Raw genomic sequence first — 60,948 nt, 5'->3', positions numbered from 1 at the left:
GCTTAGCAGACAAAAAGCTGATCAATGAGTGTTATTGATAGCTGTGTTTTGTGATAATACTACTTCAGTACAGTCGTCCTACAGTGCTTTTCATATCATATCTGAAGTGTTTACACCTTTGTTCAGAAGTGTTACACAAATATAAAACATTATCATACACTGAAGGCCTCAGCTCTGCAGTAAAACCCTTGATCTTGCATCTTCGTATTAAAGAATGCTGAGCTAATCAGCAGCGGATGAACTCGAGCCACTTGAACTCAAAGACTTCTCCTGAGGAAATAATCAATAATCTTCTCCCTCAGGGCTTCCTCTTTGAAGCGCAGTGTTAAAGCAAGGCTGCGGCTGACAGTCAGATCAAAAAGGGCTGGCTGAGAACATGTTTTCTACCTGAAAAGGGAAACAACTGCTAGAGAATCTATGAGATTATCGCGGGGTTGTGCCAATCGAAACTGAATCTCCAAGTCTTCCTCGATTTGTAATGCTTTCTCAGGACATTGTTTTGGGATTTTTTAGGCTTAGGTAGCAAACTGGGAGGCACTCTGAGTGACTAGTTAACTGCAAAAAAGGCTGAAATTAATTTTAACACACCTGAATGCACTGAATGCAAAGTGCATCACTATGGGTGCACTTTTTTTTCCTTTTTGCCCTCAGTGCACTTTTCAGCCACTGTTTTAACATCATCATCATTTTTAACCATCAGTATCTCAAATACTGTATGTTTTCATTTTCACATCTTTCACATTTTGGCATATAACTCATGAACCATGAGGTGCAGAATAACAGAATTTATTCTGTGGATTTCTTGAATCAAGATGAAGATATTAACATAAGCCAGGTCCATTTGCACCTATGAAATTTTCCTGCCATTTTGAGTTTATGGTAAATACATTTTTCACTTCCTATTGTTTCACATAACATATTTAGATGACTTATGACAATCTATGCGTTTGTTTTGAGATGACTCATACTGCTTCTCTGTAATTTGTATTTGTGATTGATTGTAATTGTAATTAACAAAGTTTTGTAGATGCGACCTAAAACTCTTGAATGCATCATGTGCATCATGTGTAAGACTATTGTGCAGTAAACCGTCATGTCTGTCTTTGACTACGGAGATATTCTGTATTGTCATGCTGCCCCATCAACACTTCAGCAGTCAAACCCTGTGTATCATTGTGCATTACACTTACGTTATCACAAATGACAAATTTCATACTCATCACTGTTCTCTGTATCACAAGGTTGGTTGGACTTCATTTCATGTTATTCATCTATGAAGCTCTGCTGTTGAAGCTTCCAGACTACCTCAGATCTCTTCTCTCACTTAAATATAGTAACTACAGCACACCATCCAGTAACTACTGAACCTTTTATATCCCTCATGTTCACACTAATGTTGGCATAAACTGGTTTCAGGTGATACGTACCTTTTAAATGGAATAAACTGCAAACTGCCCTCTATGATTCTTTTAACTGTTTTTATTAATTCCTTGTTTATTGTGTAGTTGTGTTGTTTCTGTCTACTGATTGTGTTCTTGTCTTATGAATGTTTCTTGTTCTCAGGTGTCTCTAAGAAAAGAGATCTTAATCCCAATGAGATTGCCTGATTGAATAAAGATTAAAAATGTGGGGATGCTGTGCAGACAGTTTCACCCACAGGGGGCACTACACTAAAAATAACATTTCTGCAGCAGCTGGCAGCAATCACACACATTTTCCTCAGGAAATGCACATTCTTGTTCAAATGATAGTTCGGCTTTATCAGCTTTTTTCCAAGCCTGATATGTATTTTTCCATTACAACAGGTTTGAGAAAAGAGAGGACAACATGAAGAGCAGAGTTTATTTTGAGATATTTATGTGCAAAGGAGGGATGATGTTTAATAATGCATCATCCAGAGCCGCAGAGCCACTCAAACACTGTTTTTTACTTAGCAATTTTGTTTGATTCTCACATGATTTGTAGACAAATTACAATGTGTTGTCTTATTAGTAAATTATTGTTTCTTCCTTTTTTCACTTAATGTGCGGCTCAGTTTCAGCAGCGCCCACCTGTGAAACTGTAATGGGCTTCAGTGCCCTTCATTAAACAACATTGATCAAACGCCATCCAGACAAATTGAATTCTTACACAGGACGTGCTCTCTTAAAAGCATCAGCGTTTCAAGCTGTCTCCCTGTCATAACCACTCAGTCGATCAACGCCCCCTCCCCACCTGAGACTAGCTAATGGTAGGCACACAATTAGGCAATCCATCTCTCACACACTCTCTCACTCTTTCATACAAGACAAAACAGAGGATGTCTGAGTAAGATAACATTATAATCATCCCCTTGTGCATTTTTCTCATCCCACACCCTGTCACTCTCCTTATTTCTGCTTCAGCAATAGCCCCATTAAGCGGCGGCTCAATAAGCATGACTCTCTGAACAGGATGTGGGATGAGAACAAAACTGCACTCCTGCTCAAGACAGAAGTTGTAGCTGCTGAACCCTTTCAGCTCAGACAACGGCACCCGTACTCCTAATGCACCACAGTAGTATGCACTTACCACCACACACGTGCTCACTGTGCTCACTGTGCTCACGTCCACAGTTTATATTTGTGAGTCAGCAAAAAAAAAAAAGTTTTCTGTCCAGTACTGCAAGCACCACCTGGCCCACTTGGCAAGGCCACATGAGTGCTGTAATCCATTCTCCCTACAATCTGATTGTACAAAATCAACATGGGTGCAATTTCAGTTAAACATTCACTGATCAAGTCTGATCAAATAGACTAGAGTATCAACTCACCACCGTCCCTGTGAGAGCCAAAACTTGTTGCAGACGATATTATGTAAGAATGTTTGCAAGTTAACATGTGAGAGTTTTACCACCTGAAAATTCCTCAGAAATGCAACGTTAAGATCTTGTTTAACTCCATCTGATGAAATCCCACCAACCAGATTTGATTTTATGATTCATGCAGACATTGGAGAGAGTTCATGTCACAAATGTCCACAAATTTGGATGGAGTCTGGTACATAATTCTACTCCAAGACTGAGACATTTCCCACACAATGTCAACATCAATCTAATCTGACACCTAGCTCACTGTGTGGGGGATGTAAGTGGTGTAAGTGCTGACTGGAAACACTTTACTGAGTTGCATTACTAATTTAGAAAGCAGAACCTAGAGGATTGTGCAACATATTTACGTGCTTAAAATCATCAAACACCATCAGAAACAATACAAACAACCCACAGCGTGAAGCGGGAGGATTTTATCATGATGGCATCTGCAGTTAACAGTCAGTTGGAGTCACTAACAACACTTCACATGACGAGACAGCGATGACTTCACTGGAAGCTTCTCAGGTTCACAGCAGCAGCGCTCACACAATTAAAAGAACAGTTGGTGGTAAGCACGTAGCACAGAAATACAACACAGAAAAGTCAAATAAATGACAAACTCGAATCATGGATGCAGAGCTGCAGAGACCTTCCAAAGTCAATATCTCATGATCAAATTAGGAGGTGAAAAATTAACTGACACTTGGCATACATCCACGAATCCCCTCACCCACTGCACACACACACACACTTACGGTTGAACTCCCTGCGGCAGACATGAGGCCTCCAGGGTCGATTTCTTATCCAGTTCAGGCGTCGAGGCAGCTCCATGGTGCCAAGCAGGTGCCAGTGTGTATTGGCCAGTCACCCATCAAAGAGCAGCACCCCAGCTCTCCTGCCCATCCCCAGGACAGACACTCTCTCCAGGGCATCAGCGGTGCCACGTACACCCCCTTAGCAGCTTACACCTGTTAAAACTAATAATTCACTTTGCCTGCAGCCTGTCCTCTACACTCTGGGAGAGAGCTGTTGTGGTGCTCGACTCAATTTCCCCTCCACTGCTTAATCTTTTATGCATGAGTCAGTGGAACACAACTCCCTCGGTTCTGGGGAGGGACAGAGGCAGGCCTCTCCCCGGGAAAGAGCACCTATCGACAGGCAGCGTCTGAGGCGAAGAGTGCACACCCTGGTGAAATGTGATCGGGGCCCCTGGGGAGGCGACGTAGGTGGATAGATGGACAGGAGCTGTGGCTTGGACAGCCACCTGAGGAGGCTGGAACGTAGACGCTCAGTCAGAGAAGCTAAAACATGGACTGTTTCTGTGTGTATAATGTTTAGATAAAACTACATCTGTATAGAAAGATTAGGGACATACTGGAGAAACAAATTATGTTCATCTTGAACAGCAGACTTCAGCCTCAATTAAATTTATTGTTGATTAATCTGTGGATCTTTTTTTAAATTAGTCTACAGAGCGTCAGAAAAAAAAAAGCAAAATGAGTCACAATTTTCCAGCGCTGTGACATCTTCAAATTGCTTGTTTTTGTCTAACCAAACTTAAAACTCAGTTTTATTGTTTAATGATATAACAGACAAAAGCAACAAATAATCTTATTTGAGCAGCAGGAAAGACTGTCATTTCTGTTTAATACATGATTTAAACCTTAATCAGTTATCAAAATTGTTGATTAATTTTCTAGTTAATAGTTTCAGCTCTAATTTGATTTGAACATAGAATCTATGTTAAGAAAATCATATAAGAAAATTTGGAGATATAGGAAGAAATTTAACATAAATTACAGGAACAGCAGACTGAAGTTTGGTTTACAGCTTCACTGCAGTTTCTTACAAACAATTTACAAAAAAAAAAAAAAAAAAAAGGTACCTGCAGCTAAATTAATATCTCAGATAAAGTTGCAGCTTGACGAGATTTCATCAAATGTTATGAGACCATGACCTCTACTGACTGGATGCTGCAACCAGTTTCAACAAGACATTTGTGTTTCCAGTTGAGGTGAATAGGAACAGTCAAAGTCACTGGGATGTTTACAATGCAATCTGAGCTCGCCTTTATTCAAATAAAACACAGACGGAGGACACACCTGCCTCAGTTTGGCCAAACAACACCTTCCTGCACTGAAAAAAATCTTGCTATTTAGTTTGTCCATGTTCAAAATAAAATAAATAAAAACAGTGAACAAAGCAAGCACTTATGACACAATTCTACAAATACACACAACTTTGTCAAACACAAGCCAGTCAGAAAACACACATTTGGTACCCGACGAGACACAAAAATATACATTCTACTGCAACATTCAGGTCCCGTGTTGTTTAATTAGAATAGTTCATAACATGACAACATATGGAGCTACACTGAAAATATTTCCTGCTACTGCAGATTAACGGAGGTTTTATTTGTAAGAACACACACACTAGTTGGATTTAAATGATGACTTTGAGCACAGAGAAAGAAACATGGTACAAAAAAAAAAAAAAAGCACAAATATTTGTGTGCTTGTGTTGGCTGGTGTGGACGTTAAATATGGATTTCAATCTAAGGCCTGATTATATCCAGCTGAGAGCTAACTACGATATCTTGCTGGTGAAACTACTTCAAAATGAAAAAAAAAAATTGAATAACTTTTGGCAAACTACAGTAATGTGTCAATACGATTGTGCTAAGACAACGTACATAAAAGAAACATTACAATATCAAAAATAGACAGGGCCTTTGGACAGACCACACTCACAGAAGGCACATATAGTTCATAAGGACTACAGTACACTCAAACACCAAAGTTGAATCTAAGAGTGACCTGTGACATTTAGGTAGCAAATGTTTTAATTAATCTACTTGTAGCTCAACACATTATAGCTGTCATTTCCACTTCTCAGTGTACACTGTCAGCAGAAAGACGGTCCAACTTTCAGCCTGATTAAGACTTATAGTTTTGCAATGTGACAAAACGGTCCGAGTTGGTGGTATGTCCAAAAAGGCGGCGTTACATTACACATCGTTCCTGTGATTCTTAAGACAAGAGATAATAAATATCAGCAAAATGTGAACATCAGCATGGTTGATCTTGAGGTTTACATCTACTTGGACCCCATTCTGAAGAAAAACAATCGATCAGTTACATTTGCTGAATCTAGGAACGATCACAACATCACATACGAGTTTAAACTTTTAAAACCTATTTTTTTTTTTTTTTTTACTATCTATAAAGACTTGAGTAACATCCCTCTCAGCAGTGTGTGTTTGTAAATTGCTGAAATGAGAAACAAGGTGAGAAGATGACACTAACAACATAAACAAAAACACACAAGTTGAAGTTAGAGTCTTGAATTTCACTTGGGGAAATGTTATAAGTGGTAGTAAATATTAGCTACCACCAGGAGGCACCAGAAATACAACAAAAAAGCCCTGAAAATGCAACCAAAAAGGATTTGCCTCTAAGACTAATAAAGTTGTAGCATTACTTGGATGGAACACAAGCAGGATACAGATGGTGAGGAATATTCATAACAGGTTTAACCTTCAACTGACACATCACAACAAGCTCGGATAAAAGTTTCTTACTGCAAGAAGTAATGGCACTTTTGTAAATCTTTCTCCTGAACTAGATTGTCATTACAAAAACTTCTCCGCCTGTCCATGTAGTCCTTCAGAGTTTAAAAAGTTCAGCAACAATAACACTTTCTACAACCAAAGTGGTTGTTGTACAACAAAACGGAAAATGCCAGGTGTGCAAATTGTCGCAGAGGTCTGTCAACAAGTCCAACAACAATCTTTTTCTGAACATTGTCAGACTTCCAGGCAGCTGATGCTTAAACTCTTAAGTTAAAAAACTCTTGACTGTAATACATTAATGAGTACCATATACTGACTGACCCCTCAAAACCTTTACACAAAGGTAGTGGGATCTTTGAGGTCTGCGCCTTTCAGTGTTTATTTAAACCAGTGGTTCCCAATCTGGGGGTCGGGAGGAAACCATTAGGACGCGAGATGAATCTGAGGTTTCACGAGAAATCAATTGAAAAGGAGAAAAAATACTTGCATTAACCAATTGGCTACCTGGGGGTAGTGGACACAAGTTGTGAACACCCCACCTTTTAAGATGATAGGGCAAACTTGTCAACAAACAGTTGCTTATTTCCACATCCAGCAGTTATGAAGCAACATTATCATTCATTTGGAGCCGTGTTTCTGTCCACCTGAATGTAAGTCCGATATTCACTCTCCTTTAGCTATTTTTGGAGGGAAATATCTGGCTCTTTAGCTGCTAAATGCTCCACTATGTTCACAAGCTAGTCGCTAACTGTGTCCGTTTGCGGTTTGGTGCTGAGCAGGAAGCGTACCGTTGGGTTTTAGAGACTTTTCTCTGAAAACAGCTATAAGCTGGAAAGCTGACAATGAGCTGAAACTTGCTGTTGTAAAGCAGAGGGGAGCTGCAGTGTTGCTGATAATTCTCTGTAGGTTCATCACTACAAGCAATACCTCTCACATTACCCACTGGCAGTAAAAATATTGATTATAGCCGCTTAAATGCTCCTAAGAATTATTAAATAAGAAGGACAAATTACTGTTTGACTTTGCTTCACTTTAAAGGGCCGCAAGCTAAAAAGTGTTGGGAACCACTGGTTCAAACCATCCAGGCTCAATTTTTTCACACATTCACAGGAGCTACAGTAACTCAACATAAGAAACATGATGCAACATATCTAAGGCATGTAAAGAACATATGTTTTAACGGTTAACCACCTCAATCATATCAGAGATCTTTGCTGAATCAGCTCCTCCTGGACCGGGTTGTTAGTTTCCATATGTTGTAGTGTCACCTCTAAGGCTTTCAATTAGCTTATGTGTGTGCGTGTGAGATGCAGTGTGTGGGTACGTGTGGAGGGAATTTTATTACCAACACTGCGTTGTGTTCAAGCCTGTAAATGTGCAGGAGGTCCACCAAGATAATCTGTAGAGTGCTGTCTGTTGGGTGGGTTATAGTGTACAAAATCTAAGTAAAATCCTGCTCCTTTATTCATATGGCTCATGTATGAGGGAGGAGGAGGAGGAGAAGGAGGGAGAGGAGGAGGAGGAGGTGGTGTGTTGAGCTCATCTCTCCAGTTTCTCCTTCCTTTAAATAAATCAAGCCTCACTCATCCAAATCCTGATTGTCTGCAGCTCACAGCTTCCTTCATTTGTTCATTCTTCCTCTTACATCCCTCCATACAGTACTTCAACCCGAGTCCTTTGTTGCTCCGTCACTCCATCTTATCAGGGTCTATGTTGTCCAGATCGATATCAGGCGAGGCCACACAGCACATGCACAGTTTCTGGGTGTATAGAGAGATCCAATCTGTAGTGACGGGGAAAAAAAAGAAGAAAAATCAAGGTTTGTTGTCAAAAGAGCATCTTTGATACAGGAGAAAATATAGTAATGGTGGGTTTTATATTTACAAAGGTCTGACTTTGCACTACAGAACTCTTTATAGTACGTGCCGTGTATAGTACTGTACACTGAACTTTGAAACACTAATCTCAATCCCCCTCCAGCTTTTGACAAAACTAAGAGGAATTTTTACATTAGCCTATGGCAGCTGGTCAAGCTAAGACGTGTAAGCTACTTTAAAAAGTTATCCATAATGACCGCAATAATCAACAATGTTACTGTGTCCTGAGAAATGCTGGTGTTGTTTTTTTGCTCTGTAACTCTTACAAACTATGTTTCAAATAAAAACACGTAGTGAAGTCCTCCTCTTGTATTCACTTGGGGATACTTTTCATCATTTAATCCGGGCAAAGCTGTTACACTTTTCACACTAATCTAAACCCTCAGTAACAGCCCAGAAAGTATTCCCACCGCCTGTGGTGGGCTGTTCTTCCCATGTTTTTCCTAGCCGTCTCCTATATAGTGCTACAAGGACTAGTTGATTAATCGATTAGCTGGTCAACATCGACTGAATGATGGTTTTATTCATTTTTTTAAGCAGAAATGCTAAAAGTTCAGTGGTTGCAGCTTCTCAAATGCGAGAATTTGAAGCTTTTTTGTGTCATACATGATAATAAACTGAATATCTCTGGGTTTTAGACTGCAGATCAGACAAAAAAAAGACATTTGAAGACATGACCATGAGCTTTAAGAAATTGTAACAGGCTTTTTTCTGTATTTACTGACATTTTCTTGAGAAAATAATCTGCACATTCATCCATAATGAAAACAATAGCTAACTGCAGCCGTACACCTTTTACACACTAGAGTACAATATCTCAAAATAAGATAATTTACCCTGGTTATGCTATGCTTATTGTGCATGAATGAGAGAATTACAATGCTTAGAAAATCCAGCATGTTGGCACCCAGAGGTCTGTGTATGATGGTTTAAGGTTCATGATTTCTAGAATATGCATTTTGAAAAGTGAAATGTTTTTGAGCTTAATAAAATATTATTTTAGTAGCTCAAGATTATCAGAAGGAGTATGAGTATGACCACTATTCTGACACAACCGCTGTCTTACTGAGTATTTTGCCGAGGAAGGCTGGTCTGGAGCTGGGCGGCAGGTGGAGGCAAATGTAGTAGACTGGTGCACCAGACAGCGCCACGGCTATTCCCACCAGAGAGTTGACAGTGTCGCTATAGAGGGGCACCACCACCAGGAATACGCTGCACAAGCAGAAGGTGATTGGGAAGAACAAAGACAGCTGCAGGAGACAGACAGAGGAAAGGCAGAAGTAAAAGACAAAGAAAAAGTAGTTAGAAAAAGAAGCAACAAGGGTAATGAAAGGTTGGGGAGAAAGACAGTATGAAACAGTTACATTAACAAATATTAGTTTAAACCATATCCTCTTGACAACTTTAACTCTTCACCCTAAATTACTTAGCCAGTAAGCAGTGCAGTCACTTTTAAATTTACTAAGGCAAGCAAATAAGCCAGTTTAACAGATTCAAACACCACAGGCCCAAACACTGTCGCAACTCATAACAAAAACCACTGAACCATGAAAACCATGAGGTATGTCAGGCGTACAGTGGAAATACTGTTGATGGGTAAACAAATGGTAATACAGGTCCAAAATGGAAAAGGCCATAGAGAGGATCGGTCAGGCAGTTAAGGTGCAGTCTGTTTGTAGGACAGATAACAGCTTATATATATATATATATATATATATATATATATATATATATATATATATATATATATATATATATATATATTTCATCTGTTTATCTGAACTCGCATTTGTTCTGTTCATTTCTATGTTCATTGCTTATATAGTTTAGTATTCAGCCACCGCAATTTATGAGGGTTGTGGGCTGTCAATGACATGCTGAGAGATTAGCTTGAGATTAAAAAAAAAAGGTATGAAGAGCTTTGATTATACAACTCCTTTTGTCAGTGGGTGGCTTTGTTCACCCAGCATGCATCTCTCTGTCAGGAAGACATAGGGAATTATATTTATCCAGGTGTCTGGAGCCACGACTAGTTTCACATTACAATCTCTGGTCAGCAACATGTGCGTCTACTGCTGTATGCTCATTTACTAAATATTTCACAGGTTAGAGTTAGCCTCAAGTTACTAACAATTCACTGTTTGTATTCTTTGATTGAGATTAATTTTCCTACCTTCCAGGCACTGGGTTCACTTCATTAACATATGTAATCAATCACAGTAAAATGTAGTCAGAGCTGTGACTACATTTACAGCAGTCACAGTCGTGTTCAGTTGCAAGTAGGGAACATTTTTAAAACTACTGTATTCATTGTAGGTGTAACTAAGTTCTTGTAGGGAATTCTGATATCTGACACTTGACAATCACCTGCAAGAAGCAGTTCAATGCCACACTGATAAAGAGTTTTTGATAACAAAAATAAATTTTCTGTGTTCGTGTTCGATTTAGTTCTTGGAGTGTGATTTTCTTTATCTGGACATCAGTCTGAAGCCTCACAATGTAGTCATTCAGGCTGAAGTTTTCCTGAACTTTGTGACAGCTACAAGAAAACAAAAAGTGGCAGTAGAGAGAAAAAAGTGACAACTGAAATGTACAGGGAAATCTCATAAGTCTACAAAGTTGAAGAGAATTGTTAATAAAAAGTGTGAAACTATGTCAAATAATCCTGTCAAAGATACTGTCCATGATGCACTCCAAGCTTATCAGCAAACGATGCCTGTTACATTATATCAAAAGTCTGCTGAATGAGTTGTCAGCCTCTGCTCTCAACTGCATGACCACAAAACTGTGACTTTGAAAAAACGTAAATGTTGTAAATCTTCACAGTGACTGCTGTCACCTTCTCCATAAATTTCATGTCTCTGCACATTGACTTCATACCACAGTGAGAACCCATGTCTGCCTGGAAGGCAGTGTCACTATTAACCCCTATCCATACATGCTAGCACTCATGCTGCATCAATACCTTAACAGGTCGGTGCAGATCGGGAGCTTTGAAGCGAAGGTATATCTGGCTGGCGATTGACAGGCCTATGAACAACCAGTAGTTAAAACTGAAGTAGTTGATCAACTGGAAGACATCGGGCACGATCAGGTAGAGCAGTGACATGGCACCCTGGGAAGGTAAAACCAAACACAAACTCAGGACACAACATCAGGGGGTGACCAAAATGACCAAATCCGCTGGGTAAATTTCAAAACACACTAAAATGATTTGATACTAACATTAAACAGCAGGGCAGGAATTGGAGTGAAACGCTTAATGTGGATCATGCACAGAACATTAGGCAGGTGGCCTTCTCTGGAACCGACGAAAAACAACCTGCAAGAGGAAAAAAATGTGCGACGGTTAAACACTGTCATCAAAATAGGATTCTGTAGAATATTTCTGTAAATCTGCAATAAAGGAAGGCTGAAATGCATCAGAGTAGCTTCAGGTGTGCTTTTATCTACCGACCTGGAGGCAGCGATGATGGAGGAGTTGAGGCCTCCGTAGCAGGAAATGGCCACGGCCAGAGGGATCAGCCACCGAGCCCAGCCCAGCACCTCGTCAGCAAAGGTCTGAGGGGATATTCAAGAGAACAAAGCGCTCACCTTTTATATACATTTTTTTGGTGAGATCAGTGCTTCTCAACATCTTCCCTGGCCACTGACAGTATGACTGTATTGAAAATCCTGAAATCCAGCCGGACATTAAAAAACAGGTTCAGAAGGTTAGCGCGCAACAGTAAAAATAATACACTATATCTTGGTTGATAGATATTCAAATCTGCGAAACACAAGTCAAGTTTCAGATCTAGTAATAATGTGACTAAGTGCAAACTGATGAGTGAGTAATAAAAAAAAAAAAGAAGTTATTTTTCTTACTTCTCAGTATGTTAACATCAGGATGTTACCAATCATTGTCTTGTGAGGTCATGTTTCTGACTATAAATGTCAGTGTAGTTGCTACTAAACCCATCAACACTGTAGTTCCCTTTTTAAAAACATTTTCTTCCGTTGGCCACCTGTTGCTTAACTTCCTACAGTCATGAATAGAGGAAATATATGAAGTCATAAAAACAGAAATACTAACGTAGCTGCTACTAGAAATCATTTACAGCAGGTAATATTACGTGTGATCCAAGATCCTTTACATTTACACCTGGTATTAATAAGGATTCATATCTCCATTTTGCCTGCATTGTAATGTGATCTAATTATGTTAATTACGGTGACTGGTGAACTTGTCAACAAACATGCCAATGAAGGGCGCTATTCATTTTTAAAAATCCGTTTTTGAGAGGGAAGACTTGCTAGCTATCACTACTACTTGTAGCTTTCAGCAGGAAAATTCAGGCTAAAGAAAAAGCTGATACACCTTTACATGCAAATTAGACTAATATCTTTGAAACTCAAAGGATCTTTCTTGATGATGCTTAGTCAGGATTCCTAATAAGTATGTGCTTTAAAAAGTCTGTGGCAGACAAGGTTTTAAGTTCAAATGAAACGAACATTCAGTATGGTGCCAAGGTATAAAGTCTAAACAGTGTGCAATGTCCAATGACAGCTGGGACAAAAGTAAACCATTAGACTGAATACTCAAATAAAATCAATTATCAAATACTACTGTCAACAAGCCTGAGCACAACTCTTCCTCCTCCCATGCACTAATCACATCATCAACTTCCCTGTGTTCCTGTGAGGGGCGCTAACCTCTTTAGCTAAATGAGATTCCTGTCATCATCTTGACTCCTAGAGTCACAGATAACCAAAAGGGAGCACTAAACCAGATACTAGTGCCAGTGGCTGCCAGCCAGACTGAAACAGACGGCAGAAGACAGGAAGGAAAGATCAAAACCTGCTGACCCTATGAGGCTGAGCAGATGCTGTCAATTTGGATAGACCCTGTGATGTACTAATAAGAGTTTATTGGTAGACATTAGTATGCACACAGTCTGACTGTTGGATGAGATACGGTCTCATTAGTGAACATGGACACCAGACAAAGTTTGTGCTGAAGCTTAGGACGATCTTCAGATACTCACCACGGCAACAGCTTCACTGGTGAGCACTTTGTCTGCATCCATGACGACGTAGTAAGCTATGTTGGTCAAGATGTAGATCACTGTGACAACAGGCATGGAAATAGCGATGGACAAGGGAAGATTTCTACAATGAAGAACAAGAGAATTGGTTTACACCAACTTAAAGCTCTCAGTTGTATAAATGTTTCCTTTAGAGAGTTGAAAAAAGTATTATGGCACACACTCAGGAATAAATGCGCCATGGAAGAAAACCTGTGACACACACACACACACTGTTCCTTCTGGGTGAGATGAGGGCTTGATGACTTTGAAATACGATAAGTTAGTTATAAGTCAGATTTACCGCTGGACTTACAATTAGTTATTTTTAGTTGCGTAGTTAAGTAAAGAGTATCAGGAATGAAAAAGAATCAAGCTTCTTGTGAAATCTTTCTGAAACGTCAGACTTTGTACCTCTCTGGGTCTTTGATCTCCTCTGTGATGAAGTTGAGTGTGTCCCAGCCAGAGTAGGAGTAAAGTGCTGAATAGAGGGCCAAAGCCATGTCACCAGGGTCCAGTTTGGAGCCACTGAATGAGTCCTCAAAGTTTTGATCAAAACCTATACAAACACAGGTCGGCACATTAACAGAAGAAGAAGTGTTTAAACATTTTTAAGTATATTGATAACTAGTGTCCCATGCCTTTTCAGAAGATATGTAGAGTTTTCGAAGATCCAATTTAGAAACAGCAAAGGACAAGATTACAGCAGTATGTTTGAGTTCCTACCTTGTGCCAGCTTCACCAGGCCAGTAATGATGATGACGATGAGAGCTAGAACCTTGGCTACAGTGGAGATGACCTGAAGAATAGCCCCCCATTTCACTTTCATACAGTTCACACAAGTCAGCAAACCTGATGAAGAAAAAAGATGCAAAAAAAAAATAAAGCAATTAAGGCGAGGGAAGTTTATTTGTACAGAACGTTTCAACAATGAGGCAATTCAAAGTGCTTTACATAAAACATTATAAAAAGACACATTTAAATCCAACTTAAAATACTGAAATAGAAAATAAAAATAAACTAAGAGAATAAGAAATAGGAGAATAAAAGTTATAGTGCAGTACGAGATATAAATAAGAAGCTTAATTTAATTTAATAAAAGGCAGCGACAGAAAAATCTTAAGCCTTGATTTAAAAGAACAGAGAATTGCAGCAGACCTCAAGTTTTCTGGGAGTTTGTTCCTAATATAAGGGGGGCGGGCGTCTCAAAGCTGGCTGAGTACTTAAGCCAGTGGTGGAAGTGGACACCAAGGGGGGTTCTGGGGGAGAGTAAATGGGTGGGGTGCAAGTTTGGTCCCAACAGTGACCAGGACTTCCATCTGGTCAGTGAACTCCAAGAGGGGTGAGGAGGGAGAAAGAAGGGTCACTGGAGAGGAGGGTGACCAGGATGGGGTTTGGGGTGGTGAAGAAGATGAATCTTCACAGGTTTTTTCTGGTGAGTGGCGTGGAGACTCTCCCTTTTGGCTCTGATGTCTGATGTTGTAAACTCTCTTCAGGTGGGGGTGAAGCGGTTCTCTTTCAAGGTTTCTGCAGCGTTGCGTTAGGTCTTCTTCTTGATTTGATTCCTCTCTAGTCCTTGGCAGAGAGAATAGATGGGTGACTCAAGAAGTAAAATAGGTTAGAGATGAACAATTTTAGTCCTGATTCGTTAAGTCCATCTGCCTTACAAAGATGTCTGCGGTCCCAGAAAAGTTGAAATTGTCGATAAAGTGCAGTGAAGGAACTGCATGTACATACGGTTGAAAGCCAAATGTTCAGTGCCAACAAACTGCTGAATCTGTCTGCTTTTCTAACTGGCAGTAGAGGGCCATTGATAAGTATCTCAGCATTCAAACAGCTGAGTGTGCTCAACAGATCAATAAAGTCTGCTTTCAGTACTCCTGACTGTTGTTTCACAACATCATTGGTCCCTTTGTGCACTTTGATGTTTTTCACAGTTGGGTGTGCAGCCACGGGATTCCTTCTATCAAGTCAGAGGCCCTATCCTTGGGAAACAGTATATTTTGGTGTTCATACTGCACAAAGTCACCCACAATAAGAGTTTGAGGCCAAATTGTTAGCTTTCCCTGTAGCCTTTTTCTTTCAGGTATATTCTCAGTCCTTAGGCCGCATTCAGACCAAATCCGGCAATGCGGCACTATCACGCAGGGTTCTGTGGAGGTCTAGGCGGGTCACTACATGGCCTATTTGTGTGACGCATCTAATTGTAATACAAGTAGAAATACTAACCAGAAATTCCAACTTGCAGCCCAACACAACGCCAATCGAGTGCACAGCGATTTATGTCTTTGTGCTCCCTCATGGCAGGGTTGTACAGCTCTGGAAAGGTCATCACAGCAGCGATGAGTCTCTCTTCCAACTTCACAGTTCCTCAGTAAACAGCGGAATGATACAAAGTTACGTGGTAACAAGGTTCGTCTTCCCGTGAGCATCTTCAGTCTGATCGCCTGCTTACATGATTGGCCACTGAATATATTGGCCTTGTCGGATGACATCATGTCGTGTTCTGTACTGGAAAAAGTTGAGCCTGGTTCAACTTTTTTGCCGGATGACACTGCTTTTTTTTTTAATGAGCCCCCGAAAATGCACTGACCCATTCACATGAATGGGAGGGCTGCTGTTTTTCACACATTGCGTGATTTGGTCTGAACACAGCCTTCCCCTGCTGTGAGAGGATGAGAGATTATTCAGGTCATCTGACGGAGATTCAGGTTCCTGCAACAGTGGAGCCAATCTGTTTGTACACTTGGTTGTTGGGGAGGTTTGTTGCTTGTTGGGGAGGTTTGTTGCTTGTTCTCCCTTTCACAGGTGTCCACAGCTGTGTCCTTCTAAGTACTGGGATTGATGAGGTGCTCTGCCTGGATGTTAATGCAGGCCAGCCAGTCGCAATGCAAATCCCAGGGCGCTGGGCTCTGCCTGTGACACATCCTCCTATTTCCAAGGGAAATGACTACTACTTATAGATTTATTACTTGACACACAGCCCTCTTGTTTCTTGGAAGTCTCTTTGGTGCTAATTAGACGTGTGTTAGCATACTCTTGTCCACTGTTTTGAGTCCATGGTAAAGTGGTGTGATTCCCACATAGTCACTTCCACTTCTAACCAATGGATTTTCATTTCAAGCACTGCAATTTTCTGTAGAAGTCTGTGGAAGTCATTTGGAAGAAGGGGGGCATCTTGCTGTTAGTTTTAGCCAAAAAACAGATTTCCAGTACAGGCTTGTGCTGTTGGTAGGCCACACTCACATAGTACTGAGGAGGTCATAAAAGTGTTGAAAAATATGTCAATAGCCTACTGTATCTTTCATAAATTACAATCCCAGTGGTTTATTTGTATCCAAGAGCCACTGCTAAAAATTTCTGGCAGAAAAAAACCAAGAATAACAGCGAAAGAACGTAAGCAGAGGTGAGAGCAGGCAGCAAAATATCTGCACTGTAAGAGAGCAGGAAACTAAAATTTTATATTCCAGACAGAATTATGGACACGAGCAGAGAGGAGTAGATAAACAAGGATACAAATTTAAAGTCAAGAACTTATGAAGAAAATATTTTTTTTGCTTTAAGAATTCTACTGTAATTAATTTCTATTATGAAAGAAAATCCATTCATCACCTTGAAAAATAAGTTTTGCACTGTTTGCAAGTCGTAAGAGCAAATACGGAAATTGATCCAATCTGTTACTGTATATCTGAGCCTTTAAGAACCGGCAGAAGAATTTCCACTTGCAAGCTAACTAGCAGATTGCCCCGTTGATCTGCTGATAACATTACAGAGATTGAGGCCCTCAGTCAAATGTCTTCCTCAATGATCAGCTTGTGCAACAGACTTGGCACATAAGTATAGAACATAACTAAACAAGCCAAACAGGTCTAAGGTTATACAGCTATATTTACATTGTCCTTATCTGTCTTACTTTCTTCGCCTGCATTTTGCCATGTAGCATCAAAAGCTTTAGGGTTGCCATTTGGGCAGAGTTTAGAGGAAATCTACAGGTATTAAGTGTAGTTATACACACGGATCCTTTGAGTGCAATGTAAACTAAGACTAGATTAAGCAGCTGTGTTTTGGAAGTCCCAAAGACTCACCACATAAAAGTGTTTCATCTAATTAAATGCAGCAGTCATGGTTTAAACATTTGCCTGTAATGCTACTGTGCTGTTCACAATCACTATAAAACCACTTTACCAAGGTATTTCCTGAGGATACATGTGGGTTGTCAGCTATTTTGAGAGCTTCTCCTCAGTCATCCTCAAACATTCAACAGCCTAAACTGAAGTAAGAAGTGTTGCTCAAAAAGAAACATTACAAACTTTCTGTCACAACAGTGACACTCCTCTCATACATAACACTGTAGGGCTCAATACAAAATATTAAACAAGATCGGCTGTCATATACACACACACACACCGCCACCCAGCTCAGCCGTGTACTTTCACCAGCATTGTAAACACAAGGTTAAGTAGAGCATAGCAGTGAGTTCAGCACGAGGGAAACTTACATATGATGGCAGCAGCAATGAGGCGGACAGCATTGTGGGGTGCAACACATGTTGGGTAGAAGGGTTGGACCAGGTAGCTGGAGAAGGTCAAGGCTATCACTGCCTGACAGGCCGGCTCTACAATCAACAATGACGTCCACAGTCTACAGTGGAATTGATGATAAAAAGGCACAAATATAACATTTAGCTACATTTTAGTAAAATAACAATAATGGTATCAACTTTATGCACTTTTACCATTTAGGAAAATCCTTCAACAATTTTAATTCCAGTACTGAGTAATAACTGAATATAGGAATACACTCTCCTGTCATACATATCTACATCTACATATCTACATATCCACTCCAAGTAACAATTTTAACACTAAAGTAAAGAACTGGAAAGAACCTAACCCTAACTGAAAAAAAAAATCTTCAAAATATTAATTTCTTAGACCAAACAACTAATCAATTAATCAAGAAAATAATCGACAGATTAATCTATAATGAAAATAGTTGCAGGTGGACTATGCTTCACATTTGGAATACTAAGATTCGTTTTTCTACAATGTGCAATTTCTGTGTTAACATGTTTACAAGAATGTATCTATAGACAGAAAGAGTAAAACTACTATATACCGAATAAAAGCCAAAAAGCCTCCAAAGGCTTCCAGGATGTAGGCGTAGGAGGCTCCAGATTTACGGATGGTGGTGCCCAGCTCAGCGTAGCACAGTGCCCCAATCACAGAAAATATCCCTCCAATGGCCCAGACTACAAGGGACAGGCCAAAAGAGCCAGTGTATTTGAGAACCCCCTGCAAAGAAACATATACTTATGGAGAATTAGTATATAAACACTTTATAGGACTGCATGATGATTCTGGTCAAAATGAGAATCATGATTTTATTCCACTCAGAAGTCAAAGCCTCTGTACTCATTTCAGAAAAAAAAACAAAAAAAATTGCAGTGTAACTTTTGGTTACAAAGAAACATACTGTAGGTGCTTTTGGTGCTGTCATCATCATCTTTGAATCCGGTAACTAGACCGGTGATCTAACACAATGACAACAGGAGGATCTGAAAATACGGACAAGCCCAACTCTAATATGAACAAGAAATGAAACTATAACTAAAAACAGACCTTTAAAATTATTCAATAAATATGTTTTCGGATTTGATAATGTTTGAAAATAGTATGAATATTTCAATAAGAGCAAGAAACTTTTTCCAGTGCGTCAATCTGAAAAGATGCATAAAGATGATAAATGTTATGTCCTAACAAAGCAGAGCGTCCTACCTTAGGTGACACGAAGATGCCGGAGCCGATCATATTTCCCACGATGAGACAGACCCCGTGCAGGAGAGAGATCTCCTGCTTCAGCCGCACACCACTGCCCTGAGACACAGAGTCTACCTCCGCAACCATTCTGAGTTTAGGCTGAAGGCTGTAAATCCTTCAGGGCTGCTAACAGGGGAGTTATGGGGAAGGATAGAGAGGGCAGACTGATGCCTGGCTGCACCAGAAACTGAGAGTAGGTGAGAGAATAGAACTATAAAATACTGGACAAGATGAAAAGAGGGGTGTGGACCAAGCGCAAGCGAAAGGGAGGTGGGAGTGTCACTGGAGGACGAATATTATGCCTCAGTCATTGGTTGAATTGAAGAGTGCGTCTCCAGTGGGATAATCTGTAAGACAAACAATGACACTGTCAAAGAAGTGTTTTAAAGACAATTCATGCTTTTCACATATGTGAGGCAGGGCTAGTGGTGCAATGGATAACGCATCTGACTACGGATCAGAAGATTCTAGGTTCATCTCCTGGCTAGCTCGGTATCAACTTTAGCTTAAAAAAAACACGTTCTCCACGTCTGTGAGGGTTTGTGTGATGTAAATGTCGTTATCCGCTCATGTCCATGAGGGTCCAAACAGCCCCTCTACGGACGTCCACGTGCAGCCCAAAATTTGTGACCGCATGGACTGTACACATAGCAACCAACTGAGTATGTGCTAGAATGCCTGTTCCGTCTACTGTATATATGTACTTCCTATTTTTCTTATTTCGATTTTTTTCTTGTTGTTCAGCAACATACAAGAACTTCTCAGCTGCATTCAGACTGAAAACAGCCCTGTGTAAAACAATACAAGGGGTTGTGTTGGTGTCGTTGTGTTGCTAAGTGCCGGCGAGACAATGAAATACGATCCAGTAAGTCCGGTTGGACTAACAGATTATTGCATTTAAAGGCTTATCAGAAAAACACTGCACAGTAGTTTGTAATACTCACAGAGTGGATTTTACAACTCTGGAAAGTTATCACGCTGCAACCCTGTTTACGTCCACGGTCAGAATGAATAGGCCTTACGCATGTCAGTACATTTGAGTCACTTAATGGACACTTACGGGGGCAGTAGGGTAACTGCAAATGAATTAAAATGAATGAGTGAGTGAATGGATAAATGAATGCATTTATGGATTTATGCATTGCACTTAAGTAGAGCTACAACGATTAGTTGATTAATCGCCCACTATTTTGATAATTGAATTATCGTTTTGAGGAAATGTGGAAGAAAAAAATACAAATTTTTTCTCCTTCCAGCTTCTTAAATGTGAATATTTTCTGGTTTCTTTAGTCTTCTATGACAGTAAACTGAGTATCTTTGTATTATGGACTATTGATCTAGACAAAACAAGACATTTGAGGTTGCACCTTGGGATTCTGGAAACTGTGATTAACATTTTTTTTTATTTTTTTTTTACCATTTCCTGATGTTTTATTGACCAAACGGGTAATAAATTGATTAATTGAGAAGATAATCAACAGATTAAATCGATCATGAAAATAATGGCTAGTTGCAGCCTTAAGAAGCAGTAAGTAAGAGACAAACTGCTGCAGCCACTATTAACCTACTACAAACCAGCCCGACTAAAGTGCTATTCAACAGAAACCCTCTTTTACAACCAGAAAGACATAATGGCCTGGAGTCAATGCAAAAATGTATTAGACTATTACTGCTTCGGGCTGCACAAATAATCTAAAAACTGCAATCCTTATTTTGTCTTCTACAGTTAATTAATTTGATCAGTGTCTACTGCGGCTTATTAAGTTCAGAGCTTCCTATTTACTGGTCAACTACAGTCACAGAAACTCATTTGTGCACACTGTAAACACACTCTACTTCCTGAACATACTAGTGACTGCAGGCATGAGCATTTTCAAGACACAGCCAAGTGTAGCTTATAGTAGACTAACAACATTTTCTATGTATAGATACAATCATTTTGTTTACTTTGTCATCTATCTAATAGATCGACAGGAGTTCAACTTTGGCTATCTCTGAGTTACACACATTCATGAAACACAAATTACACTGGTATGCTTGAATGACCTGCCTGACAAAGTTGGTTATCAAGAGGCACTATTACTCCAGGATTTCTGGCCCGGATTTGTTACAAACAGCAAGGGGCAGTTGAGACTACTGAGACTTATGGGGATTTAAAAATTACTAATGTCAAGACAAACCAAACATCCCACGTCTTTCTACACTGAAGGTTCATTTCATGAGGAGGGGCACTGACAAGAAAGCACTGCCCTGGAAAAGTGAGCCGATAACAACTTAATTAACCAGACTTGTCTTTCTTTAAAACAAATAAATATGACCTGGTGCTACAAACAGACACATAACACTGGTTTCTTTTATTGAAGCAAGAGAAACTGACTGGAAGAAAACTGTAGACAGTCTACACTAAAGACCTGCATATAAATATTTTCATTACTTCCAATCATCACGGGACAGTGGTCATGGTATCCATTTTATCCGTTTCCAGTAGAAAACTTTTAGTAGCATACTGCTAATGTAATCTTGTGAGAACTTCTGTAAGCAGAGCTTGTGATGGTACACTATATAAGATTTTTCTGGTTGTTTTCATGGTTTGATAGCTCCACTAGATCACATTTTGTGGTGTCATTTCAGGTGGTTTTATAAATTTGTGGCATTATCTTTTGGTGTGCATCTACAGCAAAACACTGCATGCAAAGAACTTCGTCTTTTAAAGTAGGGAACAGTCAACAGAATGTGACCCTATGAGCCCATTTACACCAAATATTATCATGCAATCTGTATATGGAAACATCTGAATATTGATCTGATATTTGGTCATTGGCCTTATATCACTAAGCATTCTCATTATCTCAATTCAGATCTTAATATAAAAAGGTATAGATTTAGAAGACTTGTCAACAAACATGGTGTGTCCAATGTCAAGAAAAGTGATTCTGCTAAATAGGCTGTACTTGATTGTTCTGTTGTCAAGGAAGAAGTTATCTGAGCTGAAAGCACCAGTCCTCCCATTCATTTGAATATGGGTAATGGGTTAAGGCTGCGGGGTGGGGGGGGTGAACCAACTTGGATCAGCTTTTGGAGAAACGCAACCCGATGTCATGCTGCGGTGGACAATCATACTGGTAGTGAGAAAGCCGGTAAATGAGAGGAAGTTTCTGATTGTTTCACCCCCCACCCTGCACCTCCGCGAAACCCTGCGGGGGTGCGTCGCAACTCCTCATTTAGATGACATTTCAACTTGTCTGGCAGGTTCTCTTTTTTTAAGTATGCAACTAAGCTGCACAGACTGCGATTACACTTGGCTGAGATCCAATCATAGTGCGAGCAAGACCACTAGAAGACTGAAAGCTTTCTGATTTCAATGTGTTCTGCATGCATTTATACGTTTTGTTAACATGCATTTTTCCTTATTCACGTAAGATATTCTCATTACCAGATAATACCAGATGTGACATTTGTCTTCTTCCTGACGCACACACACAGTTTTTGTCATAGCAAGAACAGTGCACCATACATATGATCATGTTGCTCAAATAGTTGAAGGCAAATTAATTTGAGTCAAAAAAGCAGTTTTACACACTGTGAAAGTTTATCTGTACACAGGATGCATCTGTAGGTTCACACGCCTACACATGCATCCTGTAGGCGTGTAGGCACACACCTTTGTATCTAACAGCTTGTGTAAACAACTGAAACATCATAGAGATATACTACTTACTATACCGACATGTCAGATTGGGTTGCCATCAATGTGGAAGGTGTATACTGCCTGAGAGTTACATGATGGCAGGTTTCTAAAAGGAATATAATGAAGTGACATTTAAAACATTTCTCGTGGCTGAGCTGGTCATGTGCCTGGTTCTGACATCAAAGGGACGGAGATATTTCACAAACAAACGACCCTGACTGAACTGCTGTGCGTCAGGAGTGTCTACACTCAGAGAAACGTGTTTCCATGTTTACTTTTTAGGGAACTTTTGTGAACTTTTAGGGCCATGTGCGCTTGAAATGTCACAGCTGCACAACTCTCGTCATTCACGTAAACATGCACATAAGTTTTCAATTTTTCAAGTTAAAGTGAAAAAACTGGAATAAGGCTGCAACTAACAATTATTTTCATTATCAATTAATCTGCTGATTATTTTCTCGATTAATCGTCCAAAACCCAACAGTATTTACTATCCTACATGACAAAGAAAAGCAGCAATTCCTCACATTTATAGAGCTGAAACCAAACAATGTTTGGCTTTCTTGCTTCAAAAGTGACTAAAACAATTAATCAATTATCAAAAGAATAATCTAATCAATGAATCAAAGTATTGTTGCAGCTCTAAACTGGAATGATTTTTTTTCCCCCCACCATTACCTCAATTAGCACTGACAACATATCCGCATGTTAATCAACTGACTGGAAATTGACACCAATTTACTCACCAATAAACTTTAATTTAGCTTATTTGTTTAGTATTTCATTAATCAAGTAAAACATGGCAACAAATTCATAACCGCTGAGACATTATAGCTTTTCCCTGTTTTACATGATGTTTTTGGCAGCCAATAATGACAGATTTTGAACATTAGGAACTTCTTATGTGCATTGAATGTGACTACATAGACCATGTTAACATCCGAGTTGTGTAAAACGATTAAACTCATCCAGGAAAATAAGTCACATCTGTCCTTTAGCTGAATTTCTTCGATCCACTTGTCCCTCTCCTACGCACCTGTCTCATGAAACAGATGTGCAAATTGTTCCTCTGAGCTGAATTTCTTTGCCCATCACCAGAGAAAAATACTAGCAAGAGGTATGTTAAGGACAAACGCCATGTGTCCCATTACCAGATCAATGAAATTACACTAGCATCTGCTCTGCATGCTTACGCTAATATGGCTGCTACAGTTATTTGCCCCTGTTGACTTCACATCTATGTGGAGGAAATTATTATATTCTTAATAACTACAAATATAAGTGCTGTTTATTTATCCTGTGTTCATAAGGAAAACACATGTTTATTGAGTCAGTTGTCATTAAGTTATTAAAGTTATAGCTATTTACACATAAAGAAACAGCTTCCTCTCATGTGTCAGACCAAATATCTACACCTAAAAAAGGATAGGTTCACCATTTTTCAAATCTGTCTTAAAAGTCAGGTATCTGCCAAATTTATAGTCTTTTTAGCAATTCCCTCTTTGTGTTTCCCCTGTTGAGCTGCGGTGGAAGTATAGCAACAAAAAGAGAGACTTTGGCACTAAAAAGACTATAATGTCGAAAGATATGTACTTAATTTGACTCATTTGAATGGCTTCAGCTTCATATTAGCTTCAGATAAACTTTAAAATACAGTTTTGCACAGAAGGAGGCTTGTGGATTTTGGCCCCCATTACTTACATTGTAAGCACTTTATGAAGGAACTGCAAATGTAGAACAAAAAGTAAAAGTATTTGTACTCATAGGTTTGATTCGTAGCTGTAACTTCAGGATTGACATACAGTTGAGTTCTGTGTGAACTTTTTTTCCACCCACAAACTGATTGATGTGTAACTGCAAACCTGTTGTGTAACTGCAAACGTTTGTGCAAATCTTCTTTCGCACTCACACATTGGAAATTATTTGTGCAAATCTTTTTCATTTGTTCACAAAATGTCATGCACAGCTACAGATCTCCTTATGGATTTTTTTTTTTTTTTTTTTTTTACACATTCAAACATTTGAATTAATTTGATCAAAATGTTTTACACATTCATGCATTTGAATTATTTAAAATGTTCTGACTTATTCAGATATGGTGATAAACAGCTACAATACATATGACCCTAATTTAAGCCCATAGAAAAATCTATTTTGTTCATTTGGGACATCCGACTGTTGTTTTAAGACTTGAAAAAGTGTGAATCTATCCTTTAAAATATCGGACGTGCCGTTATAGCGCAGACAGGAAGAAGAAATGAAACGTGGACAGTTTGTTATGGACAGCCACATTGTGAGTTGACTCAACTTCCACGCGTGTGACTGAACTCTTGGACTTTTTCATCTTCGGTAACGTTTTGTCCCTGTAAGTCACACAGACACTCTCTCCTGTTGTCCCGTTATAAACCCAAACTCCCGACTGGCTGTTAATGATTAGCGTCAGATGGATTGATAGCCTTGTTAGCAGTGGCCTGATTCAGACCCAAATGAGGAGACTGAGGGATCAATGAACCCATTCTATTCAAGCCTGTTTCACTGCGCTCACTTTAACTCTCTAGCTGACATTTGATATATCTAAACAGTATCTATATTAAACTAGCTGTGTTGTTCGCTAACAGAGCTAGCTGAGTTAAGCATCCGACACAACACACATGATGCTGCTAGCGTTGGTTAAGATGGTGACAATGTTAACGTCACGTCGAGTGGAAACTATTCGTCCACATGCCATTTAACAGCCACTGACAGAATTAAAAAGTGGACAAAGAACTAGTCACCTTGTGTTTATTGTAAAATAAAACACTATACCTGTGTTGTGTCCTCTTTTTTTCTCCAGTGAAGCAGGCAGCGACACGAGTGGTACTAAAGATTTGTGAAAATTTAGCTTGTAAGCAGCAGTCAACATCTGTAGCTAGCTCCGCCTCTCCACCAACCGCCAAATGATGGTTGGGAACACCTACTGCGCGCTTATATCATTTGAAAAGCAGTAACCTCGCGAATATTTAGCAAATACTTATCTCTAATCGTTAATAGTTGGGTTATATTAACGATAGCTTCTATCACTTAGTAGAGGATGACCTACCGGCACACAGGTAAAGGTACTGATGCACCTAAAGCCCTGATCAGCGCATTGATCTCTATCTGAGCGGTGATGAGGTCACACAGGTGTGCGTAGTGTGTGTTGGTAAGCGAGTAGTCCGTCATTCGCTCAGCCAATCAGATGTGGTCTCTTTTTTTTTTTTTTTAATAACATTTTAAACTAAAATTAAATTAGCTCAAAAGGTAAATCATACGTGGCGTTTTAAATTTGGTCAGTTAATCCATATGACAGCATAAGAATAAAAAATGGGAGCAGATGAAGTCACAAATTAGGAGAAAGAAGGAAAACAAACACAAAACTTGTCTGTTCAAGACTTTAGTCCAGTCAAATGTATTTCTCTTTAGCCTACAGTTCAGTTAATTTATTTAATTGTATAGAATAGGTAGCCACAAACAACACTGAGTTACATTTAGTGATTAACATACAGCCAAAGCTAATTTCCAGTGTGGATTGGGGTCCTACACAGGTGTCCTCTTAATAGCTTTCTTTCATTATATATCAAGCAGTGTCAAACTAATATTAGTGATACCTATATATACAGTAGCAGTCAAAAGATAGATAGATAGATAGATAGATAGATAGATAGATAGTATTAGGCTACAAATAAATTCTATTACTTTGATGTTAGTTTGACACTCTGCTTGACACAAAGTGTCTCTTAAATGTATTTTTTGAATGTAAGCAGACTTTAATACTTTATATTAATGATAAATTCATATGTTATTTATACATATGACCAGTTTTCTCTCTATTGTCGCTTAGAGTCCCTCCTCAAAACACACTTTAGAATAACATAACATTTTTTTTAATGTGATTTGAATTTTGTGCTTTGTTCTTTTATTTTCATTTGTCAAACTGTTAAATTTAAAAAAAAAAATATTGCAATATTACTTGTGTTATTTCATCTAGCGTACTTGATCTTTAAATGTTCTACAGCATTATTACAACCTTAAAACAGGTTATGGTTAATCAGTGACCATTCATAAGGCCTTGGCCAAACTCTTGACATTAGTGTACCACTTTAAATAAACAGCAGCAAAGTAACTGTTTTGTTATCTATGCAAACACGTGCTTTTTGATAAGGAACTTGGAGTGTTGTACTCCCTGTAGTCCAAGAGTTAAACACCATGCATACATTTAGCTTTTATTAAAATAGGCCCATAACTGCACAACCCTATGAAGTAATAACTAATATAATTATATAGAATATCCGTCTAAATTGACCACTAGGCTATCTGTGTAGTGTAGAATGAATGAATCCATTATTTTAGTAATTTCCTTCAAGCCTTCCTCAAACTCATATAACTTGAGATTTGCTGCCACCTAGTGATTGATGTTTTAATGATACCACCCAGGCTATGATTTGACCATCAGTATTTCATGCAATCACAAAAGATAGCCAATACTGGTATTATTGGGTCATTTTAGTGTAAACACAGATTCTATAGGACACTTTAGACTTTTTGTGCCATCAAATACACTAAGACTGGGTAACTGTTTTTATAATTAATGTAATTCTGCTCCGCCCAGAATGTCCTACCAGGAATTACCACAAACCTAAATGTTGTGACTAAGTTAAAAAAAAAAATGGAAGTGTGCTAAATCTAAATGTTCTCTTATCATGAGTCAAGCCTCCTGTAACGTACAGCACAAAGGACGTAGAGGTGCTGATATCTACATCACCGTAGAAACAAAGAGGGAAACACCCTCCGTGTTTGTGTCTCTGTCTGTGTCCTGAACTCTCCAATACAAGGGGATGTAGGATTTGTCAGGGCTCTAGTTCAGAGAGGCGCGTCAGGGGAAGATAATGGCCAATATGCTCTAGGATGCACATACATGCTCATAAATGACCCACTGTAAAGCGAAATAGATTTTATGAGGAGACTTCTGGTTTTTAGATTTCAAAATATTATGTTTCATCTAAATGTAATATTCTGTAATCAGTTACAGGATCAACATTTTATGATCTAAAAATATTGCTAGATTAAGAGGACTCATACCCCAACATGATCATAAAAATTAATTAATACATTTATTTTGAGGTCGTGTTGTCTCAGGTTGTCTCTGCACTGGTGACCAGTAAGTCAGAGAATCCATTTTAAGCTGCTTCTGGTCAACAAATGCACTCATTGAACTCTGATATGCTCGATGAAGATCCAAGAAGAGCACTGAGGTCTTGTGACTGGAGTCAGCTGACCAGGTTCATATCTGAACTTCAAACCTATCTGCTCTTTGTTGCTGGTTTTATAATTTACTATTTATTGATCATCACAATTTAAGTGTCAGTGTATTAAATGTTTTTTTCAATCGTGTCTTATTTAATCCGTGTAGCACTTCAAACTGCCACTGTGTAAGAAATATGCTGTAATAATAAGGATAATGATAATAATACTGCCACTACCAATACTACTACTACTATTAATAATAATATAACTGCATTGTATATAGAAAGTTTCACTAACAACATTTCAAAGTGTGCTACAGTAAAAACAGGATAAGTTAAAAAAAAATCCTAATTGTATAAAAATCTAACAATAGTTTGTTTTGTTTTTTTAAAAAATACAACAAATTACAGTCAATTTGGAGAACAGTAGCAAATATAACAAAGATACAAATTTGAGTAGGGATTTGAAAGATGACTCTGGCTTTTCCTGCTGCTAAATATTCAGTCTAAACCCGACATACATCACCCACAAACCGTCTTCCTCACACTGCTGGACTGTGATGAAAACAAATGTCTATCATAAACCTTAGAGCTTACGAGATACGTACACAATCGTTCAAGTCTGTCTTAAAACAACAGTCAGGTGCATAAATGAGCACCGAGAGAGGTTTTGCTCACTGTCATCATTCCTCTTGTTCATACTTACCATTAACAGATCCCTTCTTAATGTGCTTTCCGTTGTAAGTGATGGAGGATAAAATCCACAGCCTTCAGTCTGAAATGTATATAAAAATGTGTCTACAACTAATATGAAGCTTCAGCCATCCAAATTAGCCAAATCAAGTGGATATATATAAGTCAGTCTTTTTATTAACAAATTCCCTCTTACTGCTATAATTCCCTCTATACGACTAATACTCCCACCATTTCCATTTCATTAATTTATTTATAAGGACAGGACACATTAATCAGCATTTCTGTAAATGTGCTAGTGTTAGCCAAATGGCTAATTTTCAACTGCAGTCCTTTGGTGAGATGTTTTGAAACCTATTAACCACAACTCAACAGAGAAACGCTGTCTGGGGAAACACAAAGAGGGAATTTTACACTAAAAACGACTGTTACTTCGGAAGATACCCACTTGATTTGAAGCCTCATATTAGCTTCAGATAGATGGACACCTGATTATTGTTTTAAGATAGACCTCTGTACATCATACTGTACATCATATTCTCAAACCTTTTTACGTTAAGGACCCCTAAACTAACAAAAATTAGACCACAGACCCCCATTCAATAAGATTTTTGCTTTTAGATGTTTTGTTACAGAAAGTGTATGAAACCAGTGACCAAAATAGTCATATATTCTGCCATTGTGTTACTTATAGATGAAATTATAGTGAAAATAAATTATTCTCTTTTTTTCTGGGTACCCCCTGAGACCCCCTCAAGTACCCCTGGGGGTCCACAGACCCCAAATTTTGAAAACAACTGGCCTGTTTTACTTTTTGATGAGGCAAATTCCCAGTTTTATTCTGAAGGCCAAAACTGCGCACTTGTCATGTTGTAGTCATTTCCTGCCGGCTTGACGCAGCTTTTAACAGACCACCAGGCGCACCGGCAGCCCCTGTCTCTGCTGACTCAGTGCCTTACCAGCAGTCGCTTCACTCCGAGAAACAAGCAGCCAGCAACCAACGCACACTCCTCCGAGCAACCCGCCCCGGCACCACCACAGAAAATGGCTAAGACCGCAATTGGTGAGTTTTGCACTGGATTTATTTCAGATATGACTGAGATTCTGGTGGCTTCGCAGGTTTTTTGAGGATGCTGAGAGGCAGTGGCGACACCCATGGCACAAAAGGATGCTGAGGGTTGATGATGATGAGAGGGAGCGGCCAAACTCCGCCGCAAGTCACTTCTAAAAAAATAATAATAATTGCAAAACTAAAGCAACGTTTTCCAATTTTGAAATCATTATTTGAGCTATAAACAGATATCTGTCTCATCCTGAATCCTAATTGTTGATCAATATGAGCTGGTTTAGGATTCAGTTTGCCATATGGTGATAATCAGTGACGCAGGTTTTTTTTCCATTCACTTTAAAGCAAGGGATTTAAAAATAATGAATCTATATCATGCTATTTTTTTCGTCACACAGCAGCATTTTGTCGATGCCTGCCTGCCTGCCTGCCTGGCGCACCTGCCCTTATTGCCTGAGTCAGAGCCGTGCAGCATAATGCAGCGCCAGCGACCCCACCCAACATCTCCGGTCCCTTCAAAGAAAGCCAGTCGCTCTCCAGGCTGTGAAATATTTCACCGTGACCAATCTCCTTATCAAAACTGGGCCATCCTATGTAGCTGTATAGTGTAAAGCCTGCTGAACCAATTTTGTGGGTGACCGCTAAAGGCATGAATGAGAAAGAGAGAGAGAGAAAGAGAGAGAGAGATAGGGAGGGGGAAAAAAGAGCATCCTTTTTTCCAGAATTGCTTTGCAGTCGAGGGATGAATTTACGACTGGCGATGAAAATGAATGTTGTCTCAGGAATATCCATACCTATTAGAAAGGCTATTGATTGTAAATGTGGCCTATAATGTTTATTGTAGCCACAGCTGAGTATATTGAGACATTATTTACTCGAAATATATGAACAAATAAAATAAAACAGCATGTTATGGCAGGTGGGAGGCCTTGTATTTGTGTCAACCTTGCATCAAGGCTTGATATATTTTCATTTTTGGCTGGTTTTTCGTTATTTGAACATATTACTTTGAGAGCTTATAAACACTAGACCTACAGGCTTTATGAAAAAGAAGCCTATAGCCATATTAAGGCAAGTTTATTGGTTTTTAGGGGCTCGTGTGCAGCCAGAAAAAAGTGAAATGTGTGTGTGTGTGGCCAGTCTAGGGGATAGTGTGTTTGTTTTCTGGTTGAATAGGCACTTGATGGATGGAGGGGCATGCAGACAGACAGCGGTAAGGGTCCTGGTGTCTGCGCTGAGGGACGCCGGCAACTAAACCCTGACTGTTATATTTATTCCCCTCTCCTCCTCCTCCTCCTCCTCCTCCTCCTCCTCCACCCACCTCCTCCTTCCTCTCATGATTTGAGCTGTGGACAGGCAGAATGGGATGGGCAGGGAGCATAAAGCAGTCATCATCCCATCGTCAGTGCAAGTCAGCACTCACCAGGTCGCTGAGTTCACTAATAGACTATTTTATTTAGAGAAACACGGCAGCGCAATTCTAATTTTTCATATTTCTAACATGGAGGAGTCATGAGTTAGTGAACATTTACGACTGTATTTAAGGATTATGATGCAGTACATGTGTGAATATGTGTTCTTCATTCCTTGGGGGAGATTTGAGGACACAAAGAAACATCCCTCTATACTATAAGATGGAGCACCAGTTATCAGCTATCCCACCAATAAATCAGTGCTCAGACCCAAAGTGCGCACCCATGTGCATTAAAGCCTTTAAGCACTGTTCCTGATCCTTATCGTGCACACTTGTCATATCCAGTTAGGTGTGGTCATTCAGCTGATGCCCTAAAATCAATTCCTTTGTGCACGGAAACAGAAGCCTCTTGGACAATAATACCATCAATATCAAGTAACTAGTCATGTCCAAATTCTGCTATGTTTCCCATCTTATCATCTTAATGGCCCATGTGCACAAAGCTTAAAAGTCTCCCGGACTAATAATTCATTCAGATTTATCATCGAGTCCCATCGATCAATGCAGCACACTCCCATTACTGGTTCAGATGACTGTTGCTCTTTTAAGAAAGGCTGGGAGGAAGAGGCGACATCAATCCAGGGCGATGGTATGCCATATGCTCATGAGCTCTTCATCACTTGTGGAAATCAACAGATGCAGAGGCAAAAAAGCTCTCAATTCGATTATCGACAATTAACACCGTCTCCTTTTTGTTTTAATATACGGATCTCCGCAAATGGACGCAGGGTGCGGTGTTGGAAAAACCCAGCCCACCAGTCCTGCATCAAATGACTAGACTTGCCCTTGATTGTCTGGGTGCCATAACGTTTCCTTTAATAGCCAATCTTTCTCTGGTAATACCTTCATAATTTTGTGATGATATTGCTGCCTGGTGGCCCGGCTGTAAAGGGCCTGTATGGGCTGAACATAGAAGCCAAGCCCATGTTGTTGTGAGGTTACAGCACCCAGGAGGGGAGTAAAGAATGTGTTACACAGAGCCACATTTTGTGAGACTGCCTTTATAGGCAGTTTGCTCGTAGCCCTATCAAAAGTGTCTTTCAATGTTTTTCACTTTGTGCTATTTTGCCCAAAGTGACACTATGGCCATAATTAAAATTCTTATAGTAGGGGCTGGGCTTTTAAGAGGGGAGGGAGGAGGGGAAGACAAGAGAAATAATGGAAGAAATGCACCAAATAGAGGTGTGGTGGTTTGTGCTAACGCAGAATTAAAGCTCCCAGGGGAAGCAGAGAGTGTGGGTGACAAATAAAGAAAGAGAGAGTAAGAACAAGAGGATGGGACTGAGACGCAGAATACAGCAGCAACAGATGAAATGGAGGCTCGGGGCTGCAGAAGGTGCTGGGGAAAGAGGGATGCTTGTGGGGGAGTAGGTATTGATGATCTGTCCTCTTTGGCTGATGGATTGAAAGAGGAAGTGCAGCTTGCTGGCTGTGTGTCTGTGGTCGGGACAAGAGGAGTCTGAGAGGTAGACACTCAGGGAGGATGCAGAGCTGACTGGTTGAAACCAGCCTGGCAGGGTGGACCGGGAGCATTAAAGCGGTGTCGTCCCTGTCTGACATTATCTTTTCCTCTCATATTCTCATATTGACATACAGTAGGCAGCTGACCGAACCTCAGCCAACATTTCTGAACACATGCTGTTGTATGGACACTTCCTGCTGTGGATGACATTCTGTATCATTTGTCATTTTTATGTGTCTGATCCACCGGGAATGAGCTCATTACCGTGGTAACCGAAGGAAAATATCTTTTCTCTCAGGAGAAATAATGGGACAATTTAATAGTTTTGCAAAGTAGAGAATCTCTTTTTTTTTATTAGGGATATAAAATAAATATCTCTACGGCTCTGAGTTATAGAGCTATTTCAATTCACAGTGAGGGTTTATCTTATAATATAAGAAATAAATTAAATTTACTCTGATATAGTCACTTAACATACAAATAAACTATAAACTATAAATCTGTCAGTTTGTTAAGTAAGCAAAAAGGCCCCACCCAGAACTTGGCAACCACCAAGCAAGAATATGTGCTGATCTGCTTCATAAGCACTTAACCCAAATTACCTGCTCCACTGAATTGTTAACTGTTTGTGCCTTCAGCTGTCAAGTGGGCTTGTGTATGTGGGAGAAAATGGCTGACGGGGTCTTGACATACACATAGCTTAATGAGCCTGTGACAACCATCCAAAAGCTCTGTTCCCCCCCTCTAGTCAGCAGAAATGGCACGGTCCACTAATTACAAATTAAAGTGCCATCCACCTGAGGTGGCTGCTTCCATTAGGCTGTCCTGAGGGCAGTTGATGGGGGCTGCGGGTCCCACTGGGAGCTGCCCCCTTTGCCGGTTTTTAATCCTCCTGCCTGTGAATTCTGTTTATATCAGAGAGGTGTGATGATTTTACTGTCCCCACCCCACCAGCTGAGTTTTCTCCATCTTTCTCCATTTATGTTACTCTAGAAAACTCCACTTTTATCTCAATTCCTACTCAACCCCTCTCTCCTTTTATCATGAATTTCTCTGTTTTTTTTAACCCCTCCCTACCATGCTCTCACCCTGTCCTATTTCCTCCTCAGGGAAGGGGTTAACAAGGCCATCAGAGAATAGTGAGAGCTACATCTGAGAGTTGATCACATTACTGTGGCGTCTGCCAGTCTGCAGGGCAGAAAGCGAGACACAGAGAGGAGAAGAAGAAGAGCAAGTGAGAAGGGAATAGGAGTAAGGAAGAGGATTTGGATTAATCATACAGTACACCGTACCCCACTATGGAGAAGCTCTTTCACACTAAATCTAATTTCTGGCTTTGCTACTCTAGCTTGCTGCAAATCATGAATCAACGTGGCACATTTGAGCCCTGCAGGCCTTGTGCTCTGGGTGATGGATTATACCCCGCTATGACAGTCGGCATGCAAATCTCCACTACCTTGACAGAACCTGTAGTGTGTTGCGGATAATTTTGCTCGTCTCCCTGCAGGGACTGCCACTGAACTCCAGGCTCTCATTACAAAGTAGTAGGTGCCAAAAACACAGGGATAAAAAAAAAAAAAAATCAAGGTCACACAAGGATGCTCGTTCTTATATTTACTGTTTTTTTTTTCTGTCTGCCCTTTTGAACACTTTGTCCCCCACTATTGAGCAGAGAGCAGGTTGCCAAATACAGCCAGTATGATTTGGGTGTTATTAACTTTTTGGACCATAAATGGACCAAGGGATGGGCAGTCATATTGCTGTGTTATGCTGATAAGCTAAACCCTCAGCTGTTAGCCTCTATCCATAAAGTACAGACAAGGAAGATAAGAAACTGTTTAAAGATTATCCCCACATCTAGCCAAATACCAGATTTTAAATTACCTGAACCACATAAACTAACCTCTGATGTTTTTTGGCGTTAGCCACAAAATGGCAGCAAGGCAAAAGGGCGTTGGTCTGGTTACGTTAATAAATAATAGACCAAAATGAAATGCATAGCTAATGATGTGTGGAGAATCCTGTGGATACGGCAGCATCTTAGCTGTTGGGGAAATTAGGCCAAGTAAGGACACATCCATTCCGCTCCCCTCGCAGCTCGTTGAAAACAAAAGCCACAAAATGTCTACAAAACCCAGGGCAGTTCAGCTCCACCAGACATCCTTTGATGAGGTTTTCTTTTTTTTGAGGACTTGATGAATATTTATTCTTCTAGAAATTTTGATATTTACTTCAAGGACCTCCTGTGGAGGGAAAAGTGGGTTAATGATGTTTCATCCTTGCGTGTGTATGTTAGTGGGTTAATGATATTTCATCTGTGTCTTAGCAGTGCTCTCAGTTTACAGTACATACAGAACTAACACACCATCATGTTGACATTTATCTTCGCAGCTTACAAAGAGAAGATGAAGGAGATTTCTGTTCTCTCACTCATCTGCTCTTGTCTGTACCCTGAGACCCGCAAAAACATCATGGGTGACTTTGAGGGTAGGTGGAAATCAGACTGAAGATTTTTAACTCTTACTTTATCAAAAATGCTTGAATGAAAAGTCAACCGGAGCTAAAAGAGGGGTTTTCTTTGTGTTTTTCTATCTTTGCCATTAATCCACACACATGCAGACATGGATATCAAGCCCATTAACAAGCGCGCCTCAGGCCAGGCCTTTGAGGTTATCCTGAAGCCGACCTCCCCTGTGTCCGATGTTAACCACTGCATCACCACCCCTCCCAAGAAGGACCTTTCCCTGGAGGACATCCAGAAGAAACTGGAGGCAGCTGAGGACCGGAGGAGAGTAAGGATGTTTCCCGTCATTGTCATTGCACCCAGCTGCCACATGCCACTTTGCCTGAATAAGTGTTGGAGCTTAAGTCAGGATGAATGATTTTTAGACCAGACAAAATCTATATGTCCAAAAGTGTAATATAGCTTTTTTGGAAACCTAAACATTTCTAAGGCTAGATTACAGGAAATTCAAAAGGAAATCAAGACAGTCAACATGTCTAGTTTCACACTATCACTGTTAGGCTGTAAGTATGACATCTAATTTGATTCCTGGTTGTTTGGTCAATGGTGCATCACACTGACTGCTGTGCTGCAGTGAGTCTGGTGCAAAACTACCATGAAAAATCTAATCTGACTTTGTCTAATTCCTGCATCTCATTGATTTTTTTGTCAATACAGTCAGTGAAGCACCTGACAAATCCAGCAAACCACCAACAAATCAATCAACCAATCAATAATCTAGTTTGACAGATTTTTTAACACCAGATGTCCAATACTGAGGGCCAAACATTCAGTATAATAAATAAATTATAGTACATGCCAGGAGATGATTTTTATGCTTAACATTAATGTCCAGCTCTGACTTGCATTAAATTTTAAGAAGAATCGATCAGCGGTGCACAGTAAATCACTGTTTCTCCCTGACTCATTCTCCCTCTGCTGCCCGTCCTTCTTCTGTCTCCTCTTCCTCCTCCAGTCCCAGGAGGCGCAGGTACTCCGGGCCCTGGCTGAGAAGCGGGACCACGAGCGCGACGTGCTCCTGAAGGCCATGGAGGAGAACAGCAACTTCAGCCGCATGGCTGAGGAGAAGCTCCAGCAGAAGATGGAGCAGATCGAGGAGAATCGGATGGCCTACCTGGCCAGCATGATGGAGCGCCTGCAGGAGAGGGTGAGGATGGAGGATGTAGTCAGGATTTTAGATCAGGAAGTCGAGTCCACTGTCCCCCAGACTATTTTGATCCAACACCAAACAAAATAGCCTCAAAATTGTGTCAATTGCTTAGATTTTTTTAACATTTCATTTATTCAGTTGACTGTTCAGTTGTATTGTCAGTAAATTTTAGGAACAGGAAGGGCTATATGCTGTTTTGAAGCCTTCACCACACTGCCAGGAATTAAACTGCTAGTGAGGAAATAATAAAACCATATATTTATTTGTTGTTGTATACATTTATAAAACATCCACCAGGTGTTAGCTCCTAATTTTAGAATGTAAACCCCCCCCAGAAACAATACTGAGGATATGATCTCAGTGTCCTCAACAGTAGCTATAGTCCTGGACAAGGTTGCACTAGCTATTTGTAAATCCATTGCTAAGTTTGTGTATGAAGTCCTTCTTAAGTTCTTAATAACTACTAGCAAGTTTCAAACTACTAATTTACTAATTCGGCATAATTAGAATTAAAAAAATGTATCTGATTGGTTGGTAGGAAACATTTGTAGCTCAATTCAATTAAAAGCAGTCAGCTATTTTGACAGTAACATACTATAACTGCCAAAAGGTAACCAAGCAATATATTAAACTTAATAGCCATACCTTTGTAAATATAAATGGTTGTATGTAGGCTGTATACCTGCTTGACCTTTATAGATGAAGCACTTGAAGTAGAAGATGTGGAAAAACAGCTAACAAAGAGGAGTTGTCAAAGGCGGAGGTAAAGAATCGTATGAAGGGGAGAGAAGAAGACATGAGAAGAGCCTCGGGTAAGAGAGGAGGACAGGTGGCGGAAAACAGAAAGAAATAAGTCGTCACTGCAAAGGTCAAATTTGAGAGATGGTGAAGTGAGCGAGAAAGAAATGTCAGGAAAGAGCCAGCGACCAAAAAGACCGCATGTGTTCACTTGCGTGTGTGTGTGTTTTTCTAGGAGAGGCGTGCTCAGGAGGTGCGCAGGAACAAGGAGTTGAGAGAAGAGGTGACAGCGTGAGAAGCCCCAAAAGGTTCTACGTCCCACCTCCAATCCCCCTCCCCCCCACCACCACCACCCCGACCCTGAGGAACACACCCCTCTCCCAGCTTATCCCACATGTCCCCACCTCTCCACCCCCCGCCATACTCCCCCATACTACAATGAAAGTACCACAGCCTGAGACGCCACCCCGAGACAGTGGGAGGTTTGAATGGGGTTGGGGGTGGATCCAAAAATGAAAAAAAAAAAAGAATTGAAAAAAAGAAAAATTAATGTCTCCCACCCACTCTTCCCAAAAAAGAATGTTTTTGCTCCGTTTCCAATGAGAACAAAAAATCAAATTGACAAGTGACAGTGGGTATTGGTTTTTGTAAATACTTCTTTTTTTGTTATATACAGTACGATACAAGCAGCAAAAGTATTGATTGCAGTGTGCCATTTTATATATAAGTTTCCTCTCCTTGCATATATATGGATGTAATAATTTGTTCATTTTCATGTTTTTTTTTTGTTTGTTCATTTCAGCCTGAGATTCTCTTTTTTTATTATTATTACTATGATTTTTGAGGTTTCTCTCGTGTGGTGACAGGCTTAGGTGTTTGTTGTGAGTTTGCCAGCTAGCTGATGTTTGCTGTGACTGGTTGCGTCCTCACACGGCCCGCATCCTGGCTCCGTTCCCTCGTCCCTTCGAGTGGGCACTTACTCATTTGACCCCGCAGATCTGGAAACAAAAATTGGATCTGTTTGCTCCGAGTGATTTTCCATCCATTTTATGCCAATGTTCCAATTAGTGAGGGACATGTGCGGGGGAAGTTGGCAAAAGGAAAGGGGACAGGCTGCTCTTCTGTGGGGACTGCAAGCCATCGCCGCACATCCACTCCTGTGAGGTAGAAGGTGACTGTACCGCAGGAGAACATTATAGCATTTAATGAGCCCATCCTCATCCTCCCCCCTCCCTCCCTCCCCCCTCCTCCGTCTGCAACCTCTTCATCTCTCCACATACATATATACTGTAGAAGCACTCACTCACACGCTCTCCACATGGGCAGGCGTTTAGCCAATCATAGCACAGAGCTCAGGAGGAGCTCGCTGAATTCTGTCCATCTGGCACCGGAAAAGCTCACGTAACATCCCTGACCAATGGCGGGCCTCTTATATTCCTCAGAAACAAGCTTCCAGCCACATTTCAATCACATGTTACTGTAGTACCCAACACAACAAAGAACGCGACAGATACAGGCATTGAGTGCAAAAACTTCACCTGAAATCACACTTGTTACTGTGAATCTTAAAATCGGAGAAAATACAAATAATTTCCGTCTTTCTCCATCTGATAGAGGCTAGAGTAGTGCTCGATATCATCAGCACCTACCGGAATCATTGCACTTCACTCCAAGACACTGTAATTGCCACTGAACGGCTGGCACAAGAAAGATATTTAAGCCATAACAGGTATCACTGCAACAACAATTCATGAACACAGTATTGCCATCTGTAAAAGTGTATATGAGTGTATTAAAATATCCAAATAGTTTGTAACCAGGGGTGTTGAAGCCTGAGGTTGAACCCTGTCGGTCACACACGCACGGTAGGCCCATAGATGTGTGTGAGTGTGTGCGCATATTTCAGAAAAAGGGTGGGTAGATACTGTATGTTTGTGCCATGTGATATTGATCCGGTGACGTATAAACCACCATCACAGTGTAACAGCTGTCAGAAGTACATCACAGACAGTGACTATCCTACCTGCCTCTCGCTCTCTCTCTCTCTCTTTCGCTCCTCTGTCCATTTGTGTGTTTCCCCCTCTCCACATATATCTTTGTGAGCAAGCAGTGGTTAATAAAGATTTGGGGTTCAGTGAATACGTGTGGCTTCGAGAGTGATTTCTTTCAAATGCTTTTATGTTTCCAGTGTAGCAATCTGTCACAGTCTTGACACTCCTCAAACGATATTTCAGACAAATTATAATGTATTATTAAGGATGCAACTAATGATTTTTTATTTAATTTATATAAATCCATACAATAACATAACAATTAGAAACACCCATCACAGTTTACCAGGGAGGAAGGACCAAAACCACACATTTTTTAAACCAAAACCCAAAGATTAAATTGTCCTTTTTCACAGTAGACATTTTTACAAGTCACTGCAGAGAAAACCACAGGAAACTAATGTTATTAATGCAATCCAATAATCTTTACCAGTCTCAGGGTTCAGCTGGGTTCTGGCTCACTGGCACACTTAATGAGAGCAGAGTCATTGTTAACGGTATTAGTAACACCTGTGCTTTTCCTATTATGACAAGTCAAAATGTCTGCTGTGAAAAAAAGGATGATTTAGTGATTATAAACTGATGAAAAACATGAAATAGACACATTTAAGAAGCTGTGAGTGTTTGCCGTTCTTTGAAAAGTGATATACAAGTAATCATTTCACTACAAAACACTGAGTCTTCTTCTCCATCATGAAATACCACTTTTCACCAGTTGGGGGAGACAAACTGTCACACAGCTTTTTGACCTTTTGGTTTTGGCTGCAGTGAAGCTTACATCACTACCTGAGCCTGCATCATCCTTATTAATATAGGAGAAGGTAAAATAGAATGATGAGAGAGAGAGAGAGAGAAAGAAGAAAGAGATTTTAGATAAAGAGATGAAAAACTGAGGAACATTTCGGTGAGAGAGAATGAACTTTTACTCCATCAGAGGAGAGGACGGCGTGCAGGAGCTGAGAACAGAAGGCGCAGCTGGTGCGAGCTGAAAAGATGGCAAAGAGACAAAACTGTTTGCCGCACACTTCCTCTCTCACAGTTTCTCAGTCTTTTACTCCTGCTCTCTCCTTTGATCCCCTTGTCCTGTTTCTTTCTTCTCCCCCCTTTTCCCTCCATCTCCTACCCTACCCTACGCTCCATCCCCTCATTTCTTTCCTTCTTCATCCTCTTCCAACCTTCCCTCCCTCCTTCTTTCCTCCTTCTCTAGTTCCCACGCAGCACATGGGGCCAGCCAGGCTGCTATTGTCCAGGATATCCCCTCCTTGTTAATGGTTTCCTGTGCACACACAGAGGGCTGCTGAGAGAACAAGCAGCCTCATCTGATACCAGGCGTCAGCCCGTACTGAGCACACACATACAGACACACACACACACAAACAACTGCAGGCATCAACAAGCAAACACACACACACACACACACACACACACACACACACACGCACACACACAGTACACATTCATACCCATACACACACTCAAACAAACAGACTCGCAAACGCACACTCGTTCACATGAAAAGACGCTGATAAAGCTGCAAGTGATTTATCAGAACTCTTTTATTACAGGGAAGTTGTCATTACCACCAGCAACGACTTTGAAAAGCTGAGAAATCTGATTTGTCAGTGCTTGCATGTGCTTTGTACAACCATAAAATATACAAACTCACAGTGAGGTTTAGCAGGAGACACCAAAATATCAGGTGTAAAGGATGATATTGCTTAATGTGTCTCAGGTCAATGACAAAGAATTGAATTGTATTGAATTATTTTACTGCAACTGACAGATGATACAGATGAACTCCGTCTTGATTATTACTGTTTGTTACAAATACAAGAAAATAACTCGTAAGACTAGGAGATAAGAATCACTCTCAGTTACATGAGAAATGAAAAAAAAAAACGTGGAAAAGCTGGTAAAAAAAAACATATGTGAAGCCTTGATTGTAAACGGCAATGTTAAGGACAAAATTTACTGCAGACAGGAAACATAACTTTAAGCGTAAACAATGGAGTACCAAATGAACATCAGAGGTTGCGAGTAAATCATGGTTAAGCTGATTTCAACCAAGCTGGTAGCTAACTTCTGCTCCCAGTATTTAGTCAAACAAACACCTGGTTTCGGTTATTCCACCCCATAAAATGCTGTAAAAAGGGGTGACTCTCAACCACCTCAAGCCCTCTTTTCACACCGCCTCTCTCTCTGTAACCAGGGCACCAACACTGGGTGTTTCAGCTCAGAAAACAAAGGGGGGTGTTGGGGGTGAGGAGGGGGGGTTTCACCGAGGAACTTGACAGGCGACTGCTTGACCATCTGGGAAAGCCATTCCTGATAGGCTGACAACAGTGGGTGAGACTTCTAAAGGGGTGGGCAGGAGCACAGATCAATCAACACAATAAATCACTCTTGCTGTTTTTTAGTCGTGGTCTCCCTCCTCACTGTTTTTTTTCTTCTATACAAAACACAATACATTAGCAAGAAAATAAAAAAAAAATCCTATAGCTATAGGTATATCCTCTGTGGGAGGTCAACATCATAGAAAAAATAGTACTTTCTTAGCAAGGATAATAAAAAGTCTTGTCCTTGAAAGTCCAGCTCAGCTGCTTCGTGAGTCTATATGTAGATTGTGTTTGAGGTTTTCACTTCAGTCAGAAAGCTCCTATTTCCATTCCCCAGGGTCTGTAGGGTTTGCCCACACTGGATGTCGGCGCAGGGGGGCTGATGGCGGCAGTGGGGGAGATGATGGGGAAGGCGCTGAAGGGGAAGGGAAACGCCGAGAGGGAGGAGAGGAGCGGAGGGGAGAGCTTGGACGCCGATGAGGGGACCAAGGCGTGGTGCAGGACGGTGGTTGCAGCGGCGGTGGTGGGAGGAACACGGATCGGGCCTTGGTCTGAGTGGGGGGTGGCGCTGCCGCTACGCCTACCTGGGACGTGAGTGTCTGCAACCGATGTGGATGATGAAGAAGAGGAGGAGGAAGAGGTGGATGAAGTGGAGGTGGATGACAGAGGAGTTTGTGGGCTGCTGGTGGCACTGCGGGGTAGAGGAGCCAATGTTGCCCCCTGTTGGTGCTGGAGGAGGAGAGGGTGGGTCAGGTGGGCAGGAGGGGATCCAAAGGCAGAACCCCAGGCCAGGTGATTCAGGCCGGAGTGGGCCTCTCTCTGACTGGCGTAGTTGTTGAGGTGCGATACCAGACGGATCCGCAGAGGGTCTGTGCTGTCCAAGCCTTCGATTATGCTCAGATAGCGGGCCGTCTCAGCCAGGCACTCCCTGAAACCCAAACCACGGTAGTCCATCGCCAGGGCATGGGCATCAAAATAGCCTGAGGAGGGACACAGACAAAACATTTTAGTTTAAAAACAGAACTGCAAATACAAAACTAGTTTTTCCAGAATTGAAGGAATTCTGCCTGACATGAAGCAATATGCTCTTGGCACTGAAACTGGGAAAAAGTAAATAACCAGTCAAAACAAGACAGATATAATTGCCAGACCTATCCGACCAGTTTAACTGTGTAATCTAGAAATTTATTTCATAATAGGTTATCGTTTAGTTTGTATGTTTTCTCATTTTTCATACCTTTGCCCCCAGCAGCATGAAGCATCTTCAGATGGTCGACAGTCATCTGCAAAATCTCTGCTTTCTCCAGTTTGGCTGAACCCTAAAGTTTGGAGAGAGACAAATGAAAACCAATTAGATATAAAAAAAAAAATTAAAAAAAATCCAAACTTGCGTAACTGAGCTTTTGGTTTCACATTTTGAGATTTAAATTCAGTCTTTAAGTGATATGTTGCATCATACCTGTTTCTCAAAGGCGCTGGGAACCAGCCTGCGGAGCTCACTCAGGCTGTTGTTGATTCTGTCACGACGTCGCTTCTCAATTATCTGATGAAAGACAGCACATTAATTGAGTTATTTGAAGAAACATGCGCACATGACAATAATTGAAGACATCACGCACAATGTCAGCTGTTACGCACAAACGGATAAATTAATATAAATGTACTTACTCCTCGACGCCTCTTCCTCGCCTGCACCTGAGTTGATGTCGTGGGAGACATAGAGCCCAGAGGAGAGCTCATATTCCTAAAAAAAAATAAATAAAAAAATGCAACAGGGAAGTTCAGTCCAGGATCTACTTAATTTTTTATATGATTCATAAATAGTAAAGTTAGTTTTACAAGTGTTTTGTTCACGTCGGCCATCCGTAAGGCTGAATCCCTTTATTAGAGAAAATAAGAGAAAATAATAATTTTTAAAAACTTACCCATTTTCATCTGCGCTCTCCTTCTCCACCTCAATAGTCTCATCCAGCTCGCTGTCCGAGGAGCTAAAATCGTGATTCCTTTTCATTTTGATTTCGTCCACAATAGTCCTTCAGTGTGCCTGCTGTGACTGCCAGACGTGTTTCTGTCCAGGTTTGTCCGGAGCGCCTCCGTTTGAAGCGCTCAGCTTTCTCACGGTGTCATTTCAACGCTGCTGCCGGCCAACATGGGCGGTGACCCGGACCCGAACCAGCCAATCACAGGGCGGTCGTGGGTTTGAGTGACAGCGCAGTTGGTCCAAGCACATCCTAGTGCGCTATGACAGGTCTGAGAGGAGGAAAAAAAGCAAAGACATCTCACTCTGTGGGTGTTTCTGGAGACTGTTGAGGTGATTTAAAAGTGAACCTGACAATGAGATGTGTCATCAGCTGTCTTTCTACCAAAACATCTTCATTTCATCATTATTATTATCTTTTTTTATTAGTTTATTATTAAATTATCAATTGCTGTGGACCCTGAGCTGTGTGCAATGTGACATTATTAGCTCTTATAAATTCTCATGTTGACTATCGATACCTTGGTTCATCATCAACTTTTTTCCTTTTTGTCTTCTGACATTATGTTGATGTTCTGTGACAACTTGTACAATAGTAGCGTAATAGTGTAATAGTAGACAGTCTTTTCCTCAGCTGATGGAGTTGCCCACTATTTAAATAAAAAAAAGATGTATGAGCACATTTAAGACTTCTCATCCATGTCAGAAAGCTAATCCTTGGAAGCAACAGTTGTGCACCAGCTCCAGATTATCTAATGAATAGACCTGGTGGTGAGATTGTTTTGACAACTGCTGTTTCCAAGGTCATGAACCATCAATCTACTCTTTACCTTAATCATTTTTTAAACTTTAGTAGCCTATAGGAAAGATTTGGTGCATCTGTGAGTTGGGCTGCTGAGTTTCACAAGAAGAATCAAATCAAATTTCAAGCCAAGAAGACTGAAATGACTCAATCAAATATATTTTAATGTGAGCTAATGTCTTTTCTAGTACACCCATTATGGTCTGATTGGCTTTTTTCCCCCTTTTTTACAGTTTTTCTGATTTTTTTCAGCTGTACAACTTAAATTGATTATAGCCTAATAAGACATTATGCTTAGTGACATGTTGTGTTGTTGGTAGTTATTGTGCTCTTGATGTGTAGCCGAGCTGAACAACATAGAGGCCACATCATTGGTTCTCAAATATTGTCTGATTTGTTTTTTCTTGCCTTTATTTCTTTTAGATTCAATAGTTGTCTTCTTTTCTTCTTTTCCATAATCACACTGTTTGTGCCAGAGAAGCTCCCATGTGCTTCAGTGAAGTTTTAAAGGTTGTTTGACACAAGACATCCGAGTGACGTATCTTCCCAAACATAAAGGATCTTTGGAGAAACTTTGACAGCGGTCCAATGGACTTTCGGTCCGTGTCTGTCCCCCCACACCACCACCACCACCACCACCACCGCCTCCTCCTCCTCCCACGCCCTCCCCCTCCTCCTCCCCCGTGTGTGTCCCGGTGGTGATGAGGAGTGGCTGGCCGGCTGTCAGCACGCGCTGGCCGTGGGAAAGTTCCCTAAACCGGCGCTGATAACCAATCAGAGGCCGACGGCCGTCTCCGGCGCTGGAATGAATGGAGCAATTGGTCGGGGCGACGGGCGGTCTGCGAGCGAGCGTGTGAACCTGTAATCCAATACTAACTCAGCCCGGGAGGAGAGACAGGGAGCACTGCCGCAACCAGAGGAAGCCACCAAGTCTAATCTTACCCCACAGAGAGACCTCATGCACGGTAAAGACGCTGTGGGGACTTCAAGGACTTTGTGAGCGCCCTCAACAAAAGAGCATAATGCAATCAAAGCCGTCCTCGCCCCATTCTCCCTTGAGTTTCCACATCATCACCACCACAAAACTGGTGGCTCCCATAATGGTCACACTCCCCAAATAATATGACAGAGCTGCTGGTGTGTGTTTGTATACATGGAGGGCTCATGTTTCTGCATGTGGAGCTGTGGCTCTTCAGTGGAGGGTCTCCTGCAGGGACTGAACTGTGACATGTTTAAATAACTAGAAGATAATACATCAGATGGGCTATTATATAACTTAAATATCTTACATCAACATAAGGCAAATGTTTTTGCTGCAGTTATCAAGTAGATACTGTGTCATTAATGCACAGTAAAAAATCACTGGGTTAAAAATTTTACCCAGTTTGGGTCAATATAGCACCAGTTGGGTTAACTTTACCCAGTAGCACTCAAGCTTTAGCTAAAAAACTGTCACAAATGTGTTGTTTCTTGTACAAAACAATGTGCAAATGACATTTAAAAGATACACAAGTTATTAACAATCAATAACAATCTGTGATATGTAAGTTTAAAAACAGTAGAGGATTATAACAAGCTTTAGTTTGGGAAAATAACCCAACAGTAAAATAAAATAATAACACCAAAGCTGGGTCAAAACAACCCCTTGTCTTGAGTGGTTGTCTGGGTAACATTAAGTCAATATTGTGCTGCCATATTGACCCAAACTGGCTAAAAAATTTAACCAAGTGATTTTAAGTGTGTGGGTTCATGGGCCTTCTTTAAATCAGGTTTGTTGTTAATTTGTAAGATGGTGCAGTTTGTTCAACTATCTGTCTTGTTGAACTTTAAAAAGCTGCCCAGACCTGATATCTATATGATCTATATGATATAAGAGGCCTATTCATTTGAACTTAACAGTAATTGAAACAGTATCACTATCAATAATAGTAATATACTGAATATGTTTATGTAATAATTTCTACAGGTTAATAACCCACAAACAGAAAAGAACATGTACTTTATGTCACACATTAAAACTTTATTGATATGCATGATTTTAAAAGTACATAACAACATAACATGTACTTTAAAAACACACAAACCAACAAGAATTTGACCAAAATTAAACTTAGAGTGATAATGTTAAAAACACTTTAAACACATTCACTACCAACTAAAGAAAAACGTTTTTCAGTTTCACCAACACTGTTAGCTTTGTTTGCATTGCTTGTAATCCACATTGAAAGCAGTTGTTGTTGGCAACACGGTGACATTTTTGTCACACCTCACAAAAACTGGAAAAAAAAAAAACGTTTTAAAATGTCAGTGAAGGTCATTTTTTTATATATATGAATAACGCCTCCTGTGAGATATCCTCTCCAGACAACACAACTGAAAGGCTATGAATGAGACAAGGAAATATGCACCGTGCTCATGTAATAAGGAAACATAAAATCATGATTCATCAGACATGGAAACAATACTGTAATATAGATTAAATGCACCTCCATTTACTCTCTGAAGCAATGCACTGGTGTCTGATTTTTATCTTGTGGTAATATAGATCATCAGAGAAACCTATATTGTACATTACCAACTTAAACATACACACATACGCGCGCACACACACACACACACACACAAAAGTATGGAGATCCTTATCAGTGGGAGCCGAAAGCAACCAAAGGCGTAATAGTCATCACAGAGAGAGGAGGCTGCCTTGTTTGGTTTATATGAATGAGAGGAAGCACTTAGGGCTGTTTTCATCTTATTGTTGTTGTACAAGGCTACGCTTATAGCGGGGGGGATGCACTCCCGCATTCATCGAACTGATTATTGGAGCTCTATGTGTGTGTGTACGTGTGTGTGCGTGTGTGTCAGTGTGGGAGTTACGTTCACACATGTCCGAGTTCATGCAACCTGAAGCCTTTGTCACAATAAACACAGGTGTGCGTCCACACTAGTCTGTGTGTGTGTGTGTGTAACTAGGGGGAGTGGGAGAGGAGGTGGAGGTGGTGGGGGGAGGGGAGGGGGAGGATGGGGAAGGAGGGGTGAGCCCTCTTGTTGTATTTCAAGTTCACCCAGAGTTCCCACGCTGTTATTTTCTGCCCGGCTGTCTTTGTTCTACCGGTCTCATCACATGTTGTGATTAGTAGGGCCTTTCAGGGGCCGCCCTTTGAAGGTGAGGGCCCGCAACACGACATCATCAAATCCCCACCCGCCCATCCTCCCTCTTCTCCCTCTGCAGAAATCAGGCCACCAAACCGAATCACACTCAGGGCCAAAACAATCATGGCTGCAGCGACGGTTCACCTCCGTTGCTCCCTCCGTTTTCGCTCTACTCTTGTGTTCTTTTCTCTTTTTCTTTCATGTCTCATTTCCTGTTTTCACATATTTTCCTCTTGGATCAAATCCTCATTCTGTCTTTTCTCCCTCTCAACCAATATTTTGCTGAAAGACTGAACTTAAAGGTAATTTTGTCTCCTCAAAACTCTCTCTTTAGCTGCCAGCTCCTCTCAGACACTGAATATTGAGACGCATGGTTTAGGGTCAGTAAAAAGGAGACATTAAGACATTTATTTAAAAATTAAATCTTGGATTGTCCTGAAGTTTTCGGTCAGAAATGATAAGTTTCCATGTCCGCTGCCTCCTTGTACTGTACAATAAAAGAAGGGTTTTGAATTTCAGTTTATTAGTGCACTTTTTTCAGCAGTAACATGTCATCAGTGCAGACATAAACTGAGTCTAGACTGTCTTACCAGAAGAAAATAGTAGGAGTTATGTGCACACATTCAGGCTTTGAAGAAGTTTTAAAGGGGGATTCCACCAATAATTCACTTTGTTGCAGACCATATTTTTTGCATTAAGTGTAATTACGTCTGCTGTATATATTTATACAATAGTCTACGTGTCATCAGGTGTTGTATCGGTTTGTTTGGATTTGATTTCCTGCAAAAAGCGTACGTGGATCTACATGACTTCAGTGAGTTTAAATTGCATTAGGCTGCAGTGTTGACAGAGTGACATTGATGGATGATGTTGATATCACGTTCAGGAACTCCAAACAAAGTCACACAAAACTGTTAACTGCTAAAAAATGCAACAATACCGGCTACCTCATGATGTACTAATTGCAACACAAAGGCAGTTTCCCCACACTTTTTTTTTTTAAAGATTCCCTCCAGAAATGTTAAAAAAATATGCTACGAGGAATAATTTGTGTCTGATGCGGTTTTTTCCACAAGAAAAACTTGTCAAAATTTCTTAAAAGCATATTTAATCCTTCATTTAAAAATCCAGAAATCCAGAAAAGTTTCAAAAGTTCAATTAATAGATGTCTTCACTGAAAAATCCTTTATGTAGTGGAGGCTTCAAGTTTCACATCACACTTAAGTATGTTGCATTCTGGACTATGATTGAATTCCAGATGTCACAAAATCATCTCATATGTTTACATCTTCAACTCAGATTTGAGGTGAGCGCAGAGAAACTGCAGCAGATCAATGTAAAAAACAGCCTTCTAGTGTCAAACTCTGCACATACATCATTCTGCACAGTGAAGCTTAAACATCCAACAATAAGCAAAAGCATTTTTGAGTCGAGGTGGACTTTAAACGTTTTTCAGTAACATGCTCATCTTTGGCTATGCTAAAACCAAACAGTGCAACTTTTGAAGGTGAGACCCTCCGTAATGTCTGCAGGTTAGCAGCAGACATATGGGATTCAATTTGTATCATAATAATGGAACAACCAAGAATCAAATAAAAAAAAAGAATTGAAAGTGAATAAAAATAAATTGATACCGAAAATGACTCTTTTACTCTTTAGGATTTCTCTTTTGCCGCCACTTTTTTTCCGTTTCATCGCTGAATTTTTCAGTTTTGACACAAAGCTCACCTGTAGGCAGGTATTTCAAGGCTGCGTCCCCATTGGCCTATTTATTACTTTTGGAGGGACAGATTGATGCTTTATGTCAAATGCAAATTTGAAAGAGAATTCCTGATCAGTGAAAGAAAGATGAGAATATTGTCATCACATGTAGCGCTCTTGTATAGTTTTATTGTAAGGTTTGCCTTTGAGGTCTTCTTTTTTTTGTTTGTTTCAATTGGGAGATTTTGTTCAATTATTATGACACAGACATAATCCCATACAGACAGATGTTTGTCCGCTCAAAACAATGTGTCGAGCCGCTCTCTGGTGAAACCCTGCGGAGGGCGAGCCTTGTTATTGTTTATAAATAGAGCTATGTGAAGCTCTGAGGAAGGCTAACTTTGTTTCTTCTGACAGGGAGAGGAAGCGGCGGCTAATTCTGCTCGAGACGTGTGTCACCCGACCATTGTGCCTTAGTGAGAAAGGGGGTGAAAGAGAGAGAGAGAGAGAGACATTGTTTATGAATGTGAGTGTTTGACAACTCCTCATATTGTGTCTTTAAGAAGGGAGGGCTGTTTGTGTGGCAGGGGTGAGATTCCCTGGTATTGTCCTTTAGGAGGGTGGGGGTTTGGACGTGGTTTCATTGTTTGCCCTTGTCTATCACTGTCAGTTCCCCTGTGAGTTTTGTTAACGGGGTCCTCTCCTTCACCCCTCTTGACTCGTATTCTTCTGTCCTTTCCACGTTGGATATACAGATTTGTCAATGTGTGTGTGTGTGTGGTTGAATTGAGGAAGTGAAGGATGTGTCTAAGTTGACCCACTGACACTCATCTCTATCTTGTGTCCCCATGGGAAGTGTTCAGGGCCTCCCTCTCTCTGTCACACCCACAGAAACACTGAGACACGGAGACTCTGTGCCCCTGAAAACCTGTTATTGCTTTCTTATTCTTTCCTGCTTTGAATGATGATGGCATTATTTGACAAGAAGCTTATTTTACTTCTCATTCAAGTAGAATATTTCTAGCTCTTAAATCCTATTTTAAAGGCCATTTTTTAATTCTTGAAACAATGCAAAGAACAGTTTTTGACCTTTTTCACAAGAAGGGTATTAGGATGTATTCCTATCTAAAATTGGAAATATGTCAATTATTTTCTATAATGACCCAAACTTAAGCCAGAGTTTGTTTTTGTCACTGTTTAACTGTTCAGCTGGCAATCTTATTCATGATTTACCATACTTACAACTTAACAGGTCTTGATCCTACTAAACTTGTGGATAATGCATCTCCTAAAGGTTTGAATATCTTAAAGTTAACAATAATAATAATAATAATAATAATAATAATAATAATAATAATAATAATAATAATAATAAATAGTAGTGCAGAATTTAAATTTAAAGTTAAGTTAAGTCATGCCAGTCTTATTCGTACAGCCCAATACCACAAATTGTAAATTTGTCTCATGGAGCTTTACAGTCTGTTCTCAAGACAGCATCCTCTATCCTTAGACCATTGATTCAGATGAGGAAAGACTCCCTCCAAAAAACCTTTAATGGGGAAACATGACTAGGTCAAAACTTAGTATATGGCAGGACTGTGTATGGCCAATGTTCTGTAGTGGTCCCAGTAATATTTGTTCTTAAAGTGTATTGAAGTAGCATATCACATAACATGATTAAGGTACCTTTGAGTAAAAAGTTATAAATGGAGTTGCAAGAACAATACTTTCCACTCATATCTTTGAATTGAAAGTGAGCGTATTTTTATTTTAATTATAACTATTCTAATTATCTGTTACCTCCACCCTGCTCTCTCATCTGTTTCTATCTGTGGACATATGTAAACATATGGTCTCATCTATATGTTTATGTAGGATTAGCATGCTACGTCAACAGTCTGTCAGCTGTGTGATTTTATATCCGCACTGTGATGTCTTTCAGAGCACACAAACTCCGTAAACACACCTGTCACATTCCCAGCACGGTGCTGTTAAACTGGAAACACCTCGGCTACATTTTATTTTCATACAGTCTGTGGGCAACACGCATGGCACAGCTATGCTAACGATACTAGCCATGCTAACTAGCTGCTAGCCGCCGTGCAGGCTGGTAAAATGGATCGGTCGCGTCTCATTGTGCCCCTGTCAGTGTCGGAGCCTCTGTATGAGACGCTTCGGTTGGTAGATGTGTGTTTTCAAAACTTATTTCAGGACTGTGAGTGAGCTGCACACAGGTGCTCCACTGTAAACACCCCCCGAGGGCGTAATAGAAAGTGTTTGCGCTGATTTATTTTGAAAGAGCAATGGCCGATGGGGAAACTCCAAGACTGCATGTAACTTCATCACTCAGTCAGTAAGTGACAGACAGCCATTCGGGCTCGATGGGCACTGCAGTTTGTAGCAAAAGTTACTCAAACATGAGTAAACAGTGCATTTGTTGGGGACTATTTTCAGCTGCGGATTAATACACATTTGGTGCACTAGTGAGTATTTTCAGTTGCAGGACAATGTACTGTATGTGGAAATGATTCAAAACAGTTCCCGTGTTCATCATAATAAAGGAACATGTCACCCAGTGCAAAAATGTCGCTCACTGACATATTTTTAAATAGTTTTTGGACAACAACAGAGCTCTATGGCACACAGGAATAAACTATATTAGACTGGCTATACAGAAAATACATTAAGTAGAATAAATCAGTTGTTGGTTTTGATCTTTTCATGAGATTTGGTGACAATAAGAAAAATATAGAATATCGCCAGACATGTCCTGTAAAACAAATCATTTTGAAAAACCCTTAAAATTAAGTTTTATTTGAGCCCAGATGAGCACTGAGACACCTGTAGCCTCCCAGACAGCAGGGCGGTGAATAGGCCAGTTGACTGACATATGTTGCAGGGAACTCAGACAACCTGAACACACCCCCTTTATCTGTAGCTCTCTGATCTTCTAAATGGTCCTCTAATCCTCTGTCTGGTACATTTGATATCTAAATTCAACAGGCAGATGAGAAGCAGAACGTGATATTTCACTATATCATTTGTTGCATCCAGTCAAACCAAAATGAGACAACTGAGGTACCTGCTGGTGAATATTCACAAGATGTCATAATCAGCGCTGTCAGACTTTAATCTAGGGGTAAAGTGGGAAGTGGAGCGGCTTGTTTTGGGGGGGGTTTGGGTGTGACTCATGTCTGGATTCAGTGAAACTCCTAGTGGGTGGCCACTGTGAGGAGAGACTGAGAAAGAAAGTCATGGAGAACAAAGGCGGTTATTTAACTTTCATCTCAGCTTGAGGTAATTATTCGGTTGGAGACCCAGTCACACTTTCAAATTGGCCTTGTGCCCCTGGCAAACAGCAGATTTTGTCCAGTTTCAACATTTTATATAATGAAGAGGATATAACAGCTGAGTTTGAGAACATCTGCTGGCATGCAAGAGAAGTCACGAGTAGCGTAAGAAGTTCATGGTTTGTCCCTAAGAGACTCACTCAGATTGCCCCAAATTTGATCCTTTGATAGGGCTGCAGTGTGATCTCTGGGCCTGACATAAAGGTATGTAGAGGAATGTCAATGTGAGGCGAAAAACAACATTGGTTTCACGCATTTGTCAAATGTGCACGCATACACACACACACACACACACACACACACACACACACTCCTAATGCACACAAGCTTCTAATCTCTCATCTTTACTCACTAATTCGATAACGAGCCTGAACAGTTGAAACATGTTTTAACGTTTGACATTTGGCCTCAAGAAAAAAAAAGAAAGAAGAGAGAACAAAACGAGCCTCCCTTCAGTATCTCTGCAGTCGTTGGAGAGAGCAGCCCCCTCCGCCTCCCCTGCAGCAGCGAAAGGTTGCTGGTCCTCTGACCCCGGTAATGATGGAGGGTCAGGAGTCAGGTTGTGTGAAGGATCCGTCTACGTCTGCAGAGCGCGTGAGGAGCGCCTGGGAACCAGAGCTCGCCGTGTGATCCCATGAAATTGATCTCTCCAGAGGGGACCAGTGGTGTGTATTTATATTTATGTGTGGTGTGTGCGTGTGTGTGTGCAGGAGTGGAGCGACCGCGACAGGAGACACACCAGCGGAAATGGTAGATCTCAGCGGTTGGCCTGTTGTGCCGTGACCAGGGTGCCCTGTCTGCCTGCCTGTCTAGAGCGGGAATGACAGGAGACATTGGAGGGAAAAGGTTCATCTGAGACGACTTGACTCGCCACTGTCTCCTGAGACGGAGAGAAAGAGAAGCAAATAAAAAACCCCAAATATCTCATATAATTTGACTCATCCTGGTGGTGGAAAACTCCATTTACTCAAGTTCTGTACTACATTACATATATTACATATTACAATTTTGAGGGAGTTTACATTTCAAAGGAAATATTACTACTTCTCCACTATATCTATTTCTCTTCCTGAGGTATCCTCCATTTTTCCCCCATTAAACTGGCTTTTTGGGGAGTTTTTCCTTATCTGAATCAAGGATCTTAGGATAGATGATCTTGTCATCATGATCATATCATGATTTTTTTCAGGCAGGATCACAATTCTTCTTCATGTTGGTTTTTAAGACTGTTTTACAAGTTACTGAGCAGTACTCAAGGTTCAAGATTCAAAAAACTTTATTGTCTATCACATAATGATAGAAGTTTGTCTTATGTTAGGAGCTCACACACAACATAAAAACATACACCCATAAAAGACTCATAAAATTACATTAAAACAAATAATTCCATAAATAAATAAGAGCAGGTGTGCAAAACTGCATTAAAAAGTAGTGACAGTCTATTTGGCCTTGTTTAAAATGGATATTGCAGTGGGAAACCAAACTAACAGTACAACCAAACTCATTTCACTGCTGAACAGCAAACAGTTGATGTTGTGTAGAAGCATTAGTGTGTCGTTCTGGATAACTAGCAGTATGTGCACCATTAAAAGAAGGCACCAATACAGTACACCTGCACTGACATCATGCTAGCTTGCAGCATGACAGAAGTTAGTGCTACTAGTTAGCAGGCGAGCTAACCACTAAATGGTGGCACTTACCTGCAGCCCAGCTGTTAGTTTAATATAGGCAGCAGATGAGCCTCCGGCAGGACATTGAAACTGCTGTACATTTCACAAACACGCTATCAAGCATCAAATCTGTGAGCTAACTGGTGAGCTGGCGACGTGACAATGCTCAGCATTTACTGTTAAAAACAAGTCTGGGCTCCTTATTTGAACCGTGCAGATAGTTTGGTCTGTTGTGAGCTCGTTTTTACCCGAAATCCTTATCGCTGGAGGTCATTTACACCAGAAGATAGGAGATGTGGTACGAGGCGCTTGCATTAGAATGCTAGATGAAAAGATCAATACCACTCTTAGGTCTGTACAGTAAATGTGAAGTTGCAGCCAATAGCTGTTTAGCTTAGCTTAGCATAAAGACTGGAAACAGATGGAAACAGGTAACCTAGCTAAAGCTAAATAATCAACATGCTATATCTCATTTTTTGACCCATACAAAAACCAAACTGTAAATACAAAAATTTCCTATTTACTCTTTTTTTTAACATGGAAATAAGTATTTTTCCCAAAATGTCAATCTGTTCCTTTAACATTTCACATGTAAAACCTATGACAAGCTCATTCTTATATATTGAACTACCCACCAATATAATAAGTAGTTCAAAAAGTTAGTAAGGAGTTATTTCCACTTCCACAACGTACAACAATAAAATGTTGTATACTCACTGAGACCTCACTGATAAAATAATCATATAAATATATATATATAGTAATATAACAATCTGAAAGGTGAAATTCTGTACAATGAAGAATGTTACTGTTATTTACATTTTGCTGATAATACGTATTTTGTAAAAGTAAAATTTTGAATGTTTTACTTGTATTTTTATGTTTATGTGTACTTTTACTTTGATGTGCATACTGTACATGCATATGTATATATAATAATGTGCATTATCTTTTTCATGCTTTAGCCGTGCAAATGCATCAACTTGTCCCATTAAAGAACCTTTGAAATAAATTAAAAAGGAAAGAGCAAATGTTAAAGAGAGTAAGAGACACATGAGAAGAGGTTGTTTCTGCATGTGTGTGTGTTTCAGTATCTGAGAGACAGACCCCTCCAGTGAAGGCCTGGCTGCTCTTTCATCTTCAGCATCTGCTATTCTTCTTAGAGCTCTCTCTCTGGCCAAACCTCCGCTGTCTGTCTGCTCTGCCTATTTAGATGCGACCACTTCAGTCATATCTGCAGGCTCGTTATGGCAGCTACAAAACCAATCCCTCCCTGTGCTTATTCAATCACAGAGGGATCTTGTGAGCTTTTTTTTGTCTGTCTGCCCCCTCTCAGTGGCTTTGCGCAGACATTTTGAAACAATCAGATCTATTAGTTGGGACTTTTAATGTCTGATCCGTCTTCTGTACGTGGGGCCTGTGTGGAAGTGCGGCACACCCCGTTCAAAAATTCTTTGAAGTCTGTTGAAAAAAAAAAAGAAAGACAAAGAAAAATTTGTCAAGAATCCTGTCAGAATTTACCATACCTCTGAAGCGATGCCATGAATGTCTGGGAATTGATATCAACTGTAATGTGACATGAAGGATGGTGATGGTAATGTGAGATGTCACATCAAACAGACCAACCGGGAAACATTTGCACATTGCCTTTAAGGAGGAGAAATTTAAGCAAAAAAACAAAACAAAACAGAAATGTGTTCCCTTTATGGACCCTATGATGATATATTGTTTGATATGGAACCATCCACACAATCATATTGTGATGAATAATGCAAAACATATGTATTAATATTGTCACGTTGGTTTCATCCATATTGCCAATATGGTGTTTTGTAAAATTTAGTAAAATTCTTAAACTTTGTGTCATGAAAGTGAAGTGAAGCACTGCAGTCTCATCACATCATATGTAGACTTGTGTATTGTTGAAACCAAATAATAATTTTCCCATTTCAGGTTGTTAAACTGATGAATTATAGAGACGATTTCACTGTTTAGACTTTCAAAAAATAAACAGCAAAACTTGGATAAATAGAATAAAATGTATTTATCCCTCTGAAGATTAGACAGTACAACAAGATGTTTGTGAGGATGACACAAACTTTAATTGTAGTTTTTGACAATATTGTTTTTCTTTTACTGGTTTGTGACTTGTGGAAGATAGATTTTTATGTTTTTTATATGGTTTTACATCTTATATTTTGTTGTCAGCGTTGGTTGATTACGTAGGATAGGAACGCTGTAATTTCCATGATTTCGTGGAACACTGAACCTTGAAATCTATGATCATGTAATGTCTCTGTCATATAAATCATGTCTTGACTTCCAAATTGAAAATTGTTGCTTTATGAAATGTTTATGAAGTAACACACAGTTGTATATGGTTATGTAACAACCTGCAATATATGAAATAGTGTGTGCTTTGCAGAAGAGACGCTGGTGCTTTGTGCTCACACTTAAAGTCAAATCCAGGTTTGTGGGAAGTCACACACTCACCCGGCTGAGAGTGTATGACTTACGTGTTGTCATTACATCACTCAAAGGCATGATTCAAAACATTAATTAGACAGACTTCCCCGGCTTGTTTGCTTTTGGACTTGTGAGTGACGTGTGTATGCATTTGTGTGCATGCATGCGTGTGTGTGTGTGTGTGTGGGCATGCACTTCTATGCATTGTGTGTGGTTGCTGTGATTTGAGCATGGGCTCACTCACCAAGCTTAGACTTTTCTCCCTCTGTGTGTGTGTGTGTTTGTCACAGAGAGGTTAGCGCAGCGCTGATTGCTGTTTATTTGGTCTGTGGGTTGACACAGAGCCTAGCAGTCAGGAGCGTTACTGACAGCTCTGTTTTTATTGGGTCCCTGTGGCCGTACCAACACTAACACTGGGGTCACGCTCTTCCCTCTGTCCCCCGCACCCCGAGACTCCCACAGCAAGCTTCCTGTCTGTGCTTCGAAATAACATACTGTAAATCATCATGATTGCAACAAGATATTTTGTAAGTCTTAGAGGAGAAATACTGAGGATCCAGTTACAGAGCTGAATCACAGCATCCTTGAGACATTAATGTTTGTTTGATTTTTAAGGAAATCTAAACAAGAACACAGAACATACAGGCATTATTGGTGTAAAGTTTGTATATAGAGGAGCCCATGATCAAGACAAGTTTTTAAAAGGATTTTAAATAACTAGTAGAAGAGCTCATATCATGTATCATGCTTCCCTGGTTCAAAATGTCATGTTGAAGGATTGTGGGCATCATTCTGATCAACTGATCATTTCACCTATTTGCTTGTACATAACAGTACTCACCAGTGCTCACCAACTTATTTGTTCAGATCCGGTATTATTTGAAATATCTGTCAATAAAAACAGAAAAAAAGTATATTCTCAAACCTTTTCTTTAAACATCTATTGGATTTTGCAGAGCAAATCTGGATTCCACTTGGACCCTCAGTATTGACCATGTCATGATGATTGATTGACTGAAACCTTTATTTATAAGGGTGAAACGAACTGGGAGCAAGCTCTCCTTTGCATGAGTGTATGGTGTACAAATAATAAGTGCAACAAGTTGTAGCTATATGATAAAACACAATATTGCAGTTAAAGTTAAAAAACCACCAGAAGATAATGAAAGCTCCAAAATGACAAATAAAAGATAACATAAACAAAGATAAAATTTAAAACAGTTCACTTTAAAACAAGACATTAAGCCTTCACTTTCAATTACACTTCCAAATAAGATAAAATGGTTAAAACTGAGTTTTGTTTCCAACCTGTGTGATTGTCCGACAGCTTGTGTTGCTGCTTCATATGTACTGTAAATATAACCAATGAGAATGATGGCAAAAACTGTAAAAACACAAACCAAATTGTGCAAAAAAACTGAATTTCCCTTTAACATTTCAATTTTTCACAGCTTGATTTTCTGGGTGAATTTTCTTTATGCTGTGAAACATCTCAGCTCATGACTTGTCGTTGTTTTGCACACACAGATGAAAGATAAACACACACACACACACACACACTCATGCTGACATGCTCAAGATGGTATATGGTACATGAACACTTAGTCAACCATGTAATGTGACCCTGTCTCAACCAACACACCACCACCACACACACACACACACACACACACACACATACACACAGCAGCACAGTAATGGTAAAGAGGTCACCGCTTTGCCGTCTGGTGGTCAAACCTCCACCTCCCTCTCTCACTCACACACACACACACACACACACACACACACACACACACACACTGTCACACTGAAGGATATAATAACCTGTCTGTCACACCCTTTTGGGACAATAGTTTCTATCCCTTCACCAACCTAACCACTGACCGTACTACACACACACACACACACACACACACACACACACACACACACACACAAACACACACACACACACTCAGCTCCCTCTGTCCAGCTGACATCTCCCTTTAGTGAGAAGACATGATGGGAGTATTGGTGGAGGAGGGGGTGGGATGCTGAGCTGGGACGGCTGTGGGTGTGTGTATGTGTGTGTGTGTGTCCCTGCTGTAACGGCTGCTCCCGGCCGTCCACACAGCTGTCTGCTAGACACACTCACACACACACACTGAGCGGCTGTGAGAGATCCCCCCCACGACTGCTTCCCAGGCTTGTGACTGAGAGAAAGGAAAGGAGGGGAAACGGCTGGAAAGGATAACACACAAAGACACACTTATACACCAGAGCAACCACACGTGAAACATTACACACACACACACAGACACAGAGTTGTATTTCCATCACTTCAGAGGACATTACATTGACTAACATTCATTTCCTGGAGACTTATCCTAACCTTAACCATAACCACCACATACCTAACCCTAACCCTTACCCCAACCTTAACATAACCCTAAACTAACCTTAACTTTAAAACAAGTCTTCACCTTAGAATTGATGATGAAAATGATTTACATTAAGGGGACTTGCTTTTTGTCCCCATAAGGAAAGCGAGTCCCCACAACACGAGGAATACCTGGACCACACACACACACACACACACACACACACACACACACACAAACACACACACAGATACTATCTTAAAAGTGTTTCGGTGCTTGATAGCAGTAGAGCAGGTTGACAGTATACTCCGCCTGCTTCCATATGATCATGTGTCAGTGAAGTGAACTCATACTATTGACAAGCATGTCTCTTGATGTCCGTGTCCAGAAAAAAACACAGGATTACACATTTGTGCAAATAGTTTACAGCATAATTCAAGTTTTTTTAACGTATTGGGTCTTATTTTTGCAATTTTAGCCTTTATTTCTAATGGTTATGATAAGCTTGTAAACACCAAAGTAATTAGACATGGTGACATCACTAAAACAAAGTCCGACAGGGCAAGAAACAGGAGCTGTCAGATTGATCAGCCCGGTCGTAAACAAGCAAATTTTTCGCCCGGCCTCATTCACGCATACTGTATTTGACCGCTGGACCATTTATTTTTATTATTATGCAAATGAGGGCAAAATTCAGTGAAACTGATGAAGTGGCTTGGTGGTGGACCAGGAAGCTATGGGAAGATGTCTGTGGTGGAGAAAAAAAATTGTTGCAGTTTCAGGAATTCCCCTTTTATATGTCTCCTCCCTACCAGATTACAAGGACAAGAACAAAAGAAATGCAGCTTCATGCATTGCTTGCTAAGACATGCTAACAAGCCAAATATTACTGGGAAACACACGCACTGGCCCTTCCATGTTGACATTGTGACATAAGCATCTCTGCATCCTTGTCAGTCAGTGTCTACATGTCCATAGCGATGAGTAAGAAGAGGAGGAGGCAATGTTGCATGATTTGTTTGCTTGTCTGCAGTAGGTCTTCACCAACTCAAGTTGAAATATTTTCAACTTGTGCGAATGCGGCCTTGCTTCAGTTTGTGCTGCCACAGGCTAATTTGCATCTAATCACATCTTTCCATTGACTTTGTATGTAATCACATTATGTCTAAAATTAGCTTCTCGTTCTGTCTGAACACACAGTTAGGTAGAAGGTCAAGTGGATGGATGGGAACACAAACTTTGACTTTGAAATGAGAGACTGCAGGTGTTATTTCCTCTGTTAACCATGAAGGAAACCTCTCTTTAACATTAACCATGGCCATGATCATTTCCAAAATTGAATTACTTTCAGTCACTTAAATGTAACCAAGCCTTAAAGTCCCCCTCCACGCAAATATGTTTTTCTTCTTGTTCCTACAGTTGAATATTTGAGTATGTTTGTGTAGTTTCTGTACGTGAAGAGTTTCATACTAGAAGGTTGTTTTTACATTTGTCTGCTGAAAGTGGAACGTTTCATTGAAAATCAGATTTTCAGAGGCGGGCCTACAAGAAGGATTTGTGACACCACAAATAGTTTGGAGCCATCACAAGTGTGATGTGGAAACTTGAAGCCTCCAGTGCACAAACACTGAGAATTGACTTTACAGTCAAGTAGGAGACATCTTGTGTCCAACAGTTAAACTTCTGAATTGAAAAATATTTGCATATCTATAGATTCTGGAATTTTTAATGAGGTCAAAGATAATTGAACTTTTTTGTGGAAAAACCATATCAGACACAAATTATTATTCAAAGTAGAGTATTTCATACATCTTAAAACATGTCTTAAGGGGATCTTTAACTATGGGGATGGTAGATCTGAA

General features: G+C 40.3%; 3 protein-coding genes across 7 annotated transcripts; 1 reads left to right on the top strand and 2 right to left on the bottom strand.

Moving 5' to 3' along the window:
- Window positions 1–4,871: 4,871 nt before the first annotated feature.
- si:dkeyp-120h9.1 (Y+L amino acid transporter 2-like) lies at window positions 4,872–26,054 on the bottom strand. 2 transcript variants are annotated; one of them, XM_067613018.1, is made up of 12 exons: window positions 25,934–26,054; window positions 19,125–19,513; window positions 18,466–18,641; window positions 17,846–17,988; window positions 14,074–14,199; window positions 13,762–13,906; window positions 13,309–13,432; window positions 11,739–11,842; window positions 11,507–11,603; window positions 11,247–11,396; window positions 9,348–9,531; window positions 4,872–8,187 (listed from the first exon to the last, which is right to left on the bottom strand). In XM_067613018.1, the coding sequence occupies exons 2-12, from the start codon at window positions 19,251–19,253 to the stop codon at window positions 8,093–8,095; spliced, it is 1,473 nt and encodes a 490-aa protein (XP_067469119.1). In that variant the 5' UTR covers window positions 19,254–19,513; window positions 25,934–26,054; the 3' UTR covers window positions 4,872–8,092. The 2 variants fall into 2 exon arrangements, with proteins under 2 accessions (XP_067469119.1, XP_067469118.1); XM_067613017.1 differs by lacking the exon at window positions 25,934–26,054 and adding an exon at window positions 25,660–25,927.
- stmn2b (stathmin 2b) lies at window positions 25,083–39,361 on the top strand. Of its 4 annotated transcripts, none has more exons than XM_067613020.1 (6): window positions 25,085–25,219; window positions 29,719–29,871; window positions 35,202–35,297; window positions 35,430–35,602; window positions 36,290–36,481; window positions 37,458–39,361. In XM_067613020.1, exons 2-6 carry the CDS (start codon window positions 29,853–29,855, stop codon window positions 37,515–37,517), a joined length of 540 nt encoding a protein of 179 aa, XP_067469121.1. In that variant the 5' UTR covers window positions 25,085–25,219; window positions 29,719–29,852; the 3' UTR covers window positions 37,518–39,361. The 4 variants fall into 4 exon arrangements, with proteins under 4 accessions (XP_067469122.1, XP_067469121.1, XP_067469120.1 ...); XM_067613019.1 differs by having other exon boundaries at window positions 29,685–29,871; XM_067613021.1 differs by lacking the exon at window positions 29,719–29,871 and having other exon boundaries at window positions 25,083–25,219.
- Window positions 39,362–40,811: 1,450 nt separating this feature from the next.
- hey1 (hes-related family bHLH transcription factor with YRPW motif 1) lies at window positions 40,812–43,763 on the bottom strand. The gene is made up of 5 exons (XM_067613015.1): window positions 43,535–43,763; window positions 43,278–43,353; window positions 43,069–43,152; window positions 42,847–42,928; window positions 40,812–42,589 (listed from the first exon to the last, which is right to left on the bottom strand). The coding sequence occupies exons 1-5, from the start codon at window positions 43,618–43,620 to the stop codon at window positions 41,919–41,921; spliced, it is 999 nt and encodes a 332-aa protein (XP_067469116.1). The 5' UTR covers window positions 43,621–43,763; the 3' UTR covers window positions 40,812–41,918.
- Window positions 43,764–60,948: the final 17,185 nt, after the last annotated feature.

This window comes from Thunnus thynnus, chromosome 15, assembly GCF_963924715.1.
Source record: "Thunnus thynnus chromosome 15, fThuThy2.1, whole genome shotgun sequence".
NCBI lineage: Eukaryota > Metazoa > Chordata > Actinopteri > Scombriformes > Scombridae > Thunnus > Thunnus thynnus.
The sequence above is the reverse complement of the archived record's forward strand: the minus strand, read 5'-3'. Positions and strand labels throughout refer to the sequence as shown.

Bases quoted from the DNA above. Each gene is read 5' to 3' on its own strand.
- si:dkeyp-120h9.1 (XM_067613018.1), bottom strand. From the start codon at position 19,253: ATGGTTGCGGAGGTAGACTCTGTGTCTCAGGGCAGTGGTGTGCGGCTG. The intron at 11,604-11,738 runs GTCGGTAGATAA...TTCCTCTTGCAG, and splicing joins TCCATCATCGCTGCCTCCAG to GTTGTTTTTCGTCGGTTCCA. The intron at 9,532-11,246 runs GTATTGATGCAG...TGTCTCCTGCAG, and splicing joins ATCTGCACCGACCTGTTAAG to CTGTCTTTGTTCTTCCCAAT.
- stmn2b (XM_067613020.1), top strand. The intron at 35,298-35,429 runs GTAGGTGGAAAT...ACACACATGCAG, and splicing joins CATCATGGGTGACTTTGAGG to ACATGGATATCAAGCCCATT. The intron at 36,482-37,457 runs GTGAGGATGGAG...GTGTTTTTCTAG, and splicing joins TGGAGCGCCTGCAGGAGAGG to GAGAGGCGTGCTCAGGAGGT.
- hey1 (XM_067613015.1), bottom strand. From the start codon at position 43,620: ATGAAAAGGAATCACGATTTTAGCTCCTCGGACAGCGAGCTGGATGAG. The intron at 43,153-43,277 runs GTAAGTACATTT...GTCTTTCATCAG, and splicing joins CGAGGAAGAGGCGTCGAGGA to ATAATTGAGAAGCGACGTCG. The intron at 42,590-42,846 runs GTATGAAAAATG...GTCCCTCCTCAG, and splicing joins TCATGCTGCTGGGGGCAAAG to GCTATTTTGATGCCCATGCC.